Source organism: Bombus impatiens, unplaced genomic scaffold (genome assembly GCF_000188095.3).
Source record: "Bombus impatiens unplaced genomic scaffold, BIMP_2.2 scf_0517, whole genome shotgun sequence".
Classification (NCBI taxonomy): domain Eukaryota; kingdom Metazoa; phylum Arthropoda; class Insecta; order Hymenoptera; family Apidae; genus Bombus; species Bombus impatiens.
The window spans coordinates 21,990-94,078 of record NT_176936.1 but is presented as its reverse complement, the minus strand read 5'-3'; the positions used below and the strand labels follow the sequence as shown (position 1 = coordinate 94,078).

Here is a 72,089-nt window from a genome sequence, read left to right as displayed (position 1 = left end):
ACAGATTATTTCTTGATCCGTCACTAGATAAATCCATCGCTAAAAATATACAATGTATTATGAACTCGTGAATCACCTAGTATCATCATTTTCAAAGATACCATTTAATCAACGATCACTCTTTCCAATCAGATACGACGATTTCTAAAATTAATCACAAATGTGGTGTCACAGAGACGATTGGTATTTAAAAAATTCAGAAAACAACGATTTGTCTCAAAACACTTCAACTACATTAAAGTAAAAAGGAGAAGCTTATATCAGAGGGAGAAAGATAAAAACACGCACTATTGGTACTCACCTCAGCCGATGGGCCGAGCCGGGAACTTTCAAACGGAACTGGGAAAATTCGACGAAACAAGCACCAGTGATCGGAGAAAAAAGAAACACGTTCGTTTTCAACTGTCGCGACGATTGTCACGTAAAAAAAACCGAGTTTGATCTAGGATCGACACACGAAACTAAGGCGGGAGCTTCTCGCGATTCAACCAGTTGGAGCAGTGAACAGATACAACACATACGGCACGAGGCGCGCGAAGCGACTGAGCCTCTTCCGAGCGGCGGAGTCGCTGCAGACCAGCCGACCTCTGCCGAATCGGACGAATGGGTATCGTTCGTGCGAGATCGTAAGGATTCAGCGCGTCCACGTTGCAAAACCACGCTACTTTACGCGCCCGCGAAATAATCGTGCCACCGACGTTGAGTAGTCAACATGGTTCCACGCGTCCACGCGCGACTTCTGTCAAACGATGCGGTTGCTCGGCCTGAGTATTGTTAGCGACGTGCGACGTAAGTATCACCGTGCACCAAGAAAGATCAGATACCGAGGCGAGCCAAGCCTTGGCACGTCCGGTGTCGCTGATAAGTTGTTGAATTAAATCTACGTATCGCGAGAGTATTTAATAAATTTTAGGCGATTCTCTGGTAACACGAAAAGGATACTTAGGAATGCTGAGTAGAAACTTGGTAAAATTTGATTTCGCAGGATTTAATTGAAAGATTTTTGACATTTTCGGTGATTCGTAAGATGGAAAGGATATTTAGAAATGCTGAGCAGCGAAATACTTTGGCTGATGGAAAAATCTGATTTCATAGGATTGAGTTAAAAGGTTTGTGAGCTTCTGGCTGATTTTTAAGGGCGGATGGATATTTAGGGATGTTGAAATTTCGAAAAGTGTTGAGAAGCTTGATAACATTTGTTTCTATGGGACTGATTACGAGTTGAAGTTTCCGACGAGAAAATTCGAGATTCTTTTCAAAATTGGTATTGCCAAGGTGTCTGAGTAAGGTGTTGAATTTTAGATAAATCTAGGGTTTTGAGTAGGACATTGGAAAAGTTCATGTTTTAAACATTAAGTTGATACAATAAGACAACTTGATAAAAGGATTCAGAGTATCTATACGTAAAAAGCTACTAACAGAAAGAACTCGAACCAATTGATAAGCTATGACTGGTAAAACGCGCCAATTTTCGACTTGGGATTTTAATAATTTGAGATTTTAGGCAGTATATTATTATATACTATTATATATTGTTATATAGTACCATATTATTATACCATAAATCTTAACAGTACGCTTTATCTTCTTCTTTTATCGAAGATGATATTTAAAAATCCTGAATAGAGCTTTGTCTGAAATCGAAAGAAGTAAAGTATTAAATAATATAGCAACGAGGTAATTAATTTGATAAGAGGATTTGAGACATCTATACATAGAGATCTGAAATGAGTGAGACAACTAATAATTCTAATCCGTGCTGTTAAGATCCGTATATATTTAGATAGATAAGATCGTTGTGATAGTTAGTAATGTTAAATATTACTTTGATAAAGTTTGCTTTCGAGAAATCGTGTCGTGATTATAACGAGGTACATAAATTAGGAAGTAACGGTACGCGAAATGTTGTCGATATGACAAATTTAAGCTACTTTTAGCTATGTATGTAGGTATGATAATGCAAATAAAGCTGGACTTTGTTAAATTACTGTTATTTGATTAAAATATGTTTGTACAATTAATTGCACCGTATTTTGTGGACGAAGTTACGATTATTAATTTATAACGACAAGTAGAAATTAATGCAATAAACAAATACGTTCGCAAGAGATAACAGTTTCAGAATGAAATATCTGTTTCAACATACGTATCGTCTCGATAACGGTAACTAGCACTCGTTTTTCAATTTGCCTTGAATTTATATTTTAAAAATTGCCTTTTCCGTGCTCGCGCCAACACACGTGTGCTAAATATCGATTATTCTCATATGAATATTTTCCCTGGCGATTCACAAGTGTCATCAGCATACACAACCGTGGAAATGAATACATTATTATTTATACAGGTCTCGTCCGTTGAAAAGAAAGTTTTCATGGGAAATCACTGGAAGTTTTAAAGTCTGTCACGACTGTACTGGTTCTTCGGCGAAGGTTTACCAGCTACTTTTCTAATTACACAGCCAGCCCTCAATGACCACAGATGTCTTCAAGTTTATGGGGTCATGTCGAAAGGAGGACTCGATGGAATTCATCGGCTCTCATTGGAATGTGGTAAAGGCCGGAATGAAGGTCGAATAAGTCTCTCAACCGGTTGTCGCAATCTCCAGCTGGTCATGTTTCCAGTCTAATGGAGTTAGTAAGTGCATGCAAATCTTCGAACTGTGTTTTAAAGTGATGACAAATTTGAATAAAATCGCGTGACAAATACCTTAGAAAATGGATTAGCTAAATGGAACGTTTAAATGCTCTCTTTTCTTACTTTGAAACAGAAACGATCGCACTAATTGCAAAGTAAATTATCCTATTCATCAGGGAGTATTATACAAACCTTCTGATTTCAAAATTTGAAAATTTACTTGTTAAATTGGAAGTGCAGAGATAGCGACAAAATTTCCAGTTTGAGAAAACTGTAGATGAAGCTAAATTTCAATATACTATATAAGTAGCCATATCTTTTTAAATTAACGAGAATGAATGTTTGATGAAATTTTAATGATAAAACTCGGGAAACTTCTTATTTTCTCGAGGAGTTGTTAGTTTACTTATTATAAAATTATTAATTGGTGATACTAAGCAGATCGTTTTTTCCTGCTTTTAAAACTCCTCAAAGGAGATTCCTTCGGACAATTATCGATTTCCCTTCGGGAACTTGTCAGTGTCTTTAACGTTAAAACTTCCTTATTTTATTGAGACGACGTCGAGAATACGCGATTATAAGTTTTAAACGAAAGTTTCACCGTGACTCCTGTCGAAATGCAGAAATCGGGGGCAATCTACGCCGGCGTCGACCCACTTGCACCTAAAATTTATTACTCGCATCTGAACCCTATCATCCTCGATCTGTGAAATAGCTTTTCTTCTTTCTTGCGATCCTTATCTCCGTCTGTACCGGCTACGTCAGCATTTTCTGTCTGACAATCTTATTTATCTCAACACTACGGTTACACTTTGTCGCCGCAGTAACAATACCGCAACGATTAATGCGTATAATATCTTAAATTCAGTAAATATATAGCCTCCTCAGTCGAAACAATTCTTTGCACTCTTCGAAAAACTGTCGCTTTCAGAGTAAGAGAAGAAAGCTGTGCTACATTTATTAAATTAATATAGTTTTATTTTACTTGTTGCGATAACGAACATATACTGATAAATATGAGGAAAATATAACAATTATATTTAACAGACTAACATTTTTAAAGTAAAAAGAAAACAAATTACCAATCTAAAAATATCAGGTGATATTCCAGTTACACATTGTTAGGATATTAGATATAGATCACATTTTACGTAGAAATTAAAAAGGATAAAAAATTAATATTCTTAGCGGTAACAAATTACATAAATTAGAGAGGAATTTTTACTGAGCATTTCTTAAAAAACTTGTTTCAGCCGGTTTGTTATGCAAACGAGCAGGGGTTTTGTATAGTCGGCTCGTATTGGAAGCTCCCTTGCGAATCAGTCTGAAAACACTTGCTCGAACAGAACGAACTGTCAAGCGAAGCACGTATGTCCCCTAATTACACGCACGGGACGCGTGCATACGCCATTTCGAACAAGTCCGAGGCTCTGGTACATCGGTTCGTTACGCACCGGATCGAGCTACAATTTACGTAGTCGTTTACCATGTTCCAGCACGCATGCACGCGTTAATCGTGACTTATTCCAATTCTTCAATTGTCCTCGTGTCAACGCTGCAAATCTGTTTCGTTTAGATCTATTCTTTTATCGCCATTCCATCGAAAAAGAGAAATCAAAAATCAAATTCGAAGCTAAAATATAATACGTAGAAATTACTTGCTGAATTAAGATTTATTTTCAATGATCGTATTAAGTTTCCAGTTAAATCTATATACATTTTCCAACGGTTATGTAAATTCATTCTTCCGAATTTGTAAATATCGTTATCCCTAGTTCTTGTTCGGTGTGCTTCTTTAGTGATTCTGTAGTTTTCTCGTTAGATTTCAATTTTCAAAGTCAATATTAATTTGTACTAATATTTGCGTGAGATATAAATTCCTAATTTATTATAATTCCTTTGTTATTTTAATCGCTATTTTAGACACAGACAATGTGGTATTTCTAACATTTACTTTCCATTCACGATATCCACCTACCAATTTAAAATCATGAAGAAGCATTCCGGATGCATCAATCCAGTGACTGATTTTTCGTATAATTTTTCGATGACGTAGATTCCAATTAAAAATCAGTTCGCTGTACGTATATTTAACGGGAGGAAAGTGAGATCGGATAAAAGAAAGTTTGTTACGCATAAGCGTGATATCCAGTGTATCGCCTGTTGTTCTTTTCACCGTGACCACTTTCTTCTGTTTAATTTGAGTGTCACGCCTTTGAGCACCGCGTCAGTCGATGTAATAACTCGAACACCGGGAAGATGTGCTTACCTCCGCGTAATTATTAGAAGTTGTTAACAGAAGCGTCTACTACCGCGTATAAATGATTCCTGTAATGTTTCGAAGTTCACACGTATGACTGAACATGGTTGGTTTACGAGACATTTTGGGCAATTGCGTGTCACATTAAATTAGGGGAATTTGCACAGTCATTCAATGCGATGGATCGAATTGATGTTTGGAGCAGTGATGTGAGTTAATCGTGATTTCATCTAATCAGGCTTGGATAAACTTGCTTATATTTGCTTCTGCTTAACGATGCTTGTTCATGATAAATTGGCCGCGTACCGTCTAAACTTTACACGCTTCCGAGGAGCATTGATCGTAATTTATCGCAACGTTGAACGATTGGCTTCCGCCTGTATAAGTTATTAAGAAATATCCGAGACTTCGAAGCCTCGTAGTGGTCACTGAGTGGCGTAGAAAATTTTGTTTAATCAACATAGTATTTGGAATTGTCGTGATGGTCGAGAAAATTATGTTTATTAAACATTTCTTCTCGAAGATACTATATTTTACAATAAAAATAGGTATTGATTTTGATTGAATATTTTTTATGATTTTTATATCGATTAAACTTTTTATATTTGTCACGAAGAATACTAAAAACTTTTACAATTTCACGCCATCAATTTTTAACACTTAATGTTATCCATATATATATATAATTTGAAAATTTACTTTATTTATTTGTTGTCCGCACACTATCTTATTTCATTTCTACATGATTGTACCGATCAAGTAGCTCAATTATGTTAATCATGATTTTTTAATTTTCAAATAAACGTAAGGAATTCTGATCTGATTTCAGTAAGCTTTTTTTTTCAAGAAATGAAAATTAATTATATATTTGACTTACCGTATGCATACCTAGCCATTATGTACTCGTTAATTATAAAAATATCTGCTCAAGCTGTACTAAGATTGCAATTACGAAGTCGTTTCTTGTGCTTGAACGAGTTAACGCTGCAGGCGACGACTCGAGCTTCTCGTGGCTCGGTCTGATTAGGCTTGCTTATGCTTCATTAAATTTAGCAATCGCAGCTCGAAGGCAAATTACGTTAGTCTATATACGGCTTTCAGAGGCTGCGAAATTTTCTCTTTCATCGCTGTTCACCTATTTCCATGTGCGTCGCTTAATCAACCGTTTAATCGTGGCAACCAGTTTCATATTCGCCATTCACCTTCTATTGAGCTGTCCGGAAAGCTACTAACGAAATTTAAGAGCAATTTAAATTAAGATCTACTTTTATAGAGTTGAATAACATATGGCCTGAACTAATTATATTTCCGATATTAAATATCAACTTAAATAATTAAAAATTCTTAATTAAAATTCAATTAAATTAGCAATTACTTGAGTTTTTAAATAATTATTTCAATTTCGGAAAATATCGAAACTGCAGCGCTAAAGCACTTAAATTCAGCAACAGCAACATTAACCACGTCGGTATTTGAATATTTCAAGATAGCATAAGCTACTTTTCAAGCAAATTACAAGAACAAACGCGGTAATATGCAAGCATGAATGATCTATATCACGTAAAACATTCATTAAGGTTTGGTGGTTGACGTTACATCCATGCATGCAGGCAAAACAACTCTATACGGTATGATTCATTATGCTGCAAATGTTTGTCTGTTGCCTAATTCCACCGCAATTTGATTACTATTCGCGAACTTGAGTTTCCTTCGCTTCAGCATGAATGTGCAAAGCCGTTTGCTCTCCTTCTATTTGCCAGACACTGAAAATCAAGCTTTGTCATTTTTAAACCGCCAGATAAATGAGTTTAGTAAATATAAATGAAGATCACGAGGTAAAAACACGATAAATCACATTTTTTATTTTTTACAGAGGAACAATTTAAAAATTCGATATGTCAACCAATTTTATACAACAAGAGCTATTCTTTTATTTGATATTAGGATGAAATATATGCTTTTGTTATCCATATATCGATCGTCATTGAATAGCATGCACGGTTTTTTTTTACAAAATTTCGTGGATTTGTAAAGATGGCAAATTATTTTACTTATATTAATTACTTTCCAAAATTTAGGCTTTAAATTCTGGTTATGGAAGATTAAAGTCTCTCCCCGTTTAGTCGCGAAGTCACCTTTGGGCCATCCTTACATATAATTAGATATGAGTTTGACGAAAAAATCAAAGACGCGTGATATTCAAGTTTGAGATAAATTTGTCGCAAATATCCTAACTGAAGCGAAATGTTGGCATAGTTGTTAATCAAACACGCTGTAATTGACACCAGTAATTTGCAGCATCTTGAGAAGCATGCGACGCTTCTCGTCACACGGAAAGCTATGGCCGCGAGCGTCTGTTCAAGTTGTCGTAACTTCGTCGTCGTTATTAACTCGCGTTAAGGTAGACATACATGACGATATTATCGTAACATGTTCAACACTTAGTGGTTTGTTAGAAAAATAATTTTTAATTGCTTCAAGATGAACACAAAAGTGAAAGGAAATTTTTACGAAACAGGAGTCATTGTATTCAACGATTACGTTTCATTAACGATTATACCTCGTTCCAGTTGAAATTTTCCAAAAACCTTGGCTTTTTTACATGGCACTATCATGGCGTTATGAAGCGTAAGAGGTAAACCTATGAAACTTACCTTTTTCTCACAATCTTGGGATCTTCTCCTCTGCTATTACCATAAAACTATCAATTTTATGAAATTTTTACGCGCCATCGTCGCGGTGTTATAAAGCAAACTTAGTAAACTCACAAAAGTCCCTCTTTTTCTGAAAATCTTGGGATTCTTCTCGTTACAATTTTCATAAAATTAACAATTTTTAAGATTTTATACACGTCGTCGTCATGGTGTCATAAAGTAAAAGAACTGAACACACAAAACTCTGCCCTCTCATTAATCCCGCACCTTCGACGAAACTCTAAAAGATCTTGGGTTATTTTCCCAAACATGTAGATCATATCCGCGGCCAGAGAGTACTGGGACTATTGACGAAAATTTGTTCGAAGGAGAACAGCAGTGATAACAACGCAAATCCTAATATGTTTACGCACGTATGAGGAACCATCAGGTGCGTGGCCAGATAACGCTTAGGTGCATTCCCATGGAGGAACAATACGGATCCACGGGTTGCGGAAGCAGTGTGGAGGGGGTTGCGAAGGGGGTTGTGGGGGAGGATAAGTGAGAAGGGGCGCACGCACACACAGCGTGTAACCGGCCTTTGTGCCAACTGAGATCCTGTAGATGGAACATTGAGCCGACAATACGTCTGCTAAACCTTACGTAACGCGATCTCCTTGTCCCTATCTGTGTTTACGCATGTGCGCGTGGAGAACGGAAGTTAAGCTCTCGCACGGTGTTACGCGAGCTTTTCCTCCCCTCGCGTATCGCCAGCTATACGTGCGGATAAATTAATCGATGTACATTCGACGTGGAATAGCCGGATTATGGAATGGCTGCGATGGGAATTGTAGCGGTGAACGTACCGGAGGAAGAGCGAAATTTGAAATGGATATTGGTTACGACTTTTTGAAGGCGCGTTTACCGAATGATATGGGGATGATTTACTGTAGTGCAGATCGCAAACTGGAGTACTGGATGTTTAGTTAACGTTACATGTGGAATAATTGAATTATGAAACTGAATTACGACAAGGAGAATGTGTAGTTTAAAAGAAACATTGGTTACGATTTTTTAATATTCTTGCAGTTCGGCTTTGTAATGTAATTTGGGGATGATTTAATGTTATCATTGTTACAATATTTATTGTTATTAGATACGTTTCTCTTGATTCGTTTATAACGAAATGTAGTAATTTATTCATTATAAAAACTAGCTTGCATATCTACAACATATGTTGCAAAAATTTCTCATCCCCTTCCGACGTTATATTTTTTCATATTAAAATTAAATTGGTGGAGAAGACGGAACGGAATATTACGGTAATCGCGCCTGTGGTAAATTTTCGACCTCTTCTTTTGGTAATTTTTTTTTTTTCACACAACGATTGCAAGAAACACCGGCCGAAATTGAATTCGTAACAGCAACATACATTCGTGAAATAGCGTTCACAATGAGAATTGATAGAATTCATTAAAATGTAGGATTGGAACAGGCTTGCCCAGGAGCTAAGCACGAGAGCCCTTAAATTTTCAAACCAATTTACCGTGCTATCCTACAGCGAAACCAGCCCACCGTTTCCGACATTTCACGAGGATTTATTATACCAAACATAGTTTAACTTAGGCGATTTCAATAGTTCACCAGGATTTCAGCCGTCGGGACGTAGGCAGACAAACCTTTATGATCTTCTTCTACTTTTGCGGAACATATCATCTTTCTGAATCCAGGTAATCCTTAAATTTCAAGAGAATTTGTTCTATCAGAAGGGGGAAAACATGCCCTCGTATCCCTCACGCTAATCAAAATTCCTTTCATTAATCATATAACCATCGTAAAATTATCGTAAAATCTATCAGATACATTTTTGATCTCCTAGTTCTTGTAGTATTCTTGAATGTACAGTAAGGGACAAAAATAGGCGGACAGATAGCGAAAGTAGATGTCGATGCAGTGTAATCGAACTAGTACCAGTGTAATATATTGAAGTTTCATTTATTACCGTGGGTAGGAAAAATATTTGTACGTATCTTTATTTTCCAACAAAGCCATTTTATTAGCAGCCCTTATATTTCATGTTCATAGTATCAATTTTTTGTAATCATATAAAAGTACTACTAGGTGAGACAAAATTTAATATATTTGAACCTCATTTATTGGTATATAAGTGCTAGGATAAATACAATGGTGGATAAATACTATTTGCAGCCACTATACATATACATATAACTGCATGATACATAGATAATTTAGTAAATAATTGAAATTGATATTTATATTATATTGTATTGACATTGATATTTACAATTGCTTTGTAAACGAGGCATATTTAATCAATCTCTATTGATACCTATTTCCATTACCTACCCACTTATTTTTGTCTCTGGCTGTACGTATAGAGCAATTGACGGGTCGATATGGTTCGCTACTTGCAGCTATTTGCAACAAATATTTATAAAGTTTATTTGTAAATTTTGTTAGCGTCAGAAGTCAACATTTTTAACGGAAACGAAATAAACTTGAAACGGATAAATCATAAAAGCATTCTAAATTTTCTAAACAATTTTTGGTAATTTTCGAACATCGAGTATATCGATGCTCTTCGAATGTATAAAAAATCAAGCAGAAGTTAGAATTTAACGTTTGGACGTTTAAAGCTTGGTTATTATTACGACAAATAAAAGAAAGAAACTTCTGCCGGAGTCTGAAGTGACGGTCCTTTTTGTACGTTAACAACAGAAATGAAGTTTCGAAGAAAATTCATTTAACTGGGCAAACTACGTTCGAACGAAACCAAAGGGAAAAGGAAAGGGCATTTTCAAGGAACTGTGGTTTTACAAAGAGTACGAGACTAATGAAAAGGAAGACACAGTGTGCCAGATATTCCACGAACTTTCCCCATTATCTCGCGGGGATATCTCTGTGCTTAAAGCAAAGTAGGTGGCGGATAAAGTGACAGCAATGTGCAGTACGTGCACGCTACGCTAAAGACACTTGAGTGCACGCATTCGAAGCACTAGACTTCCTATGTGCTGTTACTAAGGTTTCCCTGTCTGATATTTGTCTCTTCGAACTCTAACGTATTCACCCTAACGTATGATAATCCCATAAAGGGGATCTGACGTCTTAGAAATACGACTGTCGTTAATTACCATCGTACTTCCGTGTTTCTATTAGTTACGGTTCCATTATTTTCTAATCTTTTTAGTTGAACTGAATCCTATATTATTCCTTTGTAGCTAAAATTTCTGTTTCAAACATTATTTATTTACATCCATTTGTGCAAGAAGTCCTCATATATACATGTACATCATAATTATTTCTTTGTATATAAGGGAATGAGATTGTTATAATATGATATAAAGTATTAATAACTGTGTAATAAAATTGTGTAGTATTGTATCTGGATAACAATGGTCTTTTTATATTAATATTTTCCATGTTTGAAACGAATATGTGTGTATGAAAATTGCTACTCTTAATGATTGAAAGCAATTAATGCCCTGAAAGTGAGACTATAATATCAATGAATCGAATACTGTCGTAAAAAGGCCACTGAAAAATAATGTGTCAGTAATATTCAATGTGGATAATGAAGGAAGTTGCTCGGTTGTCTAGCGCGTCCACAACCGAAACAAGTATTCGTTGAAATGCACATTAGAGACACCTGAATCAGGCTATTACACGCGAAATGTCGCCATTGTCACTTCCGCGTTTTAACATTCGCGTTTATTCTCTTCGTAAGTCTCCGCGGTGTTGTGTTTACACGGCGCAAAGAGCGTAATTCCCTCGTGTTCACTCCATTTTCGGGTAATATTGGAATTTTATGTGGTAAATAAATATTCGTTAAGAAGGCCTCCTGTTCGTTATGATAACACGCAAGTTTATCATACGTATTTGCATCGTACATTCGTATGGTTCATTAAATTTGCAAATATTAGCATCTATCGAGCATGAATCCGAGACAATAAAATGTGATACACAGTTTTGAGAATTTTATTTAAGAACATTAAATTTTTATTAGAATTGAAAATTTCATTAACTTAAAATTAATCGTCAGTTAAAATTCCTTTGGAAATAATAACGTAGCGATTTCAAACTAAAGTTTTTCAATTTATAATTAATTTTCATAATTAAAGTTTCTACATTTCTAGAAACTAATCTATTGATCCTTATGTCAATCACAAATTACTTTCCTCAGGAATAAGAATTTCTTAACGGTAAATTAACTGACAATTGAAATTTTTTCGCGAACCAAACTCTATTAATTCTAGATTAAACGACAAGCTAGAAAAATATTAAAAAGATACAAAATTCAAATAATACAAAAAAAAAAAAAAAAAGAAAAGGGAAAGGCGAGGCATATGAAGATATCGAAGAGAAATACCTGAATCGATAATCGTGAATCCGCCAACGAATGAAACAAAAGATTCGATCATCGTTGAACAACTCGTGGAATCCGGTTGTCCTTCTAATTCTACGATTCTTGCTCAATCACGTTCCAACGTGTCGATTTACCTTCTAAACGGCCGCGACACATCAAGACGGTACCTCCAAATTCCGTTCACGATCCCTTGGCAAGACAAAGATGAACGAGCTAGATCAACGAGCAAACCAGAAAGGCACCACCCCTCCATCATGCATTATGTAAAATAACGTATTAATAACACACAGTTTCCGAGCGGATTTTAAAGCATATGCTAATCGAGCAAGACGTTCTTCTGGCATCTCAATGTTTTATGCGTAATACATTATAAGGTATCGTAGAATATACAGTGATTTCTTGGAAACAACGTGAATTCTGCCATCTTTGTCATTTGTGGAAATTTTGAAGAAATCTTGTAGTTTTTTTTTCTAATATAAATCCTGTATATGTGTATATCATTTTTTCATTTTTCTTTGTGGAAGATATTTGGATTTTATTAATCGACTATCTCCCGAAACATTTTCGTCACGAGGAATCTTCAGGTTTAGAGTCGAATCTCGAGTATTCAAATCGCTGTCGCGATGCGTTTTATTGTCCCTGTAAAACGAGACACCCACAACTGAGAGATTGCGATGTCTCTAATGGAGACCGTAAAGCAGAGATATTTAATGGAGCAAGGGAAAAAATGGAAGGGGGTAGAAACGAAAATCTCGTATGGAGATTTTAGCGAGGGACGAGATATTAGACTTTCCGACGGGTATTTTTATTGTCCCGAATCTCCTGACGTTTCGAAAATGTACGCAGGGAGATCAAATTAATAAAATAATAAATAATAAAATAATGAGTATCTATGTGAAAAAGTTCTTCGTATTTTAATATCATTACATTCCAAGTATTATTTCAGCTACCCTATTGCCTCAATGTCCAACATGACGAACACTAATAAAAAATCCAATCGTTGGAAAAATCACAATTTTTACTACCTAAACTCGTAAAAAATTAGAACATGATAATGAGAAGAAGACGAAATGATAGCGATTATCACAATTTCCTAAACGGATTTAAACAAATCTCTTGGAGGTTTAATCCTCTTTACGTTGTAAGCTTTCATGGATTCTCAGTTTGCTTTATCTATCACTGATATGACAAACTGTTTATTTAAATAATTCGGAAGAATGTTCGATGGAGAAATTTTAATCTTACACTTTTAATGTCCGTCTAATTGCGGCTGTTACCGCAGGATGTGCATCAACGTGAAAAAGCTTTCGATCCGATTACCTCGACCGTCTCTTGTCTCGCGTTTCTCTTCTCGCGTCGTATGGAAGCTTATGTTCTCCCTTCGAGGAGACAGACATGTAAACGCATACATAAACATATGTATGTATACGTGCTACTTGGATTTTTCGACAACGACGACGAGGTGTAAGATCGATTCAACACATTCCCATGTCTTGTGTTTCTTTATCTTTAAACTTCTGCTCGCTCCATTAGCATGGATATTTTCAATATTTGTGGAAAGACGTTTTTAATTTGGGAAGATTGACAGGACGATTGGAAAATCGAGGTTTTTTATATGGACGGAGAGTAGAGGAAAGAAAAAAGAAAGAAAATTGGATTAACAATATTTTTCTGTAATTTAATTACAATTCAGCTGATTTTTTTCTCTACGTAAAATTGTCAGATCATAAAAATTATTTCTCTAGAAACTCCATAATGGTATTATTAAGAACGGTTTACTGTGAAAGTGGTGTGAGTCCACTTTCCTTTGTTTTGAAATATTAAAATGTTTGGTTCGTCCATGTTTCTCCGTGTTTAAGTAAACGTAAATTCATTATGCAAATAGGTTTTTTAAGAATTAAGTAAATCAATATCTTTCTTTAAGGTCATGAATGGATCTACACAACTTTCAAAATTAGTGAATCGTATAATTAATTAAATTTTAAGTATGCAAAATTTACTCTTTATGCTTTAATCCAGCTTTGTTTATAAATAAAAAGAGGGAAAACAAAGTACTGTTATTCCATTTTAATATAATTTACGTATTTACTGTAACAGCATACTCGCTAGATTAATATTAGGTACATTCTACATATCTTGAAAGTGGAAGTGTATTGAAATGTTCATAATGTACGGAAAGTGGGAAAGACGATAACTGCATCATATTCTTACATTTTATCACACTGTACACATACATTTCAATTATTATAATTTATTATCAACGTAATTCTTTCTCTAAATAATCAATTGGTAAAGTTTAGATCCTCGTTGAAGTGTCAAGTAAATAAGTTAAGTTTCTCGATATAAAATGAAGTTTTTATTGTATTGGAAGTGTTATTGAGTTATTCGAAATAAGTGTCAATATAACACTCTCTTCAATCTTAGGTTTGCACTTCGATAACAACCCGACATAAACGTAAAACTACGATTAATTTAATGATACTTTAAACGTAATAATTTACTAGTTTATTACTGAATTGCATTTAAACAACTTGTTTACATCCGCGCATGCAATGTTATGCGGGATAGAATTACATTCGCTATCATTTGTTTTTCATTATTGGTGTTTCGATCATTTAGACAAGCTACAGATTACAGGAAATGAATTTACACCGTTTCCAAAATAAATCACCACGCAATTCTATTTAATAATGAAATTTCAATTGATTAATACAGACAAATATTTCAATATTTAAATTATGAATTGTTTATAAATAAATCGATCGCACTAAGGTATACATAAATTTAGCGTTTTCTCAACTTTTACAAAAAATGCACTTTTATCGCTTTCAAAATAAACGGGTCTAATTCTTCAATTATCGTAGAACAGTGTAGTCAAAATTCGTATAAAAATTCAAAGCAGCAAAAGACAAAATAAACTATAAACTATATTATCATAAAGGTATCACTGTTCGCAATAGCAGCGCTTTGAAAATCACAGAACTACCCGTTGGATAACCCTTGTTTCACCGAATGATTCTTCATCCGGTTGGTCGTAAGGAAGACGATGAAACGCATTCTTATGCGTTTCTGTACGTTTCGAGGAACACGGGGGAAACACGGGTGCGCCTTTTGTTCATGAGATCGAGAGGAAGGTTTCAATAACGTTAGCCTAGGGGCCCGTCTCCGTTCAGACGCGAATAAATTTCATCGGCCAACTACTGTATCCATTACTTTCCTCTTATCGACGTGGGTTTCTTCGCGTCGTGAAAGAGCACGGCACGTGACCGTTCACATGGGCCTCTGACGTCGCCGAAAAGTAAATAAGCCGTAAAATATCGTGGAGCGAAGCTTGCACCGCCTAGAAACTACCCTTGGAACTGTACACCGGAGTGGAGGTATACAGCGCGTGGAAAGGGATGGCATCTGGCTGGATTTCGTTCGTGAGGGTCGAGCTTTCGCTTTCGACGAGGCGATTTTCACGGTATCTATCACGCAACCTGTCAAACCCACGTGGAATAAATGTAGATCGTAAGACTCGAGCGTCTTGATGCCTGCTGGGAGTGCTAACACTACGATACTGTTCTCACGAGTCGTGCTAACGACGTGTGAGTATAATTTTTCAGAGGAGAAATTTGATTTTAAAGACGTTTTATAGCACCATACAAAAATTTACGACCAGAAGAAATTTCTAACTTTATATTCGAGAAGCGATATATCCAACGGAACTTTAAATAAAGCTGGGTATAGGAGCGCAATAAGCGGAAGAAAATAATGTAATACACGAACATTATATAGTTGTATAATATTGATATTTGGAATATGAAATGAAAAATCTACCTGCCTGGAAATTTTTACCGCTATGTATATGTATATATGATATCGTGTAGCGTTTGAATGTCCTAAGCTTTCAATTCTTTTTTAAATTTTATATTTGAATTTCGATCCTTCGAACTTGATTTTGCAGACATTCTGATTCAATTTTTGGCTACATTGTGTGGTGGTTTAATGTCGTAAGATTTTGATTCTTTCTTAAATTTTAGATTTATGTTTCCGATTCTTTATTTAACATTATATGTCGGAACTTTTCGTTTAAGATTGGATTTTGATGTAACGAATGACTAACGCAGGGAATTTGTAACGAATGAATTGATGAATGTGTTAATAGTAGATGACGAATGTTGCTAATTTAATTCCAAGTAATAAAAGCTTTATGTTTGAATATGAATGACTAATTAGAAACGTGTTAAGCTATTAGCCAAAAATGAAATGTGCGATTTGTAATAAATGAATATCAAACAACATGTGTATTCTAGGGTCAAGGAAATTATATGTTTTAAGCAACAAACTTCGTTTCTTATTAATCTAAGACTTTCGCACGATATCGTAGATCGATATCTTAGGAAAAACCATTGTTTCAATGATAAAGTAAAGAGAGGCGATAAGATACACGCGATATAGCGCGACGATAAGATAGAAACTATATTATTTGCGATCGATAACGGATATATTTCACGGACTGTAAATGTATATAATATATCGAGGTCCCATTTGCATTTTATATGCATCACTTGTTTCGCTGGATGCCAATCTGAAAGTTAAAGTGGCGTACGAGTATGCTTTTTTGTATTGTTTGTTTAATCCTTATACAATAAACCTTTGATAATGGAATATTTGATATAACCCCGGGATTTCCCGATGGGGCCGTTATACGTGAAGTTTTTCTATAAATGGAAAATATTTGAAAGCATCAATCTTGTTTAATTGTACAGGGAGATACTTTATGTTCTTTCTATAAATAACCAAAAAAAGGGATAAAGAGAGAAAGTGCAGATGAATTTATTAAAACGTATTCAACACTCGCAAAAATGAGATTTCCTTGAAAAATAATATTTCATTAAATTGCTGTATATCCCGGCGCCTCTGCTAACTGAAATCCAACTCGCGATATTATTTAGTTTATTAATAAATAGCTAATAACTCGAATACGTAAAACCGTTCCGTTATGCCGGAGTATTCTTTAATTAATACAGGTAACGTGCACGCGAGTTTCTCGTTTTGTAAATTTAATTACGCCGGCATTCGCGGCCATAAATTAAAATTCTTCCCCTGGCTGAAAATTCATTCCCTTGACTCTTCCCGATTAATACATTACTATGTTGAAAAATATACATAAGACATCGCAACCGCTCTTATCAGCATGCTCGTTTTAATTAAGAAATACAATTCCCCTAGCCCGCCGTGTATAATTCCTCCCTTCCTTCGATAAATAGTATCACGCGATGTGTCAGTGACTGTACACGCCGATGATGAAATCTTGAACGTTTATAGACGTCTACTTATCAGGCTGTTGAGAGAAAAACGATCACAAGGTAGGTGCAATGTGATTCCCCCGAGTAACAGAGTCTTTATTGCCGCGTAAAATATCAAGACCATGTTGTCTAGAACTGACAATTCGGCCGCGAAGTATTTAGCACGACCACGGGGAACTCAAGCTGTGTGTCTTATTGCTTGAGTTAGTTCATGGTACGTCTGGGGTCTTAAGTGCCCTCGTGTTTCTTGGTTACATCGCAGCATGTTGAATCACAGGTTGCACAGGATACAACGTCTCTTAACAAGCGTCCGCACCTTTCTCTTCGCCCTTTGCAATTTGACCTATCTCTATGAAACATGTTCCTGCGAATTCACCGGGCTAAATTATCAAATACAGCGGAAATGGGACAGCAACGCACGAAAGCTTCGCGCTTTCGCTTTGTATTGTACTGCTAAAGAATTTTGTGACACTTCAAGTAGAATTTTCCTTTCTTTAACACTAACACTGCCAATGACTAAAGAAGATGGAACTTGTAAGAAATAAGTAAAAATGAAAAACACGTGAGAAATGTATGGCAAATGAAAAAAAGATTTTATCCATATATTTTACAAAAGTTAATTGTATCATCGTAACCAGTTGTATAATTTTCATAAAAATTGCAAATCCATCTCGAAATATCGAATACTTTAAATTTCATAATCCGAAATATGTTTCGCGTTGAATAAATTGTTTTAAATACTGTGTGAAATTGCATACAGTAGATGAAGTATATTTTTTGGTAACAAATTGGTACATAGTCTATGATGGAATTTTGCCAAAGCGATGGAGGTCCGTATATACATGCGTCTATGTAACTTAAAGGGTTAAACTTCTTCCTAAGTGCAGTTTATACCCTGAGATAAATTATACATCGCAATTTACCGAATTAGCTTGATCCCAAACTTTGGAACTTGTACTTGACTTCTATAATTACACACGTCGCTCACGTTGGAATTTCGCGAAATTGTAGAAGATAAACCGTGTCGCGTACAGATTCTTCCAAATGTTCTACTCAATGAACTGGTTTCATTTGTCTTCGTTACAAGCGAGATGCATTGTGTTCTATAAAAGAACAAAGTAAAAAAATTTCATACAAAATACATGCAATATACGTGATGAAAGGTTTCTTTTTTCAACAAAATCCATTCAACTTTCACAAACGGATATCGACCTCATTTGTCATACTATCAGATTGTAAATCGGGAAAAAATTTTTTTTTAGTGGTATAACTTTCGCAACGATGTTCCACATTAAGCGTGCCCAGCAAACAATCGCCGCCTCCGCAACTCGTACCAGGGAAAAAATAGAAATGTCAAGTGGAACGCTCGATCCTTACAAATCCGCGTATCGTAACCAACGATAATAAAATACGACTTTGTACGAGCGTGTATAGTGTACACTTGTAACTAACTGAACAAACTGTCATGCTCTCTTTCGAGTGCATGACGATGAAAACTCAAAGAGAAGAACTCGATAAGCTGATATCGAACTCGACCGGCATGTGGATATGTAACAGTTGTACTTGCAATTTTTACTCATTTCGACACGAGTGCAGTTCATCGGTACTTTTAGTTTGAATGAAACGCGTTTGTAGAATTGACACAATCCTGTAAATTCTGCAGACGTGTAGATTGATGTTTGTGAAATTGACATGTAATTATATATAGATATAGTATAAAAGTTACGATATTAAAAACGATGGTAGTAATAATAATAGTAGTAACTGGCTCCCTGTGAGTTCGGAGCAGAATAGACCCAACGTATTCCCTGCGTGTCGTACAAAGCGACTAAAAGGGGAAATCAGTAAAAGCAGGGGAAATGATAACTCAGCCGAAAAAAGAGCACTCGCCAAAATTCAACAGGGCAATATAAAAATAAAAATGCATAATAGTTAATTGTAGGAAGTACTAATAACGTAATTTGTGAAGGATTATAGGAAGGCTTTCTACAATTGATATAATTTCTGCAAGCTTAAAGGCTTAAAGCTTTTTAGAAAAATTTTCAAGAAAAGTTACGTTTTTCTTGGTTATAGTTTTGCAATAAAACTCTTACAGATATTGATTGCCCTTTATCTAGGATTTATTTTTATTTTTCATTTTTTTTATTTTTGGAACATGAAATTCGTGAAGGGATGAAGAGGATTATAAAATCGGTTTAGAGTTGATATATTTGTTATTGGGAAATATAGATCTTTTTGAGAGCTTGTCAAAAATTCTCGAAAAAGTATATTTTTTTTTTGTTGGAAAATTGTGAAAATATTTTTAAAGTATTACTGTTTCTTGAATTTGTCTAATTTGATTTTTGTGTCCCCTTTCTCTTATATGTGCAATTTATGAGGAGAAGAGAAGAAGATCAGAAAAGTGGTAGGGTTCGTGAATTCATTATTAAAAGGAAATATTTTGTAGGTTCTTTTCGTTTTTGTAAGTGCATGAACAAATTTTTTAGGATATTGCTTTCCCTTGGCTGCATTGGTGTTTTGTCCTTTTAATCTACTTCCTATGTATATGCATGTATATACTTTGTGGCAAGATGAAGATTTGAACGAGTCGAACGACGAAAAAGGTTGTAAAAGTGCTCCAAAGTTAATGGAATTTTCGTTGGGCGAAGAGTCGAAGAGTTTTTCGAAGATTTTAAGGAAAAGTTACATAATTTTGTGGTGGACTTGAAAGACACGCTTAAGAGTTCTATTAAAAGAAAACTAATAAATAATGTCGTTTTATATTTTACGAAGATTGCAGATAATAATATTGCTAGTGATATTTATTTTTTAAATCACTACTTACGAACAGATTCGTATGTTTAATTTATGCAAAGGATTTAAAAAATTATCAAACTTTCCATTCTGTTTTTTTCTATTACTTTTTATCTGTATTATGAAACCTTTTAACGATAAGGCTATAAATCCAACAATGATTGGAACATATTTAAATAAACTTTGACCAAAATTTTCAATGTCAAATCGATCTAAGACGTGGCCAAATGAATATTTTCACTCAATAAATTAATAAATTACAGTACATTGTCGAAAAATAAAATGTTACACGTGCACATGAATGTTACCTTTCGTAGAGATAGGTCAGTTTTGCCTTTCATATATTCATTAACGCTCCTTTGTTCGATATTTAAACTAGTCTGCATTGTAGATGATTGTACGATTAAAAAAAAAAAAGAAAGAAAAGAACAGGCAAATTATCACGCTTGTCATTTGGCTTGTTCGTAAATTGACCGACAACAAAATGAGTCTGGAATAAAACGAAGTAAATTCTCATGCCGGATCTACGAGCTTTCGGAGTAAAAAAAGAAAGAACAAGTAACTATACATTTTCGGGGTAGGTGAAATTATGACTATAGCTTGACGGACGAACAACGCTCCATAAATTACCCAATGCTAGTGCCGTTTATGTATATTTTAATTTTATTCACAATCATTACACAGTTAATTGGTTCAAAAGTATTATCATCCTTAGCTACATCTTCTTTAATATTTCTCGTCTGTTCATACGCTTCTGTCTTTATTTGTAAGACGTGATTTGTAATTATATTATATTTTTTAACTATTCAAAATAATATTTAATATTTGTTTTGTACGAAATATTTTAACTTGAAGAACGTTTTGTTAGCTTCTGCGTTGCAGTTGTTTTCTTGGCGAGAAAATGGTTGAGCATTTTCGTTCGCTCATCTTTAATACATGATTCTCGTAATTAAAACCGTGTCAACAAGCATGCTCCATTTGCAAAAGAAGAACAAGGTGGTTGAATTATCCTACGCATGAAAAAGTATCTCTCGTTTGTGCTCACGCTTGTTTTCTAATTTAGTAAAAGCACGAACAGGAAATAAATGTATTTGATAATAATCTCTGAACCAACTTGAAGGACAGAGCATAAAATCTTTCAACTTCAACATCATGTTCATATATTTTAATGAAGACTAAAAGGTTTCAATAAAAATATCCAGATACACGGCTGACGTCAAATGATATATTATGCGGAAGCATTTTAGTAGAATGAAGGTCGTGTCTCTCGTTTTCCAAAGCATAAAAAGACACTATATCTTAATTTTTCTTTTCTTATCTTCCTGTAATATAATACTCTGCATTGCTCCATTAATATTTTCAATATACTAGGTGCAATTGCACCTCGTTGTGATGTAGATGAAACGATATTGAGGAATAGCATAAACGAAGATTTATTATAACCAAGGGGAGAGAAATACGATGATGGATTAAATGAAACGATATTGCGATTACGTACATTTGTATTTTACGCGAAAATCTTGGTATTAGTCCATGTATACGTACGTAGTAAGTACTTTAATTATAAATGCAGCTAGAAAATATCTGTGTTGACTATGAAAATTTAGATCTGAACTTGAAAATGTAAATTATCATAAAAGATTATACACTTAAATAACGTTTACCATGCTTATATCGTCTTAAATTTTATTTCCGAAATTTCCATTGTATTAATGCACATAAAATAGAAATAAAATTAAGGAACGAAATTAGCAGTAGTGATACTTTCATGTATCTGTATGTTTAAGTACTTTTAGAACAATAAGTGGTAATAAATCATTGATAAAATGTACTCAGCTTATGCCTATCTACTGTACCGATCGTCAATCTTGCTACAGTTTGTGTCTTACGTTTTAAGATACCGATTTCGGAAAAAACAGCGTTTCATATGCCACCTGTTATTTGTTACGGTGAATATAGAAATTACATTCAACTCAATTATTGTGGAAGCGACAGAAACCTTATTATCTTACGGGATCTTACGGAACATCGCGTTACATGTTCTGCAATACCGACTATTCAACGATTTTATTACGCCATCTACAATTTATAACACCGCGTCGTCCGTAATTAGCCCGTTTGAAAGTGTACCGTTTATTTAAATGAAATTTTAGTTAATACTCGATTAAATAGACTTCTGGTGATTGAATTCATTTATTGGAACGCGAACTACTATTATATGAACGAGAAATCGTAACTACTAAGGAGACTCTGTGTAAACTCTTACTATGCGAAGTTCTGATGTACGAACCCACTTATCCCGCCAATTCACTCCATGGATCTCTTTCTTTCTTAACCTCATATTTCCTTACCTCCAATGAGTACTTCACAGTCCCGCTTTCACTTACTCCTCGGTAATAAAAAATAAATTGAAGTATATACAATTATTGCGTCTTTTCGAACATCAAGACGGTAAATTAAAAAGTATTAAAAAAAAAAAAAAAAACCGACGCGTGTCTTCATAATAGCAAATGGGTATTTCAAACGTTAAGAACGTAAGAGGTAGACATAAAACGCATCCAGGAGATGAGTTTCACGTTTTTCTTTATTGTTATTAAATTAATGTGTTGTTCAAGGACTTATACACATATACATATGTGCACAGGCGTGTAAATGACGCGCGCGTGTGCGCACGCGTGCACATATTGTATACGTCTATATACGCACGTATGTATGTATTGTATATAACAGCGACAATTACAATGCATCGTTTATGATCAGTAATAATAATCGTAATCGAAAACCTTACCGATTACTAGATGAAACCGAAAAAATACCTGGCGAAGTAATTCATAAGTAATTAATCGTTTAATTAGTACAGTCGTTATTACTCGTAATCCTTAGTCCATCGTGGTTTCATTATCTTCTTTTTTTTTTCTTTTGTTTCTTTTGTCTTTAACGCTTATATCACTCGTTATAGATACAGGGATACAGAAAAATAATACCGCGCGGCTGTGGTGGAATCTTCTTAAAGTATATTATGTATATATATATTTATATTTATGTATATATATAAAAGGGGAACGAGGACTGTCATTAGAATAAATTTGCTCTCGCACGGATTCGCTCTGTCTCCGGTATCGAGTTTTCAGTCACGATCCAGGATCTAGCGTGCAACGATCCAATCGCGAACAAACGATTTTCCATTTGGATAAAATATCTAAATATTCTTTTTCTTCGTGAAAAGTGTCCTCCCTCTTTGCTGTAAAATATCTTCGTATTCGTCACGAGAATGGTTGAACATTTAAAACATTATCTTCCGTTTGAGAAATTAATTAAATCTAATTTTCATTGCAGGATATCGTTTTTCTTCGGATTCGTTCTGAAATATTCATAGAGTTTTATAATTTTGTAATTTCATCGATCGACAAATCAGGGAGGACTTCAATTATTCCATTACATATTTCTACTATTGCCACTTTGACGAAAGATACAACAACATATCGAAGCTTTCGTATCGAAATGTATCTATCGTTTGGAAATATATATTTCTAATATTGAGGCAACGAGCTAGCTATTGTGAGAATTTCATTTGAATATCTGAAGTATCGTAAAAACCTTTTAACAAACCTTTGCATCCTCCTAACTTTCCTTGCGATATTTTTAACGATACACAGACCTTTTATGCCGAGAATAGGAAAGTTAAAAAAGCTGAAAATTCCTAGACAGCAATATAAATCCACAAGATAACAAATCTATAATAATCGAATTAGAACTTTAAAAGACGATGGAATTTACAATGTACAATTTACAATGATACTGCTTATAATTATATATCAAAATTCTAAACGACACACGCGCGCACACAGTACACACCACGCACATACACACAATGAAGTTTGCAATTTATCGAAACTCAAATCTTTTGCCTTGTTAACCGAACGAAGATCAAGTTTGCACGAAATTATCTGTTCTTTCCAAGGAGTAAGAAACACGAAATATCCGCGACAGGATCGATGCACAGGAAATTCCAGACCGTAATGTCGCGATGCTTTCCACATCGCTTTTTAAACAACGTTAGGATAAATTGTAGCTTTACTTAACGATCCTACCAGCCGAGCTCGTCTACGTGATTAGCGAGATCGGGATATCAATTTTACACGAGCTGCACTATTTAGGTCCTTGGTCCATTTTCGACGCATACGTTTTATTTACAAGACATTATTACTCTTTTTTTTTCTCTTTTATTTCTCTTTGGTGCGTGCCTTACCACGTTACTCTCTTACTCTCTTTCTCTCCCCCTCTTTCTCCCCGTTTTTTTTCATTTATTTTACTTTATTTGGTTTGTATGCATAAATTAATTCTCTTCATGGCGGATCGAGAGCGAATCGTCGAGAGGACCTCCGTGTATATAAATCGTTTTCACACGTCGACAAGTAGATCGGGAAACTCGCGTATCTTTTTGTCCATCTTTCTTTTTATTAATGTTATTATTATTTATATTTTTTTTTTGTTTTTCATCGAGGGACATATTAGTCGAAGTAGCTCAAACGAATACAATCTCTACGTCGGATGGTTCTTCGTCGAATTAAACGTTGTCAAGCACTTTTTGAGACGATGCCACGCCTACGGAGACAGATAGGTTCGGGCTACGAGAGTCTTGATTTTTATTAATCGAATTGCTCTGGCAAAGAACTTGTATTTAGTGAAATTTTGAAAAGAAGCTGAACATCTCGTAGTCTGAGAAAGTACCGTTTCATCGCCTGAGGATAGAAGAATTGTCAGAGACAGTGGAACTATTATTTTTTAAATCATCGCAATTCTAGCGAAATGCAGGTATCGTATTTTTCCTTACTGTTATATACAGCTTCATTTTTCATAAGCAATTAAAAGTCGTTTAATAAATTGCACGATGATCGAAAAGATTACTTCATTATTTTTATGCCACCGTTCTTTGCTTCATCCATCGCTCTCGTAACGTTTTATTTCTCTCCGTAAGATAGGGAAACGTAACACAGTCGACTCCGATCGTCCCCACAGGCGAAAGACGATATTCCACCTCGCCGTGATCGATATGGAAATATCGAAGGTATTTCTCAGATTTCTTTCACTCGATTTTCTTTCCCCCCGTCTCAATTTCACTGCTTCATGTACTTCTTTCCCTCCCTCACTCTCATTCACCCACTCACACATTCTCTCTTTTGTATGACATGCTATTACCTGTATATGACACATTTACAATAATAACAATATGTTACTCGTCGACAATCGCCACCTCGGTCCACCTCGGTCCTTAATTCGTACTTTTTTTTTCTTCTTTATGTATACGTGTTATATTCATATACTCATATTTATATATTTATATATTTATATAATCCGAAAAAGTTCAGTGCGTGTGTATGTATCGGTAGTGTCTATGTGTATGTATTTTCCGTGTATGTATTTCTGAGTGTTCAAAGGTCCTGGACCCCCTCCATCATTTCATTCATCATCGTCCCCACCTTTCCATCCCTTTCGTCTTTTTCTCGCCTTTTGCTCGATCGTTTATCACAAAGTTTCTCGAATGCGTCATCAAACATCCGAATTATCACGCTTTTTGCATCCTTGCTGTTTATAATTCTCTCACGAAATCGTCAATCAAATTCTCTTGCTCTCGTCGAGTAACAATTACGATTCGTTGCGATCCGATTAATGGCTGTTTCGTTCGTGACAATGGTCTCGCGCGATGCAGATCGACTTTAACTTATTTCGCGTTGCACATGGGAAAATAAAACGATACACTGATGAAATTATCGCTGTATTCCATCCGAATTTAATTTGTTAAAATATAACGACGAACGTGCTGAGCTTCAAGCGGTCTCTCTTCCTTTAGTGGAAGTTTAAATAAAGTTGAAATGCATCGTTCTTTGCTTTGATTATTTCCGTAATTACGTATGATTTATACGACGTTTACAATTATTACAGCTTTTTACTTGAGCTTAGAATCTAGAAACTGATGAGTTAAAAATTTGAGTCCTCGGCTTTAGAAAATTGTATCATCTTCCTTGGAGGAATGGAATATTGGAAACGTGCATTGAAATCTTCGCTGTGATTTCCTATTGATTAAAAAAATTGATATTGTGCTTCTTCCAAAGAGAGAAGACATGCCATGCGATATAAATGTCACCGCACGAAAACCAAGGAATACAGTAATATTTTCCACCATAGAACGACGTATCATTTTTCTTTCCTCTCACACAACACAACGTCAATGTATCGTTTCGACTCAGTGTAATTTGTTAATGCGTGTTTAGTGTACGAATCGGGAAGGTTAAAATTCCGAGCCAGGACTCGCTGTTGCGTAATTTGAATCGTTTAATTGCCTGCGTTCATTGGAAATGAGATATTTCAATCTAATTCGTTTTAATGATTCGTCCTGTTCTAATGATTTTATTTTACATTTACCGGCGTATGTTCGTTACGCAGATGAAATGAATCTACACGAAAGCCTGGACACGATTTTCCAACCTTCCCTCGGTACGAGGAGAAAAATCAATTCAGTGCACGGTTCGGTTAGCAAAGTTTCATTTTGCGTTTGTCTATGGGAAATTAACGGCGGAGTAGAAAATGATTAGAGCTTCTTGCACGTGGTAACATGCGTGTACGTGTCATTGATGCGTATGCGGACAACTGTCTCGTTGGATGCGATTCACGCGTGATCGATGCAAATTACAAATATCGTGTGCGTGGTCGAATAAATTGTCTCTATCCCCATCGTTACTCGTAGAAATTTGTATTATTTTTTATTATATTTGCAGGCAGTTAAAAATCTCCCTCTCGTAAAAATTTGGCAAGAAATAATTTATACTTGTATATTACGATTTAAGCGGATTCCATTCAAATTTTGTTGCATTCTTTCGATTTCATGTACCTCGATATTTTTCGTATTTCACAGATTCTTCGTAAAAATTTCTTTAAAAAGGATTCCCTATGCCAAGGGTATTCCTTTAAAACGGAATTCATCCTAAAAAGGCGATCGCTTGAAAAGAGAATTTCTCTTAAAAAAGGTACTCCTCTGAGAACAAAGAATTTTCTGCAGAAAGGTATTCTCTTTGAAAGTGAATTAAAAAAGAATTCCTGGTAAAAAGAAATTTCTACAAGCTGAAAAAATTCCTCCAACTAATTACCTCATGTGTGGCCACTCGCTACGGCCACTCAAACTCAGATATTCCGAAAAGAATCTCTAATAAAACTGAACGTATTACACGCGTTAGGGACAAGTTCGGTTGATCGACTTTCGGATATTTCTTGCCGAACGTAATCGAGCTTCAAGAGCTCGTTTCAAGATAACGATAATTTTTACGAAAGAGAAAAACCAGTGTTCTTACCACCGCCGCGAGAACAAGCGGGCTGGCCTTTCATTAATTCTCGCTTAATCGTTTTATAATGTTGATTCCTTCACATAGAAACAGGTGAATTCGTGTCGACCGGTCGTTAATGTGGCTTTGTGTGGCGGAAACTTGTGCGTAGCCTGGTCGGGCAAACGGTAAAAAACAGTCGACAAGGAAGCATGAAGGTATACGCGAAATTTTCAATTGATAATACGTCGAGATTTGGTCGAGATATCACGACGAATAAACTTCCCTTTCCTCTTCATCGAGCATGGTTTTCGATTATCGTAATTGTCGCATTTGCCATAATTCACAGAGGAGGTTGCACTCTGACTTTATTATATTCAAAGAAATTGAGTAAATTAAAGTAAAAATGAATCACCGATACTGCGGCTTTTATTGTACTTTCAAACATTCTTCTTGCTTAAGGGTTCCTTTATGTTTATACCTTTTATCCGAGTATATCCAAGCCAGAAGGTAAAGTGTCTTTAAACTAACGTTGATTCCCCTTCATCTCTCCCTAAGCATTGCCGATAAAAAATTAAAGAAAATGTTTATTTTCGCTATAAATTTTGAGACTCTTCAAGCGCTAGCGATACATTATACGCAGGGAAATGTATAAAAATCGTTTGTCGGTTATATGAAGAATAATTAAATCGTTACATGCTGTTTAATATATCATCGTAGAGTCGCGTTCGTTTCTTTTTTTCTTATTTTTTTTTTTCGTTTTTCTCATTCTTTTTCCTTTAAAAAAGTGCGTTTTATATCTTGGGATAATGTTCGCGTTACTCCAATTAACATTACACTTATTCACGAGCGATTACGAATATATTTACTCATTCCGACGATTACAGCTATCGTGTACGGATCACTGGTTTTCTCGTGGCATGCTCAACACATACGAGGATAGAAAACCATGCCTTTGCGAAATTCGAAAAAAGGAACGCTAAGAATCCATAATCAACATGGTATAACTTGTTACGTTCTTAAAAATTGTACGAAGGAATTGTTGTTGAGAGAAGGAAACGATGCTTCTGATTCACTCCTCTGTTTCGTTAAAATATTTAAACGATATTGTACTCTACTTTCTTTAATAAATAGAAATAAGTGCTTCAAGGTTTCGTGACGATTATTCTTAATCCAAAACTAATTGACTGATTGTATATTCACTGAGTGTATATAAAAAAATGAATCAATGAGACTTTTTGATATGTATTATGAAAAAAAGCAATATCACATTTATCATCAAATGAAGTAATTTCTGTCAATTTTATAACGTACAAACGATAATTTCAGATTAAGTTCTGAAGACGAAGAAATAATAGGAGATATAGCTGTGTTTCAAAACCTCGACATTTGAAATTGTCAAATTCAACTTCCTCTGAACACATGTGCAAATACGAAGCAGAAAGCACACTTTCCTTCTACGGCATGTTTCTATGATTCCCGTGAAACCGATCGACGTAGCTGCGTCGACGAAACCTAATCGACTTCCTCGTCGAGCATGCTACGTTAGAATGAATGAGAGATCACGAATGGTTGAACGCGCGACACGACATTATAGAAGAAACGCGTTTCTTTTCCTCTTACTCCTCTTTTTATCTTCTCTACCTCGAATCACTTTCACATTTATTTTTGCGACGATCTCCACGTTGTGGCACATCACGTTCGCTATTGCTATTTTTTCCTCGTGTGTACATACTCAATCATCGTTTACACGCGACAAGACGCAGACAAGAACAGATTCATTCTTCCACTTCTCTCAGACAATCTTTCTTCGTTTCTTACATTTACATACCCGTTATAATAAAATACACATTCGCGAATGTCACAGTGCTGCTTTGTTTCATCTTTATTCTCTCTTTTTCTCCCGCTATCTCTCTTTCTTTCTCTCTGCTTGTTTTACCTTAGCGCAATTTAATCGCTCTTCTGCATATCTCGTCCATCCTTCTCTCCTTCATTCCTCAACCCCTACCTCGTTTCTATCTCCAGCCGACTCTTCTCGCATCTATAATTATGTACAAGGTGGAAATTGATTAAGTGTTCACTGATAAGCGCTCCCTTGCTCACTTTCTCCCGCTCTCGCACGCCATTTATAAAAAATTGATTCGTTTTTACTCTTTTCTCCCCCTTTTCTTTTTTTGAAGATTAAAATCTTCACCGGATATATACTTATCGTTAACACTTTCTTCTCGAACGTCGCTCCAATCCGTTTTCATTATTAATTGTACCACCTTCACCAGCCTGACCTTTCAGAGAGTTAAGTTCATTCGATTCACGTTCGTAACCAGCGTAAGATCTCCTTCCAAGATGTTGCACCGCTTGACGTATTATGAAAAATATTCTCAAAGACAATCGTGTTCGCCCATCACAGATATAGTTCCAACGTCAGAGGTACGGGCTGCTACACTTTCAACGTTCCCTTGCCCCCTTCATCTCTATCCCTCTTTTTCTTTCTCTAAAATTAAATTTATTAAGGTCGTTCTTACACTTGTATGTATATGTATATGTAACAAGAGTCTTCGTTCTATGTACACGTGTTCATTTCCTTTCTTTCTTTGTTAAACGTTCGAAGAGAGGGTGAGAAGACTTCCCGCTCTCCAACGATCTCGTCGTCGTTTCGTCGTAAAACACTCTTGCAAATCGTCCACAAATATTCTATCTCGTTCTATCACGAACGTTTCACTTTCATCTTCGCTTGGGATCAATGCATCCACCCTCGAAGCACGATCGTCGAGAACGATGGTCGCGTTACGTTAAAGGCGCGTTGTTTTATTTTTTTTTTTTTTTCTCTCTTCTCTAATATTTACATCCCACCAAGGAGCGTACAGGGTCCATTGGCTAAAAGAGACCTCGAGGATCCCAGGTGGAGTTATTTTACTTTAAGGCAGTGTCGTTCGTCTGGGATGAGTATCTCTGGATTCCTTGATACAGTAACACACATCAAGTCATCCAAGTCTCGTGCTGATCTCGTGGTCTCGTGTACTTCTTCAATCGTGATGATCGTTTCTGCACCGGTTTGAACTCCACACTAGAGCCAGCATGATCAAACGAGCGAAGGGCATCGTCGTTTGATTCCGGATTACGTGGAATGATGGTTCGAACTCGACTTCGAAACACGGCCCCGTGTGTCATACGGGTTCCTCCCGTTTAAAGTTGATGTTCTGCGAGGCGCAAAAGTCACGTGTGAACGGGATGCAGTTGAACAGCTTGCACACCTCGCACTCGTACACTGGCACGTTATAGAACAGGGCTAGAAGAAGGGTAAACAGGACGACGATGAGGATCAGGCAGATCCAAATTAGCCAAATCTTGCGGCGACGGTCGTAGTGGCCGAACGAGATGAAAGGCATCAGCGCGTATGCCGCCAGGAAACCGAAGATGAAACCGAACAGATGAGCGTAGTTGTCCACCCATGGAAGCATGCCGAGGATTAGCAGGCCTAGAAGAACGAAGATCAGCTTCGACAGGACTCGGCGAGGATGCTTTAGCATCGGCCAACAGTGCAGCACCTCGACGATCAACGTGGCGAGAAGGGCGAAGTGCGCCCCTGCTGGCCCCACCTGTAAATAATGAGAGTTGAATGGTTTTAAATCGCGTTTGAAGCGAAATACTTGATTTACTTCAATGCTAATTTCTATTTTAATTTAGTTCCCTAGGCGATCGTTAATTTTTTGAAATACTCGCGTTGTTTATGGGATGATTTGTATCTGTATTTACATGCTAATTTTTGGATTTCTCTCCTAATTAATTTGCTAGGCCATCGTTGATATTTCGAAGTATTCACATTAGTTATATGGGAAGTTGGTCGTTATTTTGCTTGTGACAATGGATCGCTATTTCGATGTTAATTTTGTGTTTCTCTTTCAAAAAGTCGACTATTCAGCGTGTTTACTAATTGGAAATATTGGTATGAAATCTTCCTTTATTATGGTCAATTCTTTTAAACGCTTATTAATTTGGAATACTCGTATGGAACGTTCCATTGTAGGACTCATTTCCAATCGTATCGCCGTGTTTCCGCAATTCCATTCGTATCCATTCAAAGTACGCAATATCAGTCGAAAAGAATCGTACATAAATTTCCATTTACAGAAAATAATATCCTTCCACTCTACACCATTTCTATTACACAGAAACCTCTTGCAACAAACTATCGCTGAACGATACGAATTATCGATAACCCACGCAGGAGAAATCGCGTTAACGTACTCGACCAGCTTTCTCCAAGCAGTCAGGCTGAAACAATAATTAACACTATGCCGCGTAAAGAGAAAGGGTGAAAGAGAGAGAGAGAGAGAGAGAGAAAGAGAGAAAGAGAGGGAGAGAGAAATAGAGAGATAGAGACAAAGTTTCCCAGGGCGGAAGGTACGTTTAACCAAACTAATTAGAACAAATTGGACGGTATTAGTTCTCGAGGAACGGTGCTTTCTGTCCGCCCCTTTATTCTCCCGTCTTCTCTGAGAACTGGTGGCTGCCTTAATTCACGAGTGTACGCTCTCTGATAGAGGAAAACAGTCGGAATAGAGAGACTAGAGGGAATAGAATTGACGTATAACTCCAAGTTCACCGACGTGTTAAGGGGGTAAACTGTCGAGCGATAAGACGGCCGAGGGTGAGAAACACCGTAAAGGAAACGATCGTAATGCTGTTAACCCTTTTCATGGGTATGAGTCACGGTGCAAACCTGGTCTCTGAGCAATTACTTCGCCCGAACGGGGCCAAAGCGTCGATTAAATCGACGATACACAATGAAATGCGCCTGTTAAACGTCCCGTGAGGTTATTCAATTAAAACTGCTACGTGGCATCTAATAAAACCATCGCAGCTCGATAATTAGCCTCTCGCTTGCCTGGCAATTTCTGCAGAAAGAAGAAAGTTCTTTCTGTTCTTATTCGTGAAGATATGGTTAAGTTGTGTTGCGTTGAAACGCAATTGTGTGGCGTTGTGTCTTGGTCTGTTGATTTTCTAAATAAAAGCATAAGTTTTAATTTCCTCTTTAATAAAAATTTGACTTGTATTAAAACGTTTGTGTGTGTGGGTTAAGAAATAATTTAATTTTTGTGGTATTCCTCTTCGACGTGTAGTCTTTCTATATTTTAAGGACAATTAGATATGTTGTGGTGTTAAATATTATCTTTGTTCCAACAATATCTACAATGTCTGCATTAAAGAATTTGTAAGGGAGCATCCAATTAGTCTTATTTATTGCTCTCATCTTTATGTGCTCTTTGAATATTTCGAAACCCCTTAAAGAACATATACACTCGCGTGACAGTAATCTCACCTATTTTTCTGGGCTATATGATCGTAACCCAGGGTACGTTTGTTTCGTCTCGACATTTCTTCGAGAAATTAAAATATGCGTACCTCTGCTCTGTAAGGAACGAATATCGCACTGGCCAAGTTTCCAGCTAATGCGCCAATAAAATAAATCAAAGCGATACGCAGCGAGCCAGTTAACTTCTCCAAGTCCCGCATCAAGAAATACTGAACCATTAGCGTGATCGACAGATGAAGAACTCTATAAGTCAAACATAATACCACATGATAATTTAATATAATTCTCTACTGAAAAAATATTCTGCGTAATTATTTCGAAATAAATTCTGTTCAGAAACGTACCCAGCGTGAAGAAACATGGTGGTGAAGAGTCTATAGAACTGATCTGGCCACTCGGGATGAAGAAATGGTATCATACCGCAGACATCGTGCAAACACTCGACCTGGGAACAGAGCGACGCCTCCTCGTGGAAGTAGCCATGTACGAAATCACAATATTCCTTAGTGGTGATGCGACACATCCCGTGGATACCGATGCAACAGGGATGACCGATCACCTCACAAACCATATGCTCTGCCATCTTGTCCTTGTATCGGCTTACTGGGAAATTTCCATTGCTCCGTTGACTCCCGTTTCTACTGTTGAGCAAGACAAAACGGGTTCCTCGATATTATTCAGGAAAAATATTGGAAAATTCAGGAAAATATCTTTGACGTTTTATCACCTTTGGTGCTTGAAGATTTTTGGTAACATGATAGAATTTTAAAGTTTTCGTCATTGCTAGATACATGGATAAATGCTACATAACTAATATAGAAGAGATTGGATTTTTAGATGACGAATTTACCTAAACCGTTGATTAAACGGATTAGTTTTTCGACAGATAGGCCACTTGGTGATGTCATCAGGCCATTCGTAAGGTGCTATACTAGCTGGAGCGTCGCAGAACTTTGGATCCAACCCGCAAACCGATCCGCTTATGCGTCCTCCCGGTCCACTGTCCCCAGGTCCCCATTTTTTCCATGTGGATATCGTGTTCTATAGTTTTTGAAAGCACCATTAAACACTTTAATCAATCTACCTTCAAAAGATACAATCGATAAATGATGCAAATAATTAAAATTAAAAGTACTTCAGGATTTCTATAGCGTGCAAAATTAATTGGAATATCAGGTTCTGGAAATTAACAGTTTTACAAGAAATGTAGGCAACGTATAAAATACAGTATAAAAAATTGTTCAAATATAAGTAATTAAGGATTCTTCTATATACACGCATGCAAAACTAATTCCAATATAAATTTCTAGAAGCAAGAACTACCGATGTGTTCGTAATTCATGTAACATATAAAATATAAATAATCGACAACAAGATAGAAATTCCACAGAAATTTACCGTGGCAGTCGATCTCAATCCTCGGACCAGTTGGTTCGTAAAAGAGGAAATTATATTATAAACATGATACGAGGGGATATTCTGCAAAGGAATATCTAATTTCCTTTATATTTAATATTTTTCAGCTGGAAACGAAATAACAACTCACAGAGCAATCCGCTTTGCTGGATTGCACGCAGCCAGAGTCGTCGTTTCTGATGCAGCATGCGGTGTCCCGTTCTCTTTCCCGCCAGACGTCGATCTCCTTCAAAATTTTAATATCGCGACGCATACACGGTGCAAACTTCGCGCCCAGATGAATCAAATCCGCGGCCCTCGGACCAAACCAGAAATTCGCTGGTTCCTGGTAGTCCACTTGTTGCAACGACAGACTGGTCACCAGAACCTACCGCACAATTTTCACGATATTCTTTCTACGCCGAATTGCTTTACTTTCTGTGACTGTAGGAATTTTCTCAGTAATTACAATAGCATAGGATAGGAATTTTTAGAGTAATTTATAGTAACTGCGAGGAGTTTGAATTTTCTGATTATCTTTTCTATGAACTATACAATGTGATTTTGTTGAGAATATTATAAGAAAAATAGATCTAATGGATGACTAAGGATTGGAAAAGATTGAAGTTCGTAAGAAAATTGATAATTGGAAGTCTTGGACTCACCAAGCCCGATCTGTGACTAAGATCCATGCCCACAGGTCCAAAACCGTAACACGCTAACGAGATTATCAAAATAAGAACTTGAACGGTGGTAATCCAATACGTAAAATACGGACGATGGTCTTCGAAATCGTCCAGCTGCCTTCTGACGTCTGGTTTCTGAGACACGCTCTTTCGAAAAGATCTCCTGCAAGCATAAAACAATATTTTTCATATCTTTCTTTTATACTCTTCTATTCTTCTCACTTTCCACTCTAAATGCAAATAATTTCAAAGCTTAACATTATCAGTAAGAATTTATATACTTAAATTATTATTATTTCCTTTTAACATGCTCACTGCGTATGTTATACGTTATCAAATAGTTTTCATTCAGTATATAGTTTCATTCGTATTATATCGTAAAACCGCTTCTACATTTGCATATATTTGCATGTGTGCTGCTATCAATAAATAATGAACACCTCATGGAAAATGGAGAAAGAAAGAGGTTTCGTAGCCGCAAAGGTTGTATCGTATGATCGATAACTATATCCCTCTTGGCATTTTTTAAATATCACGCCGTCCTGGCAAGACGCTTTGCGTCACGCTTTTTTCCCTCTCATTTCTGACGTTTGCCGCTTATGCGCGTTTGTTATTTGTGTTCCGCGTATATCTTAAACTGGGTCGTACCTACATGATAAAACCTTCGCGCGATCGTTAAAGCGGAATGAAGGAGAGCCGCTGAGAAAGTTGTTTCAATAAAGCTGGGTTATCATCTCATCTACGGGGCAATGCTAACTTACGGAATAAAATAAACGTAGGAAAGACAAATTTCCATTCTGCATTTCCAGTTTCTGCTGTCTTTCCTCTCCTTCGTTTCTTTTATTCCTCTGAAACATTTTTAAGAACCGAAAAGTCGTAATTTTGATGTTTATTGGAAATAACTAAAAAATCTCTGGATTATTTCAGTCGGCAGATATTTCTAAAATTGAAAATTTTGACAATTTTGAACATAGACAATATATGACAAAATTTTGAATATAGACAATATATGTAGAAATTTTAATCTTCCCCTACTAGTTACTCCATTTGGTAGACGTGTTTTTCACAGTTCGAAAACGCAGGAAATTTTGAAACGCAAATTGTGCAATATTTGAAAAGTTAATTAAAAATAACACGTAGAACAAAGTTTTTTTCCTGTATTTTATATTTTAAAAAATATTCTTATATATACATGTCGGAGTCAGGTTTGAATTTTGGGGGGCGTTCGATAAACCTTTACTCAAATTTACCATCGCAGATATAGCCGATGTTTTACCGGTACAAATGTGGGTATTACAAGAGGCTACACGTAATAGCGGCGATAGTGTCACGTAAACTTAAAGGTTGATTGATGAAATAAAAATAGCTGAGTCGTAACACAACTATTGTCTTTATTTTCTAGCGCGGCACAGGTTTACACAGATCGAAGAGATGTTCACTGTTCGATGGTTTTGTCTATTTCTCCCTAGGTGTTCTCGTCTCATTACGGAGGAAAGCTCGGTGTGGGTATGCCGTTTTTAATTAACAACGCGGATTCGCTGTTCGCACCTTCCGTTAGGAAAAGTGAGGATAACGATCCACGATGCCAATTGGTTATAGGTCATGTTAATAAATGAAGATAGGAGGAGAAAGCCTCCTACCAACGCGGCTAGTAGATAATTTTGTTTATGGGAAAACACCTGTCAGTGGTCTTACTTGGACAAAATTTACGGAACATTTTCTCTTGCGTTATGGTGGCACGGAGACGGCAACCTCAGCGCTAATTAGGATGCTCAACGAACCACCACTGAAGGACGAAACCATGGGGGCGTTTGGTAATCGTCTTCACTCCCTTCTGTCGGCGAAATGGGAAAATCTGACCAGCATCGAAATAATCAACGCCGCCGTCCTTCTACGACTGATTTTGCATGACCAGCGTGTTGAAAGTATAGCACTCACGGAAGATATTCGGACCCGGGATCAATTCCTTAAGGAAATGCGAATTCTCTCTCACGCGAGGAAGAGGCCTTCGTCAAATAATCCATCGGCGGAACCTGAAGTCAAACGACGCAACCTATCGGCCCACCAGCCGAGATGCCTTTACTGCGGTAACGACGGACATAAAATAAAGGAGTGCCGCAGTAGGATGCGTAGCGAACAGCGGAAGAATACACAACGCCAGGAAGGAAGCCGACTAGCCACATCGTCCCAGGTGGTTTGCTTCAAGTGTCATGCGGAGGGCCACATCGCACCTGATTGTCCGCTACGACAGAACAGAAAACCCGGCCCCTAACGAACGTCGAGTCTACTCCTGCGTGGTGGAGTCTCCAGCTGGTAGTTTAAGTCATCTGGTTACACACGAGGACGTGTGATAGTCAGGATGGCCGTGTCGGAGATGAAAGAACACCGGAGGACGGAAACTCATTTTCTCTTGCGATCTCATCGACGAAAAGAGTAACGCCGTACGATCAGAGAATATTACGCATTTTATTAACAAAGAGTCAGACTTAGAATTTGTGAGCACATACATCTATCATCCCGTTGATCACGGATTCGTTATCGAACCTAAGGCCATTGTTACTAGTGTCGCGAGCGCCTAATCGCCGTGATTGGTTGTCAAATCTGTGGTATACTTGTGTTAATAAACCGTACCTTTGTTATATCGCAACGATGGCTAATTTCAATGAAGATTCATCAAACACCCACAACCCTATCCACAACGTCTGTCCGACATATATATAGCAATTAAATTTTCCTAATTTATATTCTGTTTAATTTTAGTTTACTTTCTGCATCTCATTCGATTCCTTTTGTTTCCGCATTCGACGTTATAGTCGTAATAAATTGTCATCGGACGTGAATTTTTATCAGGTTTGTCGAAAATATCGGCCAATGAAGTTATTCGTATGGAAATTCATTTATTGACCGTTTCGAAATCAATCTCTTCGTCGATGTGGAATAACAACCGCATCAACATACAACGGCAGGCCGATATCTGATAAACATGTAGACACAAAACAGCAAACTAATACGAAACGCGTGGTTTACTATTCATTGTATTTTTTGCTAACTCTATTTTTAGCTGAGTGATGTTAATACGCCGTCCATATTGCGAATAAATACAATAAAACACTACCACACACCAAATTATCAAATTTAACGAGGAAATATCGGTACGTAATCTGTATGATGAAATATTTTCATAAGTTTACGCAGGTTTAATGTTCAACGAAACATTTGCCGAGTAATTATACGACGTATTATTTACAAGCTACAAAATATTTCCAATAGACATGTTTCTTTGTGTAAATTTTAATTTAAAAATCGACAAAGCTTGTCCAGCAAAGTTATAATTATTTATTAATTATAAATTATTAACAGTACTGCGTTGTTTTAATAAAATCACGGATCTAACAAATTACACATACATTTAATTAATTATTATAATCAATACCTCCGCATTAATCAAATTTCCTCCTTAACCATACATAAAGGTTGTACTAAAATTACCACAAGTTTATTTTATTATTATTACGAAATTAATGATATCTATTTAATCAATTTGAAGTCGTTAAAGAGGGCGAATCTTCCCTTTGAAAGTACTTCTTGTGTCATTAGGATCGGACTTGTCCTTGCTGAGATATCGTCGTACAAAGACGATCGTAATTTTTTTACTCAATCGCCTCACTTGCACACTCGGAACTCTTCTACGCGCGTACGCGTTAACCTGCTGCAAGCTCGCAACACTTGCGGTGGTCAGTGACAGACGCTGACTCATCGTCTTCTTACTATTACTACGCATTTCCAGTAAAAAGTGTAGGTCACGGCGACACTAGCCCCATTCATACATAACCTTCGCACCTATATACGTTAAAGTCTAAATGTTGCAAGTCGTGAAGTCTCATATCTTAGGAATGGAATGAAATATCAATTTGAAACAAAGTGTTATCAAATGCACGCTTTCTGTGTATTTCATCTAAATTTTGGATTTTTTCTAGTCTTATTCCGGTGTTTTATTTGAATTTTATTTTATTTCAAAATTAGTAGCGTATATTGATATATCATGAAGTAGGATTGTTCGGAATTTTAGTTGGCCGTTCGTTTGTGGCACGGACAGGCCCATTTCCCTCATTAGGAAATTCTGAATTACCGGTCCTCCCAGGGCAGCAAACGTAATGACTCGAGGCCGGGTAAAACCTAGGTAAGGACCAGCCGGAAGGGCACTGGGAAACGGAGTTCAGCTTCAACCATCGGACAGTACAGACATAGGACGACAGAGTCCCAACTTAGTTCAACTACAAGCAACGAAGACTACACACCCAGAATGACAGAGTCCCAACTTAGTTGAACTACAAGCAACGAAGACTACAGACCCAGGACGACAAAGTCCCAACTTAGTTCGGTTAAGTGCTACAACTAATACAAATAAACACTCGAGTTATTTCATCTCCTCCACCTTGAACGTTAAGTCATTCGAGGTACGCGATATCGACCGATCGGTTTGACCTGACCGGTTGCTCTTTAGTCGATAATACGCAACAAGGATGAATATTTTTCTATAAATAGTGGCTTATAAACACTAGAGAGCAGTGTTGTTTAATCTCTGAAAATTTAGGTCGTCTAGTTATTGTGTCCACATTCCAATTTATCTTTGCATTAAAAACAAGTTTTGTATTTTTCTATTCTCCTAAACAGAATTCAGATTGAGTCTCTCCTATATTTTAAAGGATAAATGGAGATAGTAATTTTGTTCCGAACAATAAGGAATTGTAAAAATAGAACTTTTATTTATTAATCACTGATCTTATAAAAGCAGTGTTTTATCAGTTTTCAGCCATCGGCATTTTTGCACGGATAACGAAACAATCGTTTAATAAAAAGCTTGTAAATTTATTTTGCTTCAAGTAATTTCATGCTACGTTTGCAAATGCGAAGAGGAGTTTCGTTACATTTGATTAATTTTCATATCATCCTGTTGTATTTTCGTACGGGAATTAAAATAATTATTTAATAATACAAACAAAACTCGTGTGTTTTACCAAATACACGTATATTTGTTTCCAAGGTGTTAAATTTATAGGACAACGGATATTTGGAAACTTACCCTAAAAATCTTCCAACGATACCCATGCCATACTGTCGTCTGTTACTGTTGTCGAATATTCGGTCGATGGTACTCGGTGAAATTCTCGTAGCACCGGTCAAATCCCTTCTAAGCGTCACTCCCTCGTCCGGCGGTATCATCGAACTCAAACCCAACCTCGACCTGCCCCAACTCGTTTTTCTGTAATCTCTTTCTTGTTGTAGATCATGACAGTTTACACTCGACGTTGGATATTTTTATCCCTTATCCAAAGTCGAGGATCAAACACGAACTTCCCGATCGATCTTTCTTTTTGTTATAAATTTTATATAAATTTCATTCGTCACGATACACGTCGAAGAATGTATGAGAATGTCAAAAATCTTTCAGTTTTTCTAATGTACCGTAAAACGAAGATTTTCCTTACCTTGAAATGTAATGGTCCCTCGAAATGTGGCGAGCTCTTCTGACCTGTCCATCCACCGACGTCCTGTCATCCTTCTGCGAGGCAAACCTACGAAATCGTCATAAAATTTTTATCAATTTCCATTTGCATCCACCATTTATTTCAAATCGTAAAATAGTTTAAATCTTTTAAAATTGAATAATTTCATTTTCATTATCAATTCCCACTGGCAATCATCGTGTGTTTAAAATACCTTAAGAGCCTAAATTTCTCAAAATGAAGTAATTTAATTTTTATCAACAATTCCCACTTGTGATCACTATGTATTTAAAACAGTAAAACAGTAAAAGTAAAATTAAGTAACTTGACCCTTCCCATTCACAAATACCATGTATTAGAACAGTAAAAAGTCTAACTTTCCCAAAATTAAGTGACTTAACTTTAATCTGATCTAATCCATATTGTGGTCACGTATAGAAAGCATACTTGAGAGAAATATCAGAAGAAGCAACTTATAGCTTTCGTAGTTGTAACGTTAAAAGTATTCTAAAAGGTATGCTCACCTAACCAATTCCTCGGATGTTTCTCTGTCGCCCGCAGATTCAAGTAGATCGGCGACTTTTGCACTGTCTTCGTCGTCTTTCACCAAACCACCGAGCCCCTGTTCGATTTGAGACTGCGATTGTTGCGAAGGCGGTGGCGGAGGCGGCGGCGGGGGTGGCGGTGGCCTGTCGAAGAAGGACTCCTCTTCATCCTGGCCGCTTTCCGGGGACGTCGCCGCCTCTGACCTCGACATGTAGTCAATTACGCTCGGTGGGAAGCTTCGTGACTCGGGTCTGACTTGCGATCCTTCTCGCCGTTGTCTTCTCAACGACTACAACAAAACGTCGATCTCTCGATGATATTTCTGTTTAACTTTCCGCCTCCCTTAAGTATATCTCAAACGATATTTTTATATCTAAAATTCAATTCTTATAATTGGGAATTTAAAATGGGAAATGATGTTGCATCGTTTAGCATTGGAGCTTTTAATATTTGCTATCTATATGAAGGAGAGGAAATATATGAAAAATCTATTTAGCATGGAATTTCCGTCTCCGCAATAAACCAAAATTCAGATTTTTCACGAACTTGCAAATTTGTTTAACAAGATTTAAGTATGAAAGACAACACCTAATTGTCCTAATTGTGTGGACATGAAAATACCTTTCATAAATCTTTCCTGCCTGTTTAATATAGAAACGTTATCTCGCATAAACACAATACTCTAACCAATTAATCGTTTGCCTGCTAATTTGGGTCAATTATCGCCTTTAATACGATCCCATCAGGTGTTCTAATTCTTATGAATGAGTTTACATACATTAAATTATCCATCTTCGAAATACCAATCCTTCGAAAACCGATGTAGTAATACGCAAATACGTAATTACCATCGATAGACTATCGTAGATAACGTTTCACCACACATTACACTATCGCCTTTACTTAGTGTTCTGTAACCAGGTAGAAACTCACGATTTCGCAGTGAGCAGACCACGACATACGAACACCGAGTTTTCCCAGCCATCCGTTAGAAACCTATTCTGTGTATCTATGATACGGGGATAGAGGCGGTCTGCTAATTTCGAGGAGCGTAACGTCATTCATTAATATTAAACTGGAGGTTGTGGCGCGTCCGTTAACAATGCTACAATACCGTTCTAATTGATTGGGGCCGGTTTAATGCTATTTTACGCCGACCGATAACGATCCAGGGAATTATTTTATGTAATTAATCGTGCAATTATTCATATCAGAAAACACGTCGCACCTCGTACGTTAATCCGACGAACCGCAATGCCTAATATCTACCACACGTTGGTTACGTTTCCTCGTGAAATCTCTTTGGTTCGCGCATTTTCCATTTCTTTCTTCTCGCTGCCATTGTATCTCTCCACTCCTAGCATCTAGGATTTTAATTGCTTCTCACGGAGCATTTCGCGATGTTTTATCAAAGTTAACGATCTGTCGTGACGGTGTGTCGTTTCTTTCATGCGTTCGGCTCGATCGACCGTGGCGGTTTCAACCCCTTCCCGTTACTTTCGGCTAACACTTTAGCTATCTGCACGTGCTTCCACTCTCTCTAGTTACACCTTCGTGGACCACTCCACGTTGATTTTTCTGATGATGGATGTTTTTATGAAACGACGGAAGTCGGAGTGTTTGGTTTCGCGGAATTTCCTGTCGAATGTTTGGTCAGGTAACAACGTACAAAATGAATTTGGTAACTTTATATTCATTCAGTTATTAATTTAACAGTAGAATTACCAGAGTGGCCAAGATAACCAATTCTTGTAGCTTTTCATAGAGATTTTATAGATTTACGAGGGTGGCTTTTTAGAAGTTCCTAAAATACACGAATAAAAGCTTGTATTATTTACTGCGTTATAAAACTTCGTCTTATTCCTTGTACCTTAATTTGTCTCATCCGAGTCACGTTCTAGTCGTCGCTGGTTTATAATATTCCATATTTTGCCAACATTTTGGACTTTTTAAAGCATCGATTATAACATTTATAAAATACAGCGTAAATCATCAAGTCAGATCGTACAACATTTCCAGAGTCAAAATCGCAATTAACAATAATTCCAAGCTTCGGATTGAATCAATCTCACACCTGTCTAAAAAGCGCATTTTCTCATAATTTAGAGATTCGAGGGTTTAACGAACCGCCAAAACAAATGATATTTGGAAAAGAACATCGGGTATACTGTGCAAATGGTTAGCCGTTTTTCTATCCCGCGTTCTCCTAGTAAAACAAGCATTTCCGAGCATTTCTATAGCATTATGTAGATCTGTGTTTAATTACGTGATCGTGGAACAACGGACGCTTCTAGTGAATACTCATTAAGCGTGTCGCGTGCGGAACAAGGGTGATCGATATTAATGACGAATCAATGGTGTAATCCAATATCATCAGTTCGGCAGGCCGACCAACGGACCTCTGGTTATTAAGGTCCAGGAATTAATATGAATTACTGCCGAGCGAGCGGCGTTATTCCAATTAAAATCCAGCCTGCCACGACCTCAAAAATGAAATTCCCCACAGCATGAAACACACTCGGTATAATTGATAGTCCTTTGTTTCTTTCACACCATCCGTTTATTTTCCCTTTTTCCAATTCTATTTTCCTAGTTGCCGCTCGATTACCTGCATAGTTACACTCGCAGATGAGATACAGGATACCAGGTTATCATCTACTTTTCATGTACGTGCAGTTTTTGTCCCACATTTAGAGGAACCTAGAGCAAACTTTGATAATTAGTTATACAGCGACCATTGTTTCCCATGGCTCATTAACAACTAAGTTTTTATTCTCATTGAACACTTAGCGACCAACAGCTCAAATAGAAAATAGGAGGAAATTCAATACTGTCAGACGAAAGCTGTTAAAATTTAATTTATTTCTCAACAGTTACGAAATTGTAAACCATTAATTTAATACTAACTCCGAACCTTTCTCTATTCTGTGATATTAAATATACAGGGTGGTTGGTAACTGGTGGTACAAGCAGAAAGGGGGTGATTCTACGCGAAAAAAGAAGTCGAAAATATAGAATAAAATTTAAAAAAAAATTTTTTTTTTAATTTTTCGTTATAATGTACCGCACGCGTACCGAGCGAAAATTCAAAGTCGATTTTCTCGAAAACAAAGCTTCAAACGAAAAATTTTTATTCTATATTTTCGACTTCTTTTTTCGCGTAGAATCACCCCCTTTCTGCTTGTACCACCAGTTACCAACCACCCTGTATATTTAATATCACAGAATAGAGAAAGGTTCGGAGTTAGTATTAAATTAATGGTTGTAGAATGGTTGTGTATAATAATACTAATATGCTGGCATTATATTAAAAATATGCAAATACTATATTATATGATACTACGTTATATTAAAAATATATAAAGACATAAAAACTAGTACAAGGTGAAAGACAATGTGTGCGACACTTGCGGCATACTATGCTCTATCGAACATATCTTAATCACCCGAATGTAATATTATCTAAATGCAATATTAAAAGGCATGATTTAACTTTAATCTGCTCAACTAATCAATGCCACAGAAAGAAGACTTCGGCAAACGATTTTCTGACAGATAGTTGTTTACACAACCTATCATAGATACGTTCTATCTCGCCAAAGACTCTTATCGTGGTCACTAATTACCTTAAAACGTTTATGGGATTTTAAACACACAGTAGAAAAAAGCTATTAAAATAAGTAATTTACCAACAAAGCCATTAATTACTAACTAGATTTCCATGAAACCTGCAACTTTTTAATCTCCTGCAGTTCCACTTCCAGATCTCCTTGCTGCTCTTTAGATAAAACGGATAATAAAAAAAAAAAAAACAAAAACAAAAAGGAAACGCAAAAGCGTCGTTCACGAGTGAATTGGAATTTAACATTAACAGACAACTGGAGTTCAACTTCGTAATCAGGAATTCGTTCTGGTCGTGAAATTCCAGTTGGGACGAGGAGAAGACCGAACACATCGGCAGAGTAATCAACAAACTTAAACGACAAACAAACACTGCAACGTGAACAAGCTAATACGAGTGAGTGGGTGGATGGACGGGAAGGAAAAATACAAGGGACAGAGTGACGAACGAAAGAAGCCAGAATTTACGTAACATCGACAAACATGGGAGAACGGTGGAATCTGATCGAATGGAAAAGACTGTAAAATCGAATGGAATTTAATTTCGTGCCCGACATGCCGGAATTAACATTCTCCATGTTTATCGCACCGTATCGAGCCCATCTGATGGGATTTTATATTGTCGTGATCGCGGCTGTCCCCGGACCGTTAATTGCCCTACCGGTCGGTTCTTGCTCGCAATTAAGCAGATGCCGTATATCCAAAGGACACGCACCCCTCGCGAAAAAAACCAGAGCTTTCGTTTATTAGTCCGTTTCGTTGGCTGAAATAAATATCCGATCGGTGTGTATTTCATTTCTGCTCTCTTCTTTATTTGGTTTTGTTTTATTAACTTTTTACTCTAAAGCGAAATAACGAGTGGTAGAGATCGTAGTTTCAATTTGATGAATGTAGATTCTGGTCGTTATAAAATTTACGTTGGGTTTCAATTGAACCCCTCAGTCGTCGAATTGATCCGCTTTTCATTGATTTTTTGACTTTTGGAAAATTTAACAGTGAACCTATTTTGTTAACGATATAATAGAAAGGAGACGCTTTTCAAGCATAACCAGCAACGTGCGTAAAAATTATTTTGGAATATGTTGTTTCAAAAGGGTCGTAGAATTTCACATCAAAAAGATTTGACAGCTGAAACGAGACTGTACTTTTTCTCGTTAAAATCTACAATAGCTATGGAATTTATAATCTAAAAAGTAAACCGGAGTCAGTATGACGTTTTGTATTTGTAACGTTGTCGAATAAATTTCAGCTGCAGTAAGTTCTCTGGAATTTGTCGTGGATGAAACGATTGTATTGCGATGCAAATCCTTGTTTATGGAGACGTATTATTGCATCGCTTCAGTTGTAAATTCGAAGCTTCAGCGTGACCTCACAAATAGTGAACCTTGTGTTTTCTTCATTTCATTATTTTTAACTGTCTATTCTTCGTTTATTATCGGATAATAAAAAAAGTGTTGCCTTTAATACTATCCTAACTCATCAAAGAACGACAAATATCATTTATCTTGCTGCTTTATTTTATCAAATCAACGAGTAGAATGTGAAATGTCTGGTTTTTCAATCAGCAAATTATCGAAGATACCTTTCTTTAATTTTAATTATAAATCTGCTTCTTCGGTATCTAATTTATTTCTCAGAGGCTGTCAAATTACAATTATATTTAATATAGTAGAACAGAAACAGGTTTGAAGCTAATATTAAATTAATATTAGATTAATGTTAAATTAATATTAAATCGCTATTATAGAATAGTTCATTCGCTATTTAATAATATATATATGCTGATATTACATTATATTAGGAATATGCAAATAATAAATTGTTGTATAATTTCCAATCGTAAAACATTTGACAATTTGAGTTCAATGGAAAATTGCAGACACAATAGAATAAATAGAGAAAACGATGCATACGTTTGTATTTAAAGAATTTTGTTACGAGTTTTCAAAGATTGTATGGCATATGGTAACATTGTACGTTTTGTTTTGATGTTTAAAAGCATACGGATATTTCTGTAAGAGACCAATTTTACTCACAAATTTGTCAAATTAATTCATGTTATCCGGTTTGAAACAACAATTAAAGCAACAACATTGTACAATCTAGCACAATCTAACACAGGAAATGGTATTACTCCGGACAAAAACACGAATTTTAAAAAGTTCGAATTTAAATGAGCGGCCAGATAATAAATTGCTTACTGGTGGAATGAAAAGGCCGGACGACGTCCACTGAAACACGTAGCCAGCAGACTTTTTAATAAATGGTTAAACAAGCCTCTAAGCTGTAACACACCTATATACACTCGCCAGTAGTCGTCGATTGTTGTACGAACGCGTTCATATTAACTTCTACGGTCTGTGAAAAGTTAATAGGGAACATCGTTCTGCTGAATCAGCAACTTTTTAAAAATTCCACCTACTTTAGTGTTTTCTCTGGGCGAAACGCTCAAGCATCATAAAATTTTCATAATGGCGCATCCTTCGTGCCTTTCGCTGTACAAACGTGTCATATTTGTTTAAGAATAACTTATTTTCTTCTCATTAGAGAAAAAGAGAAAAAAAAACACACAGATAAAAGCTAACTGAACTTTAAAGATCACAAATATCCGGTCGTTTTTCGTTATATATTTTTAATTAAATATTATTCCCTAATTGTAAAAATTACATTGGCGTTTTATTGATCTGTCTATCTTCTTAACTAATATTCTATTTGTGACAGTTGAGAATTTCAGGAAAATGGCTTTCGAGTTTGAGAAAAGGAAATTTTTACTAAAATACTTTTAACGAAATTCTAAATACAAAATAAGTTAGTAACAAAGCTAAAACGACTTACCACAGAGAATTGCTATTTACAAAATTCAAATTCTAAAAAATAAATAAGGTTATTGAAAATCACAGTCGTTAACATGATTTTTATAAACGCTCGAGTAACAAGCAAGCGTTTTAGAAATTCCAAAATGTTGTGTAAGCTAGCCGTAATACAGCACACAGCTAATTATTCATTTCGCAGTTTAATTACTCTATTGATCGTTCGGCCGTGTTTGCTTTCAATTATACAATACCGCTTCGGAAAGCGTTCTGTAGGCTAGCTAGATCTATTGTTAAACTCTGTATAATCTACGTGTTCCGTATATCTACATCGGGAAACGTTTGTTTTATAACTATATACGTACTACGACGTTATACTTTGCTCGTGTCTCCCAAAAACTCGTTAGATTGGAACTTTGTTTGACCATACTTTTCCAGTGTAAACGAAAGTGGCACGAAACACCATAATATTCGAAAAATTGTATTTGAATAAAACGACATGTCGGATAACAAAGCAATATACTGTTTGTTCTTTTTAAATTAATTACATCTTTAACAACGTGCCAAAAGCTTGCCGTACATCTCTATTTTCACTCTATCTATTTTCACAATAGGTGAAATTAAATGCGTTATCATCGAAATTCCCAGACAAATTGCTTCAAGTTACTGCCGACTGATTAATAACGAAATAATAATAGTGCTGATAATAATTGATATCGTTCGATATTCCACTATGTATCTTTCCATTTCTACCTCGAGGGAATAAAGGTATAGAACGCTAGTGCACCAATATAATTTTATTTCCGGAACGCGTTCCTTTCCAGTATCGCTTGGCGACGATTTAACGACGGTATAAGTTTCGCGACGAAACTCGAACGATCGGGAATTTGGGAAAACAATGGAGTTTTCGTGAAACTACGGTATACCCTCGCGATTATTGACATTTTAGAGCACCTTTCCTTGGATATTTGCCGAGTCTAATGGCCTGATCTATCTCGTGCCCCTGATACTGATCGTTTCATGGCGAAGAAATATGCAGTTTCGCCGAAACCAATAATTTATAAATTCAAATTCACCAGGTCAGGGTGAACCAGAGTGTTTTCTAAAAATTCTACGGTGCGCAAATTTTGAATACATCTTCAGTGCATGTGTCGATACCAGACTCACGTACTTCTACCAGAATTAATTCAAAACCTTTATCTTCTTTTATCCTTTTAATCCGTGAAAGGTTCGAGAAAGACGAAAAACGTGATGGTGCAATTTCAAAGAGACGCCCTTTCCCGATTAGTGATCTTTTCTCTTATCTTTGATAGTCAAATGTATTCCAGTTAGGAATCTTCGGCCAAAATCGACTTTACATTCGACGCTTTACTCCACAGCCTATTTCGAATAAATTCTCTTTAAAGAAGTTCGTCAACATCATTAAAGCACAGATGAATACGTATAGGAAATATCAATGGTGAAAAGTTCTATAGATTCTTTGTAAAACGATTTGCAACAAAGATTTTATGACAGATTATTCACTTTAAAAGATCCACGCGTAATTTGGCTATTATAAAAGAGATTAGCGGTTTCAAAGCGCTGCGATAACTCACAGGACATACTATGAAATTGCTGGAGATCAATGAGCAGAGTTCGTAACGACGAATTTCGAGTTAAACGAACTGTTAGATATAAAACAAAACCAGTCGCGAGGCAAAAGATAGAGGGAAAAAAAAAAGGAAAACGATGTCCTTCCTTTTTTCCTGCTCTTTTTGAGAAGTTTGGAATAAAGTTCAGCCGAAGCAGGGCGCGCCCTACTGCACCCAGTGGTGCCTTAAATTTATTTCTTAAGCCGACATCCTTCACAACTTCCGCGGGAATAAATCCGCGGCATTCAACCAATGGGGAATAGGACGAAAAATTAGCGTGGCCCAAATATAACTGCGCCGTGAGAAATTTATGACGGGACACGGCTTTTAGTTTCGTTTGTTCGCTCCTTTGAGACACGACCTTTCCCCAGTTCGACGATTTGTTGCTTTGAAAATGCACCTTTTCACGCGACATGATCAATGCAATGAATTTGCTTGTTAACTGAGTGTATTCGGTTTATATTGTCTTTGCACTGTACGCTATACAAGTTTGAATATTCTCCTCTCCCGTCTTTGACAGTTTACGATAAATATTTTAGCATCCACTTATTAGGAATAAATTTTTCCGTGTTATATTACATTAATTTTGATATTTGTTAAAGATTTTTGATAAATTAATGTTTGCTGTTGCACGTTATACAAGTTCAAATACTCTTCTTTCACACGTTTAACAGTTCAGGATAAGTATTGTAGAAACAATTTATTAAGCCTATATATTAATTTTTTTTTATTGTAATAGCTTAATTTTGATATTTGTACAGCCATTGATAAAGACTTTTGATAGTCTAATGTCCAAAATATATCTTTCAAATAGAAATTTTAATAAGATTGTGTTAATATTGATCCACCAAATCAATTTTCGTATTTTTTATACCAGATAAATGACAACATACGCTTAAGCACTGTTGTTTTATATACTGTTTAAGTGTATGCGTAAGTATATGCCGTTCTATGTACAACAATCATATTTACTATATATCCTTCTTAATACCTGTATCAAAATATTAATTAATATAAAACACATAGGAATGCACGAAAGACGATCAACCATCTTTTTCGTTTTCTACCATCTTCTCTGACAGCTGTTAATAACACTTTAATAACTCTAAGGATTAACCAAAAAGAACTCAGACTTAACTTCCTTCATTCACTTTTATCCACAAAATGAAACCTTCGGTAAGGTGTTACAATTGTCTGCCTATGATTCTCCAATAATCACAACCTCGTTCGCAGGAAATACGTGAAACTCCGTTACGCAACGTCTCATAAATGTCATCTCTGCGCTCAATTCCAATCAGTGGTGCAACAAAAACACGTTTTCATAATAAGGGTTGACCGTTTTCTCTGCATCTGACAGGAACGGTTCAATTAAGAGTCTTAAATCTGCAAGCGGATTATCCAGGTAACGAAAACGCTGACCTGCTCTTTATGCGTTTCCTGAAGGCAAACGAATTAATTGCACTCTACGTATCGCAATGTGCGCCAGCTCATGTTGCACGGCTTATGCGTGTACATGCGCGAGAATTTGTGTGTATTGCATGCACTGGTATGCAAACATACGGACACAAAGAAGGATATAGTAGCTGGATATAACGCGCGTTTTTATTAAAATTTATATCGCGCACCCGGGTTCGCAGCGATGTAATAAGGAGACCACGGGACCATTTATTAGCGAGAACCTAATAAACCCGTTATTAACTAACATCGGCGTTACCTTAATCACAAGCCAACGTTATGAGCGCTGCTTGGTCCCCCTACTTGCTTCGAATGCGATTTTCTTGGAAATATCTGGAATAAATGTATCACGATTTTGCATGGATAATGTTGATTTATCGTCACCCTTATCGAGAGGCAACGATTCTTCCAAGTTTCACTCGGATCGACGTTCGATCGAGGGATCCATGGTGGTTCCAGGATATTTGTAATTCTGTTGCTCGTGGTCGGAGTTTGGCAAAAAAAACGCTCGGAAGCTCGCGTCACTTCCGTTCAGGATCGATGGGATTTTTGCTGAAAATGTTCGTCGATGCATATCAAAATGTGCGTGTGCTTTTTGTTTTCAAAATTTGAGATTTGCACGTGAATGCGCACAAGGAAACTACCGTATATAAATTTTTATAAAAATGTTGTAGATGTACGAACGAATATTGCTAGAAACTTCGAAATGTTGTATTATGTATTTTTTCATAATTTGCATTCTCAAATTGTTTTGGTCAAATGTTAAACTTTAATCGCAAGTGGTTTTAATATTAAGTTACTATTAAATAGATAATTTGTAACAACGTGTCTTGTAAAATTTCGTTCATTATTAGTAGTTTGTGTAATAGACAGGCGAATGCTATTGCATTGGCTATTTTACAATTGTGCGTTATTTAAAAAAGATATAGCGAACAACATATTGTAAAATTTTTCAAAGAACGTCTGTATTCCATTGGAATTGATGATAATCAGTTTTTGTATAAATCAGCGACGAAAATCATCGACGAGAGTAGAATAAAATCACGTAGGAATTATTTGAATCAGAAATATACGTTCTCGAGTATTTTTTTAAACATTTACTGTAAAAAAACGATACGTTTTATATGCAGGAACTAAAATAAATTCATCCATTTCGAAAAGTTTGGAAACGCATACGGAATATTTCCAGATTTTTCAAAAATCATAGGCGCGGATGGAGAGCAAAAGTCGTGAAGATTTTGGGTTCGGCTTAGTGAGAAACCTTTGGTTACTCGACAAACCAACATGATTTTTGTTCTTAAAAATACATTGAAAAATTGTAGTATTCACAGCACTATGATAATCTATGTATATATTTTTATTTGCTTCTGATACCAGAGATCTTTTTCTATCAAAGATAGATACATATATCTTCAAATATAGTAAATTGTTTTTACTTTGACAAAACAATACACAAGTTATATTGATCAATTGTATAAATTCAAAAATATAATCATAAGTATTATACCACAAAAAAATATCGTTTTTATAAATCTTATTCTATATCTAGTCTACTACTACTTATATCATCTTCCTGGGATAAGAAAACTTGGAGAAGTAAGTCATCTGTTTCTCGAATGTTAAACGTTAATCGCGTACCTATGCGATGAAATTAAAAAGTTCACAAAGAGCCAAGACGATCAGTTCTGATTCATTTCTGAGATCAGTTCTGATTGATGATTCATTCCTGAGAGAGCCACAAATCATTCAGATCTACTATTCATCAGTAAGCCCGGATTTTCACAAATCTTTCACGTGTTATTTCATCGCTTAGCGCTTAATCACACAATCCGATAACTAATCTGCGCACTTCCTTTCCGAAACTGCCCCCAAAAGGTAGAAGCCAGCATCCAATCCAATTATTAAAACCAATATTCATCGACATAGCGCAAATTACACGGAAAAATCGAAGCGGAAGCGTTGTTCCATCGGATGTTTCACGCGGTGTAAAATATTTCAATATTTTGCCAGGCAGTTTCTCCCTGCTGAAACGTGGGTAAGATCCGAACGATCCGCTCTCGTATTCCGCTTCCCGCCCCGATACTATAATTTCGGCAATTTAAATGCATGTGCATGCGACTCGATAGACACGGCCCGATATCTCCGGCTCCGCGTCTACGCATTTACGTGCGTGGCATCGAGCGTAACCGGGATCAACGTGAGATATCGTAATGAATTGTATCGATTCGACGTTGGGGCTACGCCGCAGCGTTTCGCCTCTGTCTGAATATTTATACTTTCATTATTGCGAAACACACGGAGAATTGGCCGAGCGTTCATAACGAGTGCACGCGTCGGCGACGCTCAACCAGGGAAATCGAACTGTCTGACCGGATCGATTTGATCGCAGTTATCTCTCTTTGTTGCGCTCGCTGTCTGACCCGCGAGTATTATATTCTCTCGCGATACATCGGGAAACGTCAGCGTGACGTGGCTGGTAATCGTGTCACGGAAAATTGAATAGGATATTTGTGTGCCCTGCTTCCATCTAGTCGCTTTTTTGGTTCGATTCCAAGGCATTTTCTTCTTCATTATAAATTTTCTTCTAAACCGTGTGATTTATCTGCAGCTAAAATCGACGAATTATTTGGATGTAGTAACTGCTTATAATTAGAACATTTTCAGGCACTTTTTATGTATACGAAACATAATGAAGTTTCATTAGCACTGTAACAAGACGGTACTCGTGGATCTATCAGACAAAATTGAAACGGATCTGAAAATGTATATAAAGGTTGTAAAATATTTATTGGAAGCATACACTTCGAAAAGATCGTCATAGTATTTGAACAGTCAATTATTCGTTATATTAATAAGCTACGATATTTAATGAAATACCAATGAGAGACTAATTTAAGGCATAATGTCTTATAATTTCTGTATACATTTTCGAATTCGTTTCAAATTTTATCATTATAATTAGGGTAGTTGCGTCTCATTACAATGCTAACGAAACTTCAAACCGTTTCGTATAATGTACGTAAATTTATCCATAAAAAATTCTGTGTAATTTCGAATAATTTCGTAAGCCGCTATAAATGTGCACGATAGAGTAACTCTGATTGGGGTTAGGAATGAAACGTAATGGTTTTCTGTTGTCGACTTGTATTCTTATATTGTTCTATACATAAAAAACACTTTAATATAGTCAAATTCTACTCCTTTTAAATGCGCATAGTACTTACTATAAAGCACCACAAGAAATGTCAATTTTTTTGACTGTACGCTACCTAAGACTGTACCTACCATAAGAAAATCCCGTTACGTTTCAATTCTATTAACTATACGTTCAACCTACTATAGAAACACCCCATGAAATTTCAATTCTGTTAACTATACATTGTACCTACTACAGAAACACCCCATGAAATTTCAATTCTCTTAACTATACATTCAACTTACTATAAAAGCGCCCCATGAAATTTCAATTTTATTAATTTCTATTAACTACATTCTAACTGTTACTAAAAAAACCATGAAAATTCAATTCTACTAACTTGTAGTAACCGTACGTGGTAACTACTACAAAAAATTTCATGAATTTTCAGTTGCACGAATTAGCGACCATTCGAACCTTTCGAAACTTCACGTTACACCCTTTTCTATGACATATTCATTAACTGACCACCACTTTCCCACTTCCTACTGATTCTAACTTTCGCCGTGTCTTTGGTGTTTAGCAGAAAATTCAAATATTAGCGTGAGAACAACAGGCTAGGCGACTTAGGTTTCTTCGTGGCAAACAGAGAAAACGCGTTGCGCATACGAGCCCGTTTCCGTGTGGGAAACATTGTCCACCGGAAGTTTGGTCTACTAAAGTTATACAGAAACTGCCGTCAATCGTATTTCAAAACTTGCCACTTAGTTCTAGACTACTGCCTGGAACAAACTGGACAACGACTGCCGCGTCTTTCTCTCTCTCTTTCTCTCTCTCTCGCCGGGGCTGTTCAAGCCGAGAAAAATGTGCCGTTTGTATACGCAAAGGTCCATTAGAATATTTTACGCGTGACCTAGAAAAGAGTAACGCTCCAAACTACCTATTCCCTGTTGTCTCAAGAATCGCCTCCATTCCGCTTCCGCTTTTTTTTCAATCTGTGAAACACGAATTGATTGTTGTACACGCGAATTATTTCCGATACACTCGTCAAACTTTGCTTTTTCGACTGGTCATTCGTTTGAAGTTTTCTTCTTTTGGGGGTTGCATGATTTTTTGCGTTTGAAAATCATTGGTAAAAATAAAACACACTGGTCGTATATTCGTTTCCGATTTTGATTGTTAGCCAGCAACTGGAAAGATTAGTTTCGTTTCCATGAATTTTTATTTTGCAGCTTTCGCCTCATTTCGTTTCTACAATTTTTAAAACCTTACGTTACTTTTAAACTGCTTCGTTTGCTTATTTTACATTCGCAAGGATATTTATAATTGAAAAAGATCAAAGAAAGATTATACTTTTCTTTTTACCGACTGAAAGAAAAATTTCTATATTCAATACTATATTCAATACTAAATGAAAATAATATTCTGTTTGAACAACAATTTGAAACGAATGTTTTTAATTCACAGCGTTAGGATTGCATTTTTATTTTAAAAATAAGATTCCATTACCAGAAGAAGCAAATGTTAATGAATTTCAGCTTCATAAGCGGGATCATTCTCTCCTTTATCTTGGAACAATTTCCCTATTTTCTTTTACCTCTGACTTTCTCGTGCCTGATTCTTGATAAATATTTACTGCCGTTCTCTCGGAATTGCTTATTCAGATGAATTATTGTTCAGACTGATCGACAAACGAAGTACTGTTTCTCGACAAAATGGCTCCGTAAAACCGCATTTTTTATCCTGTTATTCCTTTTGATTCATTTTCATCTTCATTTTCCTATTCATTTTCCCTACTTAGACATTTACAGTAGCAAGTTCAGTGACTTTTAATAAGTTACTGAACATATCGAGTAGACGAATTCAAGAAATTGTATCTACATTTAGAGGCAAAAATCCTGCAAAATTTTTAACCCATCGCGTAACCTTTCTCCCGGAGGCTTTAATTTTTATCTAAAAAGACAGGTACTCAATTTACTTAGCATTAGTAGAATTCTCAGTCAATCTTGCGTTAAAATTACCTCAATGGTTAAGAAGAGGACAAAATTTACGAAATGCTTGAAATGAAACCGAAATGTACATTCTTATAATTCTATTTGTAGTCCTACATTCTTCCCATAAAAATCTTTTCGCCAAGCATAGTAGAAATACTTTCCTCGAGAAAACCACTTTCGCTATCGGAAAATCGGAATTCCGACGAAATTAGGAATCGTACGCAAAGTTCCAGCGTTTATTGCGCCCCGAGCTAAAATCCTCCATTTTTTTTGTTTTGTTTTGTCTTCATAAAACATTTGCATTAGGATTCGGCGTTCGAGCATTATGAGAGGGGAAGCGGCAAGAACAAAGAACAGGTAATAAAGAGCGACATTGGGAGGTACGTGATCGAAGGGAACAGACAGAACGTCGCTACAATGGGCGCATTCAAATGCAGGAACAATAGCTGAATTCTGTCTGGAATCAATTTCCTCTCTAGTCGAAATTACAACGGCGAATCTACATTTATTTAGGCCGCTGCAACAGGATGGCCCCGGACAAACAATAATCTCGTAATTATGCAAGATTTCTACATACGTGGACTCGATTGTATCGCGCAATTTCCCCCTTTGCATTCTTCTCAATTAGCAAAAATGGGGCGCACACAGCATTTTATTTTAGTTTTTATCTGTTCGTACCTTTTTAATTTGAGTCCCATTGCTTCTTTTAATAGACATATTCAGTGCTTGTTGAAAAGTGACAACAGCAATATGATATTTCTTTGTCGAGTAAGTTCGTAATGTATTACAAGATGAAAGTTCATACGACAACAATTAAGCCATCAGCGTGTAATAAAGTCGTCTGAAACTTCCATGAGTCGTCGACGAGCTATTATATCTTCCATTAAATCGTCACTCTCGCGTCTGGTTCGAAAGACGAAGAGAAGGGTGTCACATCGAACGAATCTCACTTTTAACGAAGGCAAAAAAAAAAGATTCTGTCCAGCGTAAAATTCACTTTTTTCTTTCCCAGGATGAATTGAAAACATCGTCGATTACACATACTCTTTGCGACATTTATGCAATCCGGATTATAATTCGTGATATTCTAACTGTAACGAAATAATTGTTCTTCTTTGTAAGTATTCAGTCAGAATAATACTATAAACATATAAAAATCATGCAAGTGAAAATGGAAGGAAATTTTGAAAGGAATATATTCTCTAAAACGCTAAGATAAACTTACAAAAATTTCTGAAAGAAGAAAATACAAATTGGTTAAAGAATTGATCAAGTAAACTTAATTATGTTCGATTTTTTTTTGCGAATATTTGTTCAAAAGAGTTTTATAACAAATGCTCTCTATGACATCTGTACGAACCTTGTTATAATTTATATCATTTTAATTCCGCTGAAATGTTTCCTATCCTTTGAAGATATATTTGCAAAATAATACTAACTAGGGAAACTGAAACTAGGGAAGAGGTATTGGAAAGAGTCGATTGAAGGAAGAAGAGACACGAGTCTGTCGAAAGGGATCCTCTGAATACGTTCGGAATCGGAACACATCCGAGAAATGTATAATGAAATTCTATTTTTAATAAACTTTTCTTTTAATGATATACTCGTTTGTTTTATGTCAACGGTTCAAGTCACGACGCAGCGGTGCTGTTCCATAACCAGAAATTCGGTTTTGTTCCCGTTTAATAGGATTTTTCTTTTGTACGGCAAATTAATAGCCGACCCTCGACGATTTTACTTAGGAAAAATGTATTTTAAGTTCATTAGAATCTATAATTCTATCCGAGATTCAGGATAAAAAATTCTTTTCTTTGGACCATTAACATTTTCGATATTAAAATTCTCTAAAACTTCGTTCAGATGTTTTTTACATCGTTAAATTTTATTAATAATATACGTGAGAGATTAATATCTTGTAATATCTTGTAATTGTGAAGATTTTCAGACCTTTCGTCTAACCATATTTTCCCAAAATAATACTATATATACTTAAAAAAATCGTAGAAAAGGATATAAAAGGGAATTTTGGGAGAAATATATTTTCTAAAATGCTATTACAAACTTATCATTAATTGTAATTAAAAGTCTCGAAAGAAAAGAGAAATAATTTGTTGAAGAATTGATCAAGGAAACTTAATCGCATTGAATTCTCCTCATAAATATCTTTGTGGAATAGCATTATTTCTCTACAATAACGTTTATTAAAAATACTTATTTTATTTTACGTTGACACTAAAATGTTAGAAGATCGTAGAAATTATATTTCCATTGAATTATTTTATTCGATTGTATTTTCACTAAAATGTACAAAGTATGTGAACTTTATTGGAGAATCTTTTTGTTAGTGATATAGTAATATTCGTTTCCATAGAAAATGTTTTCGTTATCCTACCACCCCAATTTTCACGTCTTTTTTTCTTTTTTATTTTTACCCTGATAGAACAACGTAGACGACAGCTCGAGGAAACTATAGCGTGGATCCCTCATGTTTAACCGCAAATCTCGCGAAAATTGGAATTATAATTGGATAGGGCGGAACAATAATTTCAGCTCGTGCCGCCATTTATTCGTTCGATATCTCGTTCTCGGTCGTCTGAGTCGCTGGTCCATGTTCATATAAATTACGTATGTTTGTGGAACATGTGCCTTCGAAGAACGATAGCTGGACGAGTAATTATCATTATCGACCGGTGCAGGAGTGTGGACAAGTTAATACCTCAGTCCAGACCTAGGGATTCTGTTTTATTTCAATTATAATTCAGAAATTGAAACGACAATAGAAACCTAAGAATCGATGATGTTCTACATAAGGTGGTAGCGTTCGAATAGTTTGATCGTGAAGTTGAAAGAGGATGAAGATAAAGATGGAATTAAATCTTGTTAGGATTGCGAAAAGATAATTAATTTTTTTCTAGCAACTCCATGTATACCATATATCAAGAGACCTTTTACAGAAAACTTTTGAAGTTTCGTTAGTATTGCATACGAGATCATAATTGTACGAGTAAAGTTTGAAACCGATCTAAAAACGTCGTAGCGAATCACGTACGTAAAAGCTACAAGATTTGTATTGCAAACGAAAAGAAATATTTTACTTTCGGTCATTTCTGCTTTTATATTATTTTAATTAATAACTCTATAGTAATTTAATCTAAGAATTATATACATAAAATTATCACAAGAATTATTAACTGACTTGAAGTAATGGGACATTTTGTGCGGATATGGTTTTCCTCGATAACCAATAATAATATTTTCGCCGGCTGCCGGATAATTTTTAAATAAACTAATTTCACGTTTCCTATCATACAGTTTCTAAATATTTCAGAAAGCTGATTTATGTTATATATTTGACACCCTTTTCTCGTTCATTCTCAACGATTCTATACGTGCTCCGTAATATTTAGGTCAGGGCTCTGTTTATCGTTGCATTTCCAAAACATTTGTGAGCCAGGGAAAATAATAAATGAATAGCAGAATGACGATAGAACTGGAGAATTTTAAATAAAATCCTAAAACACAATGGTCCTCTATAAATAAAAAGTCGAAAGTTCAAGTGTGTCTCGTAATTAAACATTTCCTAAAGATATATTTACTTAATGATTAAAAGACCAGCGACGTATATCGTTTGAAACCTTCGCACAGCCTTGCTCACACAAAAGGAAGGTAATTTTTCATTAATTAAAACGCTGCAAGGAACTTGCTGCCCGGATTATCGCCAAGACAAACGAAACTTTGCGGAGCTTCTTTCTTTGTAACAGTTTTTAGTGATAACATTTTCTGTTTATTCCTGAAAATTCTGTGAAATTCTTAGTGGGCAAAAGTGAAGTTTTCTTTCTTTGTTCAAACACGGAGAACATCCATTTTATAGGTAACGAGAAATATCTATTCGTTTGTATCGTCTATACAGACGATTACATAGCGTTTCAATCGTAAGTTTCGAGAAGATACGAAAGAGAAAAAACGTGGATGGTACCGAGGAAGTAAAGTGTCAAAGAGGATTTTACATGCTGTCGTTGCCTCTAGTTTAAATCTACTTTCTTTGGCCGCTCATTCTTGACAAACTTCTCCGTGGGGTTTGTACACAGAAGCTTATGCTCACAGCACGGTGTAAAGCGACATAAGTGCCATTCTCCCTTGCAAGTCAGACATGAGATCTGCTTGCTAGACAGCAAATTTAAAAGCCGATGAGAGAGGAAAAGAATAGCGGAGGTAGCTATCTCCGAGTTTCAAAGACACTGTACCCTGTTTTCTTCCGATTAACGTTAAAATTGCTGAAGATTCCTTCTGGAATCGTTAAGTATTAAATTTATTATGGTAAGAACTATTAATTGATATTGCTGACGATTAGCGTTAGTATTGTTAATGATTAACGTTCGAACTTCTGGCGATTAACGTTAATCTCGATAAAAACAGATATTGCAGTTGCTGATTATTAATATTAGAATTTCTAATAATTAAAGTTAAAAGTGGTAATAATTGATATTAGATTTCCTAAGGGAACTTTCACGAAAATATCACAGATTAAAGTAATTATTCGAAAATAATTTACAAACTGCTCGCTTTATCGGTAATTTTCATACGAAACACTCGACTGAACATTTCTCTCCAAATTTTCGTTCCACAGAACTCTATCAAGTTACGATTGTATCAAAACGATAGAGTTATCACAGAAACTCGAATTAAAGTTATTAACCGTGACATTTTACTATTTCTTAGATTGGAGTTAGGCAGATTGTTTTGTAATTCCATTTCCCCAATACATTTGCGACACTAGGCACTGCTGTTAATTCAAAAAGTCGCACAGTCGCATTTTTTATTCGACTCGAAGAAAAGCACGCCGTTTCATATCTTCGCGAAAGCATCACAAGTGGGATTCGAAACAAAGTCAAAAAACTAATTAAGCAAGAAGATATGGAATAAGTTGGCAGCCGGTACCCGACGATGAGAATTCAAGCGGCAACTTATGGGAAACGAGATTGTTCTACTCAATAGAAACTTGTTGTGTACTTTTAGCGAAACTCCTGATGAAAAGATGATCGTTCCAGCCGAACGAGAAGTCTCGGCGAAATTAAACGTTACCTCCTGAAAGTAAAACCTTGTGATCGTTGACTTTTTCGGCCTTAATTTCGCGTCGACCGATCAACGGAGGTAGGAAAATCATCGTGGTCCAATTTTTTACTAATTAAAAAACTTGAAATTGTAACGAACGCTTATCAAACATTCAACTTTATAATTTAATCACGCCGGCTAAACTTTCGCTCTATCGCAATCTCGTCCAACTTTCAAGAATACAAAAATTTCAATACAAACACTTCCGATCGAATTCCATCGATAAAAATCCCTTTTTGAATTGGAAAACTCGCAATCTCTTTTCAACGAGATTCCACGGGAAAATTCTGCGATGCTTCCATCCATATCAAAAATTTCACTGCTCTGCGAGTTAGAGAGAGAAAAGAGAGAGGGAGAGAAAAATACTAAAATGAATAGTAAAAATGTGAAACATCGCGTTAAATGAAATTTCACGCGGAAGTAAACGAGATTTCTTGAATGAAAAGTAGATCGACGATCGGTAATTAACGCACCTTCGAAATTAGCAACTGACTGGTGCAAATTCGCCAGATATCAAAGTCAATCCAACGCGTTAGAAGATGTTCGAGAACCGGCATAATCGGAAGAGGGTTACCGTTAGCTCGTTAGCTTAATGATCGCGCAGACTTCCGTTGAAACACACAACCAGCCTCGAAGGAAATTTGGTCCTGTTTCGCGGCCGAACAGTGCGTTGGTTGATGATAACGAAACGCTGAATTAACTGGTTTACTCGTTTGCCATGATTCCCATTGGTAATAACAGGAAATGAAATACGCGAACGATTCGATATGTCGTTTCCTATTGGAGGAAGCTCTCCCGACGCTGTGCGTCGCGACGTTTCTCTTTTCTCGACGGAGGCTCCTCTTTTCCTATTAACGCGTAACCATGATTTATATGCATGGTTTTTCCAAAGATTTATAAAAGATTTATAAGCAAAAATATATAAAAATATACGAAGACACAGGAGATAATATTAGAAACTCGCTTCATTTCTTTCGGTATTTTTTTTTTTTTGTTCTATTTAGACAAGGTTGATTAGTTGTCTATATTACACGGTGACCACACGAATCACCCGTGTTATTGATTTTCTTGCAAAAATTTCGTTGATGCATAATTTAAGCTAAAATATAGATTTTTAAATTAAGGCAGCATATTTATAGTCGTTCCTAAAAGACACAGTGCAAAGCAGAAATTCGAAATCCTCGCTGAAAGAAATTTGTATTGCTATTTAGAAATGTCATTTATTACGAATAAAACTTGGAAGGATGGAGGGAGTTCCAAAATTTTAGCCCGTTTCGAACTGGAATATTCTCGCGTGTGTTTGTCATTGCTGATGGAAAATGTAATGAAGAAAATGAAAAAGAACTCACCTCGACGACGTAATGAAGCCCCGAAAGTGTCATTCTGGCCACAGAATCTTTTCGTCTGACTGGTTGCTGCCATCTCCTCAATGTAACACCCTAAATAAGAGCACTTATTATTTCCACAGGAAATGTTATCCGCTAAAGAGTTACACGAGTGGTTTTAACAGGACCAGCCAAGGATAAAGGTTTGAGGAAGCGTGTTAATTAAAATTCTGCGAGCAAGTAAAGAGAAACTCCGCTTTTCATTAAGGAAATTAAATACAATTAAACGAATTCATTAATGAAAATCGGCGGAACGGAAGAGCAAAGTGGTTCCTTTGAGGGAACGCGATCGATACCATATCCCTTCGTACGTTCGATAAAGAGAATTCGCGACGCTCTGTATTTTTATCTGGTGTCGAGGAAAAAATATGCTCGATATATTTCGGTTGACACAGTTTCGCGAGGTCCGTGAACGAAACTTTCTTATCTTCGCAGAACACCAGAAATTGTATGTCGCAAAAAGTGAACAGAGTTTCCTTTTAGATTACACGACTTGATCAAGTACGTCGTGCCTTCGTCGCGAGAAACTTTTAATGGAAATAATTTTATACCGATAAACGCGCCTACGACGAATTAACCATCGTTGAGTTTTATGTATATGAGTATCGGATATACCACGAAACGCTTATAAGTCCTTTGATGAATTTTATCGACAGTTGCAGTAGAAATAATATAAATTAAAATAGTTCTTTGTCCTTTGGTCAATTTTCCTCGAATATGCGCTTTGATAAATTTCAATCGCATTAAAGATATTATGCATTAACGTAGTTCTAAAGACTGGCATTTCTTTTCTTTAATATAAACGAAGCATAATTTCAAGAAGAAGAATTAAGGAACGTACGAAAAAGGAATTACAAGGAAAGGAAAGAATATGAATAGTAATTTTATTAAAATCTGCATCTCCGGATTTGTTATGTTCATTTGGGTTGCAAATTTATAAACCTTTGTATATAACAACAAAAATCGCAGAAAGATAAATACTGTAAATCAAATAGATACAGCATGTTAGAAAAAGGAGACTAGAATTTTAAGAGCTCGTGGCATTTATCGAAAAATGTCACATAGAGTAAACGTGAAAATTGATTAATCGCGACACCTGTCGTCGTTACTGGCGTGTTATTATGTATTGCGCCATAACCGCCGGGCACCGGAATGGCTTTCGTTCTTCTTCTTTTGACAGCCAAGCGATACACAAGTGAGACGCGTTGTGCGAAATACGTATATGGATCGAATATAAACGAAATATAGACAAAAATGAGCGCATGTAGTGGGAAAAATGAAGTTCGGGTAATATTGACTTACTACGTACTTTATATCTTTTCAATCACTTTTCGATTATTATTGCGATACACAGTAGCGGCTATGAAAAGTAATCTGTACATATTCTTGTTTTCCAATGGAGAACTTTTTTATCAGGTTCCACATTCAATTTTTATAGCATTGAATTTTCGTAGTTGTACGAAAGTATTACAAAATGATATCAAGCTTGACATACTTAAACTTAATCAATATAAGTATACAAATGCTGTGATATATTAACGATGTACAAATACCTTTCCTAGTCACGGTATGTGTAGGAGGTTTTGAACAAACCTTGTGTCTTCAAGGTGCACATTTGCTTTTCACTCACATCGTATTACTTCTTCTTGTTAAACGACAAGGAGTAGAATAAAAATACTTAATCGATATTGGGAGCTTTTCATTTTCATTCCAGGTATACTATTTTTCTACTATTTTTCTTTGTACATGCCTGACGTAACTTCTGTAAAGTTTTTTCAACTTTCACGTATTAATAACCTGCTGACTTACTTCTGGCACCTCGGTAGTATCTGGCACGTCCCTGGTAATATCAGGATCCGGCGGTCTATGTTCCGGAACAAGGGCACCGTATTTCCTCGATGCCATTCTTCGTCTTCGATCCAACCATCTTTGTCTCTCCACAGCCTCGGACTCCTCGTCCACGCCGAAGAATTGTGCTGTTTCGCGTCTGATGTAGCTGAAACAGAAAATAAAGCACCGTTCGAGTTATTCGTTCAACAAAATGTATTTACACCGCGCGTTCCATCCACGTTCTTCTACCACGTAATAAAAAGGAGAACAACGAACGTTACACACGAATTCGATTAATGTAGTAAGAATGTCTGTGAACTACTACGTGGATGGTACATTGGATGTATTAGATCACTTGGAATTCTGATAGAATTTACGTCGAAGTAATGGTCGATCGAGAATTGAATTCAATCTCAAATAATTGGTATGTTTGCTACCATAGCGAATTTGATAGAATATATTTCGTAATATAATATATATTGTTATAACATATTAAAAATGTATATAACTGATACAGAATCTTTGCAAAAGAAAACAATCTTTTTTGAAAATTATAAAACTCAATTTATAACTTCAGCGTCGATTATAATGTATATAGTATTATAATGATTAAAGCGATTATAGGCGATATATTGAGAAAAAGATAGTAACTGCTTGCGATTTATATTACTTTAATCAAAATGAATTGAGTATGAGGTGCGTTGATGAACTCCATAAATTGAACAGAACAGTGTTATGTTAAACCCTTAGAAGTCTTCTTTTTATCATCCTCTTGCACTAAACGAACTTACGCAAGTTTCGGTTAGTTCTTAATTTCATTACATAAGTACACAATTAATATTCAATTTTCAAAAAACAAATGATTATAATCATCTCATACCATTTTCATGCAATAAACGAACTTCCATGTTCCACTTGCCAAGTTCCAAGAAACTGAATATTAATTGTGTACTTATGTAATGAAATTAAGAAATTAATGGAAAGCACGGTTAATCGGATCGGCATAAAATTAAATCTAAATTAATTTGAGAACGCCTCTCACACGCGTGAAGCTGATAGCGAATATATTGAGAAATATGTTAAATAAATTAAACTGACTTCCTGATAGCCTCGGTGCGACTCATAGTCCTCCTCAATCTGTGTTTCTGTGTGCCAGGATTGCTGGAAGTGCTGGCCAGCTGAACGACTGGTCTGGGTGCAGTGGGTGCTGATACGCTTCTTGTGATGCTTGGCCCAGGTTCTTGGGTCCTGGGTCCAGGGGTGGTCAAGGATATCGTTGCTGTGGTTGTGATTGGTGCAGCAGTTGTTGGGTTCGTTGATGTTGGACCCACGCTTCCCACTGGGTACAAGCTGATGCTCTGGCCATTTTCACCATCGGGGGCACTCGAAGAAACCGTGGATGTGCCGGTTGTGCCGGACCCTGGCGATGGTTGCCTGTAGACATTAATTTAGAACGTTGCTAAGTTAAGAAGCATTTTAATTCATGGTATTATTAAAACAGAGAATTTTTCGAATGAATATAGATAAATAAAAAGCTTAACGCGGATACGTGATTTTGTATAATAATGAAAAGTCTTTGATATAGGCAGAAGAAGAAATAACTTTCGTATTTCATCGAATGATTGTAGCTTACGATTGTAGATCAAAATTGTTCAAAGATTGTACGTCATGGTCATTCGAATTTTTTTCAATATCTCGCCGTACAGATAAAATTTATTAACAACTTTCTAAGGACACTGGAAAACATATTATGTATTTCACTAAATGTTTGTAGATTATTGCTGTAAATTAAAATCGTTCAGGAAAATACACCATGACCATTCAAATTTATTCATCAAACTATAAAACAGAAACCTATAAAAATTTTTTAAGAACACTAGAGAAAAATCGTACGAGATCATCGAGCGAGATAATCTTTATATCATTATATTACATTATTACGGACATTATTATTTATCAATATTAAATGAACGAGACTGTAGATGACAATTATAGATTAAAATTGTTCAGCAAAGTACATCATGGCCATTCAAATCTATTCGTCACACCCTATAAAGCAGAAATTCATGAAAAATTTGTTAAGAACGCTAGAAAACAATAAAAAGAAATTATTGAGAATACAAGAAATACCACTGAATACCTTCCTCATAATAAAATTTCAATTCTAACACATTCAACGCTTTCGCTAACCAAATTCAAACAGAATCTCTTTCCATAAAACACGATGCCTTGGAAGACTGCCGCTTTAAAATCGACCCACAGGTGAAGACCGAATTTTAGCGCAGCCAGATTCCCGGTGGTAGCGGTATCTCGTTTCTTTCAGGAAGGATCGCGTGGAAATGATTAAAATTGGATGGGGTGAGGCGGCTGCGAGAGCGGCTAAAGAGCCTCTTTCTCCACGGGTGCAGATCGGAAATCGCGGTGAGGACGGTGAAACGTTTCCGTGGTTGAATGTGCACCGGTTATGAACTCGGCGACGTAATCCCGCAGCGGCAAAGAAGAAGAGAAACTATAAGCCCTGTCCAGCCGGCTACAAGTAGCCGAAAGTGGCGACTCCTGGCCACAAGCTTGTGTACAGGATCCCTATGGAAACGTGGCAAACTTTTCAATTTTATCTGCTTCTCATCTATTCATGACTCGTCGGTTTCGTGTCCCGGCATTCTTTTACGGGATTCCCCGGTTACGTGGGCGCTGGCCAGCTTCCACAACAATCGACCACACCGGCTACGACAGTCCAATAACCGGGACTGTGTGCTGAGTAGGTTTAGAAAGTGATAGGATACTTCGAGAGTAGCTTGGAATCAATTACAAGTCAAGAGAGGCTGACTATCTTTTAGGCGATTCTTCTTGAGGATTATTGAAGGTATTTATTTATTTTCTAAACCTAAATCTTATATCTTGTTCCTTTTCTTTTTTTGTTTTAGAATCGTGGGTTCTTACTAAGGGATTGTGAGATTTCTTTTTTACTTCTGGAGGATGTTTTGAGAATTGTTAACAAGACATGTTTTATTTTCCTCTTCTTTCTATCTCCTCCTTTACATTTTTTGAAGCATAAATGTGTAATATTACGAATGACCTAGTTTCGAAAGAACTATCAGATTCTTGTTTTTGCTTTTGAATGATATTAATCTTTTTCGATATGGATTGAAGAATTGCGTCTGGTGTCATTGAAGGTTTTAATCAATATCTTTGAAAGATGCTGTACTGAAGTTTGTGAAGATCTCAATACAAGAGGTAGCGCGATGAATTTGTTTTATAATGTCAATGAAGAATTTTATATGACTATATATATATACAGAGAGAAAAATATAATAGAGAATAATTTTCACAATATTTTGTAGACTATAATTCTAACGATATTCCGTAGAGAATAATTCTAACAATTTCTTTCTCATACCTTTTGTTATATCTGTCACGATCAAAGGTTTTGCTGTATAGCGTGCATTTTAATTTTGAGTTGAAACATATCGTGCACGTTCGTGTCTTTAAACTCTCGTTGTAATTCAACGGAACTTTACTTGGGCTAAAATTTAACGACATTCGACGTTACGATATAATCATCGGTTTTACGCGATCGAATTACTTTGACTTCCTTCAGATATGTATCCAGCAAAATTACGCTCCTTCGATTCCGCTCGTTAACACGTCCAACATTTGTTCACAATTTGTAGGGACTTCTGTGCGACTTCTGTCTCGCGCCTATACATACGCCCAATCTATGCAATACAATCTATGCATGCGACTTAAGCCAGGTATCAAACACTGAAAGCTTTACAACGCAATTACGTTAGACTACTGAGCTCTATCAGACACGAGAATCATTTAATACCTTTGAATCGTTTCAAACCATTTTCGAATAATGGGCGAGTTGTATCAATTGTTACAAGTATTTTCCACGTTCAAATATTCAGTACAAAATTACACTATTTTAAAGGCACAACAAAAAAGAAAGGACACGAAGGTACATTAGTTCACGAGGGAAATATGGAAAACCTTTTCTCGAGGTATTTTCTTTTTTTTTTTATTAAATTTTAAGATTTTATAGCCATAAAGTTTCAAGATGATAAAATTTTGTTTTGGTTAAAATGTATTATTAAAATTCCTATTAACAAATAAAATTCCAACAATAAGATATCTTCTAAATTAGATCTTACGCTTTTATATTTAGCCAAGATAAAAAGCGAAAGGTAATATAGCAGAGAAGAAAATTGCGTTAGAAAAAGTGTACGATTCAGCGGCGGAACTTTTTTAGTATGATAACTCACAGAGGAAGATTTAAAATCGCGGCCTTGCGTTCGCTACAGTTTCATTAAAAAATCATGATGTTTAATTACCACGGCAACAGATTGCATAAGATTGACCCTCTAACGTGCAGCACGAAGAGGAACGCGTGCAATGGTTGAGCCTCAGGATAAACTGCTGGAAAGCATGTCGAGGGAAAAGAAAAAGGGAGACGCCAGCCAGCACCTGCTACCTCGAAGACCCAGAGAAATGGCCTGTCGTCTTCGTACGTGCACTTTTCTTTGAATATTCACCTCGTTTCGATGAACAAAGGGTTCTATTAATAAATTAGGAAAGATACATCTCTCTACCTGAGCACTTATTCTATCTGAATTTCACTAATTTTGTCTAGAAAGTCTAGAAAGTCTAGAAAGAAACACAAGGATGATTTTAATTTTAATCGTTTTCATTTTAATTATATATAGGATATTATAAATTCGTGGGATTTTAATATTTATATCGGTGCAATGAAGATAGAGAGATGAAATTTCTTGAATAAACTAAGCGCTAATGAGAACCATATCGTTATGTTTCTGTTCCTGTTAAGTTAATTAAAAGGACTCTAATTTAGCCGACTTTAATTCTCGGAGGTTTAATGTTTTGAATTTTTCTATACGAATATTCCTGAACTTCTTGTACAATAATTTTGAAGTAAGTTCAATAATTTTGAACAACTTCGAGAAAATTCTATTCCTGCTGTTACATAAAATCTATGATGGGCGTTGGAATAATTAGTCAGTATGCCATTACAGTAAATATATTAATAGATGAATCGCTTATTTTGAAAGTGGTGTAAGTTCGTTTTCAACAATTTCCTCCCTCATTCTGAGCTTCCTGATTACAAGGAGCCATTTTCAAAATCTACAAAAAAAGGGAATTATTCTTTTTCTTTCTTCTTGTAAAATAGTGGCACGAATATGTCACAAAAATTATATTAGAACATAATTCTTATTAAGAAAGAAGCTGAATTTATCTGAAAAGTTATCGAACCTTTGAAGTTAACGTCACTTACAATTTGTGATTTTAGCGACTGACAAAGATGAATTCCGCTCGTAAAGAAGAGAAAAGAGAATGATAGACAGAGGAGACATAATTGTGTCCCGTGACAATAAAACTCTAATATCCGGCCGTGGAAACGAGGTGTGAGCAATGCGAAGCTGACTTTTTCCAGCGAGAATGTGGGAGAATTGGGAACAGGGAGCAGAAAGCGGAAGGAAATTGGCGGTCAGTCATCGAGTTTCCCGGTAAATTCTCTGCTTTGTAGTCGAAAAACGCGTTACACAATTCCCTTGCACTTAGAATTATGTCCATCGTCCATTTTTTTCAGGAAGATCACGTCATCACGAAGTTTTTCGATAATCCATGATATTTTAATCAGTTTCTCGATCCACCCACAGTGTTACAAAGTGTTAAAAAAATTGTTTTGCGAATAATACATACAGATTATATAGTTAAAAATGGATAATAAAAATAAAATGACGTACAAGTGCTAACGAAAGTGTTCGAATAGCTCTGAATATATTATTTTTCTATAATGGCATAATATAATTAACATAAGCGATAATCAACTGGTCAAATATTTCCATGCATCAAACTGTAGACTAATGATAATTTTCATGAAACATTTCATTTAGCATGAATATTACAAATCTGATGCAAGTTCTTTTTGTTAATTACTCCATTCTACGATCCATTACGATTTTATCTGGATGCAATTTTAGACGAAATTCATTAACACTCCGAGTAAATAGCCGATAAATTAATAACGACATGTGGTAATTAATTATGAAACCGAATGCACGGAAAATCAAGGGAAATTATTATCGGATAACTGAGAATATTTTCACTCGGCGACCGATCCATACCAACGTAGCAAAATATTTTCCATTTCCCTAACCATCATTTCCTTTCTCTATTTTCGTGCATTAAAATGCAAAATATTCGAGAGAACAAAGAGAAACTACGTATGGATTTTTGTTTCTCTCGTACCAGTTCTTTCAACAGAGAGAATAATCGCGCGATTTTCATGGCTTTTCTCTGTACACGCGAAATATAAATTATCCTATCGAAACGTAACCCGTGCGGGTTTCGATAAATTTTCGATTTTAATTTAATCGTCCATTAATCGGAAAGAAGAGCTGTGGTTTATGAGAAAGCAACGGAACGTTGCCTTGGCAATATTTCACGGGTTCTCTTCGTTCGAGAGTCGTGCATCGACCTCGAAAACATTCGATCGATGCTTTCCAAGCGGATTAAACCGATACAGCATTACTTTTAACTAAAGAAACACCGACTTTATTCCGCGTGATGTAGTTAGACTGATTGCCAATTTCCTTAACAATTCTTTTTTACTTAGGCATCTCCCGCTTTTTTCTCGTCGTTACCTTCTTGTCAATTATGTGTTTAATAACTATAGTATACGATAAAATTGTAAAAGTTGATCGTGTGATAAAAATTCATAACTCACTTCGTATCACTTGTAAATTTGATAAAATTATCGGAACACTTTTCTGTAATAATTTGCCAGCTAACGATATCAACGAATTTACAAGTTACAGGTTAGTGTAGGTTTCCTCTTTTTTAATTTTACAATTTTACATTGAATAGAACAATCAAATAATTGATTGTTTGCGAAGCGACTTAACAAGTATTTCGCGATATTGTTCCTTAATAATATTTGGAAACATCACAGAGTTTGAAATAGAAGGTTCGACGAACCACGAAAACACGTTGAAAAGAACGATCATCGCGAAAAAAGATTTTACAGTCGTTCGCAGTAGCTTGGGAATTTCAGCTCGTATCAATTATATTTACATAGATTGTTCAAGTTTTAAAAATCCAGTGAATCCATGATAGTGGAAACTCTCTGCGTGTACTATTCCACACGGTACGAGCTTTTTTCTGGGGGAATTTTATATTAAAACAGCAGCCACGGAGTTCCCTTTCGAATTTGCATACATATTGGCGTTGGATGTTCGTATACTGAGAATTTATTGCGAGAATGTTATAATTTTTAGTGTTCCTTGCATTTCCCCCTCCGGTTTTAATTTGTCTAATCCCGGCTACACAGTAGTAGAAAATTAACACCAGATTATTCTACATGCGAAAATAAGTCGAAAACCTGGAGTAAGGACTTTTCGCTTAAGACCCCGTTTTGGAAAAAATAGGAAAAAATAGAAAAAATAGCGCTCAGTGTACACGTACTTTATACATTTTCAAGTTTGACCTTCTGAAAAATTAAACCTCTAACCTAATTGTTATTCCCATTATTCCTCGTTATTTCAACGTAATTCTCAACTTATTCTTCATTTTAACGCTACTTTCAGCCATGCAATCTGTCTGACTGCACTTGTACCACGAATTAACAACAACAGTGTATATTTGCAACTCGACAGAGTCCAAGGCATACAGTCAGGGAAAAAAATAAACAGACAAATAGTGGAAGTAGGTCTGAATGAAATTTAATCGAATTATTACTAGTATTACGTACTTACATTTAATTTATTATACAAGTTGCCAATAAGATCGGGACAAAACTTATGCTACGTGTTAAGGAAGTTAAGTGGAGTAACGAAGTCAGAGTAGTTCATACAAACTTGTGCCCGAAAGTGTTTCATTGAAGAGTTACAAGCGTCCAAAGATTTGTATTAACTGTTTCGCCAGTTATAACAAATGTTCGAAATTTCTGCCTTCTGCGAGAATGCAGATTTCCATTCGTCGAATAATGGTTGTCTAATCCTTTCGAACATTCTTGACATTGTAAAAATAATAGTAAATACACGAATACTTTCCCATGAATTTTGGATATATTCCCAAAGCTGATCTCCTGTTTCTATCATATTTTCAGAAACCAAGAACAACTTCCCGAAAATCTTTGAACACATATCTCTTCGATCAAGCATCTTCGAACATAAGTTTATACGAACTTTTACCTGCTTGGCGTCATAAACATAAGTTTTGTCCCGATCTTTTCGTACACTCGGTATACCTTATGATACATAAAGATTACTTAATAAATAATTGAAATTATTATTTACGTTTCTGTAAACGAGCCATATTTATCGAAATTTTACTG

At 36.0% G+C, this 72,089-nt stretch overlaps 2 protein-coding genes across 2 annotated transcripts in view; both read right to left on the bottom strand.

Moving 5' to 3' along the window:
- The window catches only part of LOC100746267, a 166,089-nt gene extending 165,547 nt beyond the window's left edge, over nucleotides 1-542 (bottom strand). Inside the window, exon 1 of the mRNA XM_012388085.3 lies at nucleotides 302-542. The gene's annotated coding sequence lies outside the window, so the exon portion shown is untranslated. The remainder of the gene's footprint in view (nucleotides 1-301) is intronic.
- A 22,019-nt stretch (nucleotides 543-22,561) lies between these two features.
- LOC100743029 (inactive rhomboid protein 1) lies at nucleotides 22,562-65,181 on the bottom strand (the record flags this gene model as incomplete). Its single annotated transcript, XM_033321857.1, has 13 exons — nucleotides 22,562-30,907; nucleotides 32,715-32,868; nucleotides 32,970-33,266; nucleotides 33,476-33,666; nucleotides 34,024-34,050; nucleotides 34,172-34,408; nucleotides 34,686-34,869; nucleotides 39,790-39,951; nucleotides 40,196-40,282; nucleotides 40,738-41,048; nucleotides 61,868-61,957; nucleotides 63,713-63,899; nucleotides 64,832-65,181. Coding segments are annotated over 13 exons (2,709 nt in total), but the record flags the coding sequence as incomplete, so codon positions are not given.
- Nucleotides 65,182-72,089: the final 6,908 nt, after the last annotated feature.